The sequence below is a fragment of the Rutidosis leptorrhynchoides genome, chromosome 4 (genome assembly GCF_046630445.1).
Source record: "Rutidosis leptorrhynchoides isolate AG116_Rl617_1_P2 chromosome 4, CSIRO_AGI_Rlap_v1, whole genome shotgun sequence".
NCBI classification, from domain to species: domain Eukaryota; kingdom Viridiplantae; phylum Streptophyta; class Magnoliopsida; order Asterales; family Asteraceae; genus Rutidosis; species Rutidosis leptorrhynchoides.
Window position 1 is genome coordinate 113,896,120 of NC_092336.1, and position 72,089 is coordinate 113,968,208.

A 72,089-nucleotide genomic window follows, 5' to 3' on the forward strand; every position below is an offset into this window, starting at 1 on the left:
TTATATAAGTTATCAAAATAGTAGACTTTTCTGCGTTTGCCCACGTTTCGAATAGCCAATAGATGCAGCAGGGAGCCAGAACCCTTTTAATCGGAAGCTCACAACTCAGCCACTAACAAATCCAACTATTACTACGAAACAGAAAATTTGGATGTCTATCAATTTAACCACTTAAAATAATTTTTCGTTGAAATTTAAAGAAATTTTAGATAAGAAATAGAAAAAAAATTCTAAGTCCTAAAAACTAGAGCGGCGAAAAAATAAGAAAGAAAAAGAGCGCGTCAGAAAAACGTCGAAAAATAAAAGGTCGAAAAATAAAAATAAGAAAGTAGCGCGTCGAAACTAAAAAGGAACTAAAAACTAAGAATTAAAAGTTGCGTCTAAAAATATTAAAGTTTAAAAGAAATACTATATCCAAAACGGTAATAACTTAAAAAGGTACTAAAATTTATAAAACGGCGTCGAAAAATTCTAAAGCACCTAAATCTTAGTCTAAAGAACAAGCACTTACGGGATTTTACGGCAAAGCCTAAAAATCTAGACATAAAAAAAATAACTACGGCAAAAACTATAACTTAAAACTAAATACGAGCGAAAAATACAAATATTACGAAGAAACGATTAAAAAGATACAAAATATAAAAATAAAACTTAAAGTTGTAAAAAGCACAATTTTTATAAAAATATTATTTTTATATTATTTATTTATAAAAGTATTAATTTTATAATTTATTAAAACTAATTAAACTAAATGCTACAAATTAAATAATAAAATTAAACTAATTAATATATAATTAAAACCCTAATTAGGTTTATATTAATAATTATTATTAATTAAAAACCCTAATTTCTGTCGGCAGAGGTATCAGACGGGTCAAATCAAGCCATGCGATCGCATGGTTTGATAGTTAAATTTCCATGCGGTCGCATGAAGTAAGGTTTCGGGCCAGGCTTTGGGCTGCAACAGTGATTGGGCCGAGTGGTTTTTACTACTTTTTTTTTTTCTGTTTTATATATTTATATAAAAATATTTATATAAAACTTATATTTTTACAAACTAAAATAAAAATAAAGAAACTTTATAAAACTTATATATTTAACAATCTCTTAAAAATATATAAATTTTGTTTTTCTTTTTATATTTTTGTATTTTTAATATTTAAAACGTATATTTTTTTATACAAAGAACTTAATAAAAAAATTCTTTTTTTATAGCGTTGCGCTTTCGGCGTTTTAGTGTTCTCCCGGGCAGCGGCGCCAAAAATACTTGATGTGCGTAGAGGTGTATACAAAATAGTTATATTTTTACAAGGAAAATACTATTAAATACGATACAATTTTACACAAGTTATTTATTTATTTATAGAGTGGATATACCTAAACCTTGCTACAACACTTATAGGCAGTGTACCTAATCGTATAGTAGTGTAGTTTTTAGTAAGTCCGGTTCGTCCACAGGGAACTCGCCAAGTTTAACGCTATATTTTTTTAAAACTATATTTGTAAATAAATATATAAGTAGTATTATTATTATAAAAAGGGGGTTTTTACCATTTAATGACCGGTTTGTCGATTTTAAAATTTTAGTCGCAGTTAAAACCTATTGTAAAATATTAAAAATAAATATAACTTAAATTAAAGCGTAAATTAAATAACGATAATGAAATTGCGATAAATAAAAGTGCGATAAAATAAAATTGCGATAATTAAAGAGTACGATAATTAAAAGTGCAATTAAATAAAATGACAATAAATAAAAGTGCGATAATTAAAAGTGCAATTAAATATGAAATAAAATAAATTATGCTTATTTAAACTTCTGTAATCATGATGTTTGACGTGTTGATTTTAGTTTATTCCCATGGGTTAATTGTCCTTTGTCCTGGATTATTTGATATGTCCATACGGACTTGTCCATAATAGTCCATCAGTCATAATCATAAAATGCGGAAGTCTTCGTCAAATTATTCTTATTCCCGAAGTCAAATATTCCAACTAATTATGGATTCGAATTGTAACAAGGTCTTAATACTTTGTTTAATGAATACACCAGGTTATCGACTGCGTGTAGTCCAAGGTTTTACTACTTTGTTAACAATTACACCAATTACCCTTGAATGTAATCCACCCCTGTTTCAACAAGTCTATTAACTATTAATCCAGTTCCGTGTCCAGTAAAATGAACAATTATTGGTATTTATAGATATCCCGCCCACCGTACCCAGTCAAGCGTATGTGATTATATATAAATACATCAAATTATAAGTCTATATATTAAATCAATGAGGTATCATTTAGTTAATATAAAGCCCATTAATAGCCCATAGTCTAATTTCCACAAGTGTCGTTCGTTTATCCAAACCCCAATTATGGTCCAAAGCCCAATTACCCAATTTCAATATTTAGCCCAACATCACGATTACTTCGGCATTAAATAAGCATAATAATAACTTAGCTACGAGACATTAATTTAAAAAGGTTGAACATAACTTACAATGATTAAAAATAGCGTAGCGTTACACGGACAGAATTTTGACTTACACCCTTACAACATTCGCTAACATACCCTTATTATTAGAATTTAAAATTAAAATTAAAATTATAATATAAATATATATATATATATATATATATATATATATATATATATATATATATATATATATATATATATCGTTGAGTGAATGAAGAAGAAAAAGATATATAAATTCGTCCGAAAATGCTGAAATTTATAGATGTGGCCAGGTAACTGGTGCCATGCGATCACATGGATTCTTCTCTTCCAGGCCATGCGATCGCATGGCCTGCTTTTCCAGGTCACATGTCTTTGTTTGCTAGTTTGCCGACGGTTTAATAAATAAATATAATATATAAATAATTTTAAGAATTATTTAAATATTATATTATATTTATGTGCATAGTTGACTTGTAATTTTTAGTCCGTTGCGTCGAGCGTTGAGAGTTGACTCTGGTCCTGGTTCCGGATTTTCGAACGTTCTTACGTACAATTTAATATCTTGTATTTTGCGTTTCGCGGCTCGTACTCTTGTAATTTTGAGACGTTTCTCATCAATAATTTGAACCACTTTGATTGTACTTTGTACTTTTGAGCTTTTTGGTCATTTTTGTCTTCAATTCGTCAAATCTGTCTTTTGTCTTCACCTTTTATTATTTAAACGAATATTACTTGTAAATTGAACACTTGCAACTAAAAGCTTGTCTTTCTTGAGGGATAATGCTATGAAATATATGTTCATTTTTAGCATTATCAAAACCTTTTCTCCTGTTGTTAAACATGTTACTGTCAGATGTGTTGTCACTTTAGCTGTTCAGTTTGATTGGCCTTTATTTCAACTTGACATAAATAATGCTTTTTTGTATGGAGATTTGCATGAAGAAGTATATATGAAGTTGCCAGAAGGCTATTTTTCTAGTAATGACACTAGAGTTTGTAAATTAACTAAGTCATTGTATGGCTTAAAGCAAGCTCCAAGACAGTGGAATTCAAAATTGAATTCTGCCTTGATTGAGCATGGCTTTAAACAAAGTGTTTGTGATTATTCTTTGTATGTTAAAAGTGATGGAGATATTCTTATTATTCTTCTTGTATATGTTGATGATATTGTCATTACTGGAAACAACTTGACTGAAATAGAAAAGTTTAAAACTTTCTCAAAACAAAGTTTATGATTAAAGATCTTGGAAAATTGAAATACTTTCTTGGTGTTGAAATTTTACAAAGTAAAAAAGGAATTTGTATGAATCAAAGAAAGTATTGTTTGGAATTATTAAATGATTATGGTATGCTTGGTTGTAAACCTATAGGTACACCTATTGAACAAAATATGAATGTTGCATGTGAACCAAGTATTAAAGATGGATTACTTAACAATATTACTGAGTATCAGAAATTGGTAGGAAGATTGATTTATTTAACTCTTACTATACCAGATATTTCATTTGTTGTTCAAGTATTAAGTCAATATATGCATGCACCTTTGCTCTCTCATTTTAATCTTGCTTTTAGAGTTTTAAGGTATCTCAAGAAGGCTCCAGGCCAAGGAATTCAATTTGTTAAAAGTGATTCATTTAAAATGCATGCTTATTGTGATTCTGATTATGCAAAGTGTAAACTTGATAGAAAATCTGTTTCTGGTTACTTAGTATATTTCTGTAACTCTTTAATATCTTGGAAAAGTAAAAACAAGCAACTGTTTCAAGGTCCTCAGCAGAAGCCGAGTATAGGGCAATGGCTTCTGTTGCTTGTGAAATTATTTGGGTAAAAGATTTGCTTAAAGATCTTAACATTGATGTTGAATTGCCTGTAAGTTTGTTCTGTGATAATAGTTCTGCATTACAGCTTGCAGCTAACCCTATTTTCCATGAAAGGACAAAACATTTTGAAGTAGATGTTCATTTCATAAGGTAAAAAATAGCTGCAGGTGTTATAGAAACAAAAAAGATTAATTCTGCAGATCAACTTGCAGACATTCTCACCAAGGGGTTAAGTGTTGGTCAACATGAATAACTGATTGGCCAGTTGGGATTGTTAGACTTGTTTCATGTAACGACCCGACCCAATATCCAAACAATTACGCAAAAAAAAAAAAAAATTTATTACAGATGGGGTGTGCGGCGCGCAGCACCCTATGGTGCGCGGCGCGCACAAGCCTATTTCAGTTCTGTCCGGATTCGTAAATTTTCAAATAAAGATCTCCCACTTCCCAACATATTTAGACGAAACGCTTTTCACAACATGATATAATAGTTAAAACTCACACGATTCAATAATAAATAAGTTTTACAAAACCGGGCCCACATATGTCGTAATACGAGTTTCGTACAAAAAGTATAAGTTTCAACCGAATTATTTTAAATTTCAAACGACACTAGAGCATGATGTTTGGGGGTTAAACTACCCAACTCTCGGTCAAACTTCAAAAGCTAACACATCCAAAAGCGTCCCCTATCAAAACAAAGCGGGATCTCTAATCCAATCGAACGCCCTTACCCTTGTCAACGCCCAAGCCTATAAAAAGGTAAACAACGAGAGGGTAAGCAAAGCTTAGTGAATGCAATAATTATACATACACATATATAACCTACTTACTTGCAATCACTTACACAATACCGCATACAAGCTAGCAATTCGACAACTATGCAAACATTATGCATATACCAATATCCGCAATCATAATAAGCTAGCGATTCCAAAAGCATATAGTTCACAATTAAATATGCTAGTACAAAATTCACACAACCATGGTTAACCAATCATACTAGGGAAAGGTACTCGAAAAAGACTGTCGGAGTTCATAACATCCATTAGTGTTACTTAAACACCGCGTAATCACTAATCCCCCAGGTGATGTCTTGAACACTGCGACTAACTCACCCCCATGACAATGTGGCATCTTGAACACCGCGACGATTCCATATGTCATTGAACACCGCTACAATTCCACTCCCATGACAATGTGGTGTCTTAAACATCGCGACAATACCACATGACAATCAAACCAATGAGTGGTGTCTTAAACACCGCGACAATACCACTCGTTACTTAGAATGTGGTGTCTTGAACACCGCGACAATTCCACATTCATACTACACAAATAAATACATTATATATGCACACGCATAATTATTCCACTCACCTTAACGATTCGGTGACGGTTTTATACTTCCGTAAGCTTCAAAGCAAAGTACATAATACAATAAGTACTTGATCAACACACAAACTAGTTGGACTAAATACAAACAACTTACACATGCGCATTTAATGACTTAATGCATTAAATGCCCCATTTTCACCCAAACCGTACACTAAAAGTCAAGACCACCACATATCACTAAAAGCTAGTGATTAAGGTCTAACAACACTAACTAATACATAATTTGGGTATTTCATACCCATCTTTCTCAATTAGGTCAATTATTACACATTTGACCACTTTAAGGTTAACACACCCATTTCGGGTCATCCACAAACCTACATAACACCCATTTACTAAACATCTAGGTGTGCTAGTAATTAACTAATCAATTTAGGCTCATAAACCCCAAATAACGTTTTAAAACCCTAGATTAGTTACTATTGAGTCTTCATGACTCAGTCTTACCCAAGAACACCCAAAATCACCAAATATGGGTTTTGTGTTCATCACTAACCCAAACCCTAACCCTTAAACAAATTAAAATAGGGAAATCAAGGTTAGAACATACCACCACAACCAAAACATAGCTAAAGACTAGGTGAACAACTTTAATACTTGAGCTTTAACCCGGATCAAGCTTCTTCCTCCTTGATTCAAGCTTTCTCTCACTTAAAGTGTTTTCTCTCTCTAGATTGAAGTGGAATTGAAGATAAGGTTGGTGATGAAGTTAAATGTGTTTCAACCACCACCAAACTAGCCATCTAATGCCCTATCTCATTCTCATGTGAAAAGACCACAATACCCCTCATTAAACTTAAATAAAAAGCTGGAATCCGCCAACAGCAGGCTATGAGCAGGCTATGACCCCTGTTTAACTATATACAGCTCCCCACACCATATGCACCCTATATACGCTACTGTACAGTGATTGTTTGGGTCTTACAACTCTCCCCCACTTGAATCGGAGCGCGTCCTCGCGATCCAAGCCGCATGACAAGAGGGAAGATAAACTTAACCAAACTCTTCGGATTCCCATGTAAACTCGAAACCCTTACTACGATGCCATTGGACTTTAAAAGTCCTCACTTCTTTATTACGCAACATGTTAACTTTTTCATCAAGAATTGCCATTGGTTCCTCAACATACTCTAATTTGTTGTTTAAGGAAATCTCATTCAACGGTACCCATGCCGTGTCATCCGCAAGACACTTACGGAGATGAGAAACATGAAATGTATTATGGATCCCCGCAAGCTCTCCGGGTAACTCCAAACGATACGCAACTTCACCGACGCGACCTAAAATTTTAAATGGCCCAATAAACCGAGGAGCTAACTTTCCCCATTTTCGAAATCGAATGACACCTTTCCATGGTGAAACTTTAAGCATCACCATGTCACCTTCTTGAAACTCAATCGGTCACCTTCGTTTGTCGACGTACGCCTTTTGCCTATCTTGAGCCTTTTTCAAATGTGCCCGAATCATATCAATCTTGCTATTCATCTCTAAAACCAAATCGGTACTCCCGATTTCTCTTTGACCAACTTCACCCCAACAAATCGGAGTTCGACACCTCCGTCCATAAAGCATCTCATAAGGTGGCATCCCGATACCAGTATGATAACTATTATTGTATGAGAATTCCACCAAGGCCAAATGCTCATACCAACTACCACCGAAATCAATAATATACGCCCGTAACATATTCTCTAATGTTTGGTTCGTACGTTCGGTTTGACCGTCTGTTTGAGGATTGTACGCCGTGCTCATTTTCAATTGAGTACCCATATCTTCGTGAAACTTTTCCCAAAACCGAGATGTGAAACGGGTATCTCGATCCGAAATAATAGATATAGGAACCCCGTGTCTCGATATCACCTCCTTGATAAACAACTTAGCCAAGGTCTCCGACGATATCGCTTCCCGAATGGGAAGAAACAAGGCACTTTTCGTCAATCGATCAACTATTACCCAAATCGAGTCAAATTGGGTTCTCGCCATTTTTGGTAACTTTGTGATGAAATCCATGGTAATGTGCACCCATTTCCATTTCAAAATTTCTAACGGTTGTAACTTACCATACGGATTTTGGTGTTCGGCTTTCACTTACAAACACGTGACGCATTGTTCAACATACTTAACAACATCACGTTTTATGCCCGGCCACCAATACTCTTTCCTCAAATCAAGATACATTTTCGTCGCACCCGGGTGAATGGAATACTTTGACTTATGTGCTTCATCAAGTAGCATTCGTCGATGATCACCCATTTTAGGCACCCACACTCTTCCTTGAAAAGATAACAAACCATGAGGACCTAGGGTAATAAACTCCATTTGTCCCACAATACGTTCCTCATGCTTGTTGTTAACAAAAGCTTCAATTTGAGTCTCGCCAAGCTTTACAAGAAAATCGTTAGTAATAATCATGCGTAACGATTCTACTCGTATCGCCGGATGTTGACTCTTTCGACTTAATGCATCCGCGACCACATTCGCCTTACCAGAATGATAAAGTATTTCACAATCATAGTCTTTCACCATATCCATCCATCTACGTTGATGATAATTCAAATCTCGTTGATCAAAAAGATGTTTTAAGCTTTTGTGATCCGAATAAATCGTACACTTGACACAGTACAAGTAATGGTGCGAAATTTTCAACGCATGAACCACCGCCGCCAATTCAAGATCGTGAGTCAGGTATCTTGTTTCGTGTTCCTTTAATTGTCGAGAGGCATAAGCGATGACTTTACCTCTTTGCATTAGAACACACCCGATCCCATTTAAAGAAGCATCACAATAAACCGTCATGTCTTCTACACCTTCCGGCAAAACTAACACCGGAGCTTGACACAACTTCTCTTTTAACAATTGAAAAGCAATTTCTTGTTCGTTTTCCCAATTAAATCTCGCGTTCTTTCTCGTTAACTTTGTCAATGGAGAAGTGATTTTAGAAAAGTCTTGGATAAACCGACGATAATAACCGTCCAATCCGAGAAAACTTCTGTAACATCCTCAATCGGGCCTAACTGTAAGATTACTAATTTACCCTTAAGTTCGTGTTGATTAAATATATGTTTTAATTTTAAGTTAATATTTATTATTAAATAATAATGTAGTTAGGACCAGTTTGTCACAGGGGTCACAGAACATGTTTGTTTATTTAATTTGGACTTCGTTTGGGTTGCCAAATGATGTACAAAAGATATCAGATAACTGATAAATACCCGTGTGTTGCACATTGTAGGAATTAACTTAATTAAGTGGCTAGTGGTGTCTTCTTTCTTCCCATTTCTAGATTTTTCTCAAACACTTCGTACTCTCATCCCTTCCAACTACCAAACCCTAATCTTTGATCCTTCTTTTAGAGCTCATATCATTTACATCTTCTTGTTCTCTGTGATTTTGTGATCATTTTAAGGTAAGCTTCTCGTAGATTCATGTAGTGATTCTTGCTCAAAATTGGGTTTTAGTGTTCTTGAGTAAAAGTTAGGTTTTGATGCTTGATTCTTGATCTTAAGTGTTTGTTGTGCTTAATTGATGTTAGAAATATGTTTTATATAGTTTATATGATATTTTGGAAGTGGTTTTGGTGTTAAATCTTGTAAAAATCGAGTTTTTGGGCCAAAATGGCAAAAATCAGCGTGCTTGACCTGTTCTTCTGCTCCCACACTTCTGACAGGTCACTCGTACGAGTGACCACGCGTTTGAGGCTCAACCATGCGGTTGGGGACTCACTCGCACGAGTGAGGTCTTGTCCGCACGAGTGAGCACTGGTCAGATTTTGGTAAACTTGAAAAGGATGTAACTTTCAAACCGTAACTCCGTTTTCGATGAATAAACTATAGTTGGACTCATATTGAAGTTTAATTTACAATGATAAGGTTTTAAGAAGCTAGATAAAATTTTATTTTGGTCAGAATTAGTGATTTTTAAGTGTATGCCTTGTTGTGCACGTTTTTGAGTGTCGTTATGGGTTGAACTTATGATGTAGACTTATCATATAGTGATTACATGATTGTAGGTATTAATTTAGTGTATGAATTGATGTTTTACATTGTGCTTTTGGGTTAAAACTCGTATAAATAGTTGCTGCTACTGTTCTTCATCACTCGCACGAGTGAGCCTTCACTCGTACGGTTGAGGTAGTCAACCGTGTGGTGGACCGTGCGAGTGAGTGGTGATGGAAACTTATGATTTGATTATGATGGTATGTACTATTGAGACGTGACTTGTACGGATCAGATTAGTCACTGTAGGATGTTTGGTCATAGACCAAACGTACGAGTAATCTGTCACCTATACGGTTGAGTGTTCTCAAACGTACGATTGAGAGTGTTACTCGTACGGTTGGCAGACCAGTTGTTAAATGCTTAAGTGTTGGTATTTAGTGTTATTGTTTTGTTGTCAGGTTGTTATCGAGACATTATAACTAACTTGTGTATATGTCTTTCTCGGGAGAAAAGGTAAAAGAGAAGGTTCAGTGATTAGACAGCTGAACACCTTCTCAATTGCTGGTAATCGGTGAGTGGGACTAACTGGAGTATATAGTAAACAGTAGCATGTTATATTATGATTTCCATGCTTGTTAGATATACTATTGATACTGTTAGTTAGTCTGTGGTGATGAATGCATGTTAGTTGATGCTTATCTGCTGGAGCCCAGTGCGTCCCTATTGTGTGGTAGCCTCGGTAGGAGAGATCAACCTGCGGGTTGGGTTCCTCTGTGATAGCCTAGACAATCGTGGTGTATATATATGTGAATGACGCGTCCGTCGTGTGTGGATTATGTATATACAACACGGTGGTGGAGGAACTTCTGGTAAGCCCCAGTCCGATCAGCTGGTGGTTAATGGTTTGGCCGAGCCGCCAGAGTCTCTGTACAAGGTACTTGGGTGATGTTTGTGTATTAGACTATGTGACATGATTAGTATAACACTTCTGTATGCTATGGCCTGTAGTTAGTCGTACTCACTTAGCTTCGTGCTAATTCCCCTCCATCTCCTCCCTGCAGGTTGTAACTTTGTAGATATTGCTTTTGGGAGAAGACCGGCATGCTAATGTTATGTTTGACAGTGTTTAACTCTGATGGAGTCTTTTATCATATGAACTGTATTCTTTTGTAAACTGAATGTAATTACGTCTCTTCCATTCAAAACATGTATTTTATGATGTTGTCATGTGACACTTATAAAGTGTATTTGGTAATAAATAAATAAATGCTTCCGCCACGTATTTAAAAAAAAATAGCGGTGTCACAAGTTGGTATCAGTGCTTGGTTTGGCAGCATGCGCATTGTGATCTGAATGCCATGTTCCCAAACTTAGTAGAGTCATGTCAAACATAACATGCCGAGGATGGGTTAAGTGAGTACTACGACAGGTTATGTGTTGATAGTACTAACAGAGTTTATACTAAGCTTTGGTGTGAGTGTTGTGGTAGTGCAGTAATGGCAGATAATTAAGCAAACTCTACTGGCCCCACTGTCCCTGAAACTGGTATTTTCAGAGCTCCCGAGGAAGATAGACATTTTTCATCGGAAGAGGAAACCTCACAAGAAGTTATAAACCTTCAGAGTCGATTACTAGAAGCTCAGGAGAAAATTAAGGTATTAGAACAAGAACGGGCGCAATGGAACCCCAATACCATTGCGTTAAACACAACTTTTCCTTCAAACCTTTATACCCAAGCCGGTGGCAGTTCTCAGTCACAGTTTCCTCAAACCACCTATCAAAACCTCCAAATGCCATTCCCTTTTAACCAGGCATTTCCAAACCAAATGATGTACTCATTTCAAGTTTCCGAGATGAAAAAGATGTGTACCTATATGAAACAACCCAACCCGTACTCCGTACGATAAATTTTTTATGTAGACCAAATCACAAGTTCCATTAAACCATACAACCATTACCAATGTTTACAAAAGGGCACAAAGGCCATTAGTTAAGTAAATATAAGTTTGACCGAATACAATGATAGTTTATAAACCAAACGACCCAACGAGCATGGTTTGGGACTAAACTACCCAAAAGGTGGTCAACTTCCAAAAGCTCCTACAAGCACATCATCAAGGACATCTAGTGTCCGACAATCCCCTTCCCTTTATCCTCGCCTGCAACTAAAAAGATAAACAACGAGAGGGGTAAGCTAGCGCTTAGTGAATGCAATAATTATACATGATCATATATAACCTACTTACTTGCATACACTTACACAATACCACATACAAGCTAGCAACTCAACCAACATGAAATCCATCATGCATAAACTACTATCCACGTTCCACATCAAGCTAGAAATAGTATTAGCATATAGTTCACAATATAATATGCTAAGTACAATTCGCACAACCATGGTTAACCAAGTATACAAGAGAACGGTACATGAAGGTCCGTTGGAGTTCATAACATCCACTAGTGTTACTTATACACCGCGTAATCACTAGTCCCCCGGGTGATGTCTTAAACACCGCGACTAACTCACCCTTACACAATGTGGCGTCTTAAACACCGCGACGAATCCACACTTCATTCAATACAATGAGTGGTGTCTTGATCACCGCGACACTTCCACTCTCATGATATTGTGGTGTCTTAAACACCGCGACAATTCCACAAGTCAATTACACAATGAGTAGTGTCTTAAGCACCGCGACAATACTACTCGTTACCTAAAATGTGGTGTCTTGAACACCGCGACACTTCCACATTCATACCACACAAATAAATACATTATATACGTTCACGCATAATTATTCCACTCACCTTGACACAAGGATGATGAATATTCGCTTCCAAACTCAAAGCCAAGTACCTAATACATTAAATACCCATTCAATACATAAACTAGTGGAATTAACCACATTACAATTACTTGGGCATTTAATGACTCAATTCGCTTTAAATGACCCAACTACATCACAACCGCCCTCTTAATGGCCAAGACTCGACTTTAGTTACCAACATTAGTGCATTAAAGTCTACTAGCCTCAATTGACATCCACCTAGGGTAATTTACACCCATTTTACCCAAACTAGGTCAACTAGTACATTCTTGACCCATTTTGACACTTTCACATCCAAACTAGTCAAACATAACCCAAATGACATCTCTTTTAATTTTAACAAATGTTTAATGCTTTTAATATCATTAACACTTTCAACTCACAATTACAAGGCCAAAACCCTAGATTATGGCCATTAGGGTTTCATTACAACAACCTAACCCAAATTCACCCATTTTACTCCCAAATGGGTCATACAAGCTTCTATTAACCAAAACCCTAGCCATAATCAATTAAAACTCGAAACTTAGAGTTAGAACTTACCGAGAATATCACCACGTAGCTAGAGTCACAAGGAACAACTTTAATACTTGCTCCAAAGATCAACCCTAAATCCTTCCTCTCTCAATCTCACTTTGAATCCAAATGGGTGTTAGAGTTTTGGGAGAGAAATTGAAAGAAAATGAAAAAGGAAAATGAAATAAATGAACTAGTGGACCAGATTTAATGCACCCATCTGATCTATACGTCCATTTACCATTTTGCCCCTCAAAATCTCTTAATTTAACCTAAAACCGGGACCTGGCCAGCAGGCCTGCCGCGGCGCGGCACTAAACGTCGCGGCGCGACGAATCAAAGTAAAATTCACCATGCTTAAGTCCTGTTCTGATCTGGAAAAGCTTGATGGGTCACGGCGCGTACCCGTTTGTCGCGGCGCGACATACGCCTGGGTCTGGCCACTTCGACTAGTTAGTCAAATTTCCAAGGTTTCCACAACTAATTCCTTCATTCTCGTTCCCAATACACGTCTAAGCCTCACATCTAAGTCTCACGAGACCTAACACTACACAAGCTCATTTGTACACTTATATACGCACATGTTAACTAGCACACAATAAATTATATATATACGTTTATCTATACAATTACGCATAAGCTTCCGAATCATAACGTACAAATGGTTAAATGTGTACCTTTAGTCACGTACGGGAAAAACGGGATGTTACAACTCTCCCCCACTTAGATCGGAGCGCGTCCTCGCGATCCAAGCCGCATGACAAGCCGGAAGATAAACCAAAGCAAACTCTTCGGATTCCCATGTAAACTCGGAACCCTTTCGATGTCGCCATTGCACTTTGAAGGTTCTAACTTCCTTGTTCCGCAACATCTTAACCTTTTCATCAAGGATTGCAACCGGTTCTTCCGCATACTCTAACTTGTTATTCAAAGTAATCTCATCCAATGGCACCCAAGTCGAGTCATCCACAAGACACTTGCGAAGATGGGAAACATGGAACGTATTATGAATTCCCGCAAGTTCTTCGGGTAACTCTAATCGATAAGCAACCTCACCAACACGTGCCAATACCTTGAAAGGACCAATAAACCGAGGAGCTAACTTTCCTCACTTTCTAAACCGAATCACACCCTTCCATGGAGAAACCTTAAGCATCACCATATCACCTTCTTGAAACTCAATCGTTCTTCTACCTTTATCGGCATAAGACTTTTGTCTATCTTGCGCCGCTTTAACTCGAGCCCGAATCATTTCAATTTTACTATTCGTCTCCAAAACCAAATCGGAACTTCCGATTTCTCGTTGACCCACTTCTCCCCAACAAATGGCAGTTCGACATCTACGCCCATAGAGCATCTCGTATGGTGGCATCCCAATACTAGCGTGGTAACTATTATTGTATGAGAATTCCACCAAGGGTAAGTGCTCGTCCCAACTTCCACCAAAATCAATAATACACGCCCTCAACATATCCTCTAGCGTTTGGTTAGTACGCTCGGTTTGACCGTCCGTTTGAGGATGATACGCCGTGCTCATTTTTAATTGAGTACCCATATCTTCATGAAACTTGTTCCAAAACCGAGATGTAAAGCGAGTATCTCGATCCGAAACAATAGATACCGGAACCCCATGTCTTGATATCACCTCCTTTATAAACAACTTAGCTAAAGTCTCCGATGATATCGTTTCCCGAATGGGAAGAAACAAGGCACTCTTCGTCAATCTATCAACAATCACCCAAATCGTATCGTATTGGGTTCGCGCCGTCTTCGGTAACTTGGTAATAAAGTCCATGGTAATGTGCTCCCATTTCCATTTCGGGACTTCCAATGGTTGTAACTTACCGTAAGGCTTTTGGTGTTCGGCTTTGACTTGTAAACATGTGACGCATTGTTCAACATACTTAACCACGTCACGCTTCATGTCGGGCCACCAATAATCTTTCTTCAAATCATAGTACATTTTCGTTGCACCCGGATGAATGGAATATTTGGACTTATGTGCTTCATCAAGTAGCACTCGCCGGTAATCCCCCATCTTAGGTACCCATACCCTTCCTTGAAAGGACAACAAGCCATGCGAGCCCATTGTAATGAACTCCGATTGGCCAACGATTCGTTCCGTGTGCTTATTGTGAACATAAGCCTCTATTTGATCTTCACCCATCTTTTCAAGAAAGTCATTAGTGATAATCAAACGTAACGATCCCACCTTTATCGCCGGATGTGTACTCTTTCGACTCAAGGCGTCCGCAACAACGTTCGCCTTACCCGGATGATAAAGTATCACGCAATCATAATCTTTCACCACGTCCATCCATCTACGTTGACGATAATTCAAATCTCGTTGAGTGAAAAGATGTTTCAAATTTTTGTGATCCGAATATATCGTACACTTGACACCATACAAGTAATGGCGCCAAATTTTCAACGCGTGCACTACCGCCGCCATCTCAAGATCATGAGTCGGGTATCTCGTTTCGTGTTCTTTTAATTGTCGAGAGGCATAAGCGATGACTTTACCTCTTTGCATCAGAACACACCCGAGCCCATTCAACGAAGCATCACAATAAACCACCATGTCTTCAATCCCTTCCGGTAACACCAATACCGCAGCTTGACATAACCTTTCTTTCAACAATTGAAAGGCGACTTCTTGTTCTTTTTCCCAATTAAATTTTACATTTTTCCTCGTCAACTTCATCAAAGGAGAAGCAATCTTAGAAAAGTCTTGAATAAACCGACGATAATAACCGGCCAATCCGAGAAAACTTCGGATTTCCGTAGGCGTAGTCGGTCGACTCCAACTTTTCACCGTTTCGATCTTCCCCGGGTCTACCTTAATACCTTCTTGATTCACAATATGACCAAGGAATTGAACTTCTCTTAGCCAAAATTCACATTTGGAGAACTTAGCATACAATTTCTCCCTTCACAACGTCTTCAACACTTCACGTAGATGGTGTTCATGTTCCTTCATACTCTTGGAATAAACGAGTATGTCGTCAATGAACACGATTACCGACTTGTCCAACATAGGTTGGCACACTCGGTTCATTAGATCCATGAATGCCGCCGGTGCATTCGTGAGACCAAAAGGCATAACCACAAACTCATAATGCCCGTAACGCGTCCGAAAGGCCGTTTTCTCGATGTCTTCCTCACGGACCCGCACTTGATGATAGCCGGACCGTAAATCGATCTTAGAAAAATACGTGGCACCTTGGAGTTGATCAAATAAATCGTCGATCCGAGGTAATGGATAACGATTCTTGATCGTCACTTTATTCAACTCCCTAGAGTCGATGCACATTCGCATGCTTCCATCTTTCTTTTTCACAAACAAAACCGGAGCACCCCACGGCGAGGAGCTTGGTCGAATGAAACCCTTCTCAAGCAACTCTTGGGTTTGATTAAGCAATTCTTGCATCTCCGTCAGCGCTAAACGATAAGGGGTTTTAGCAATGGGAGTAGCTCCCGGAACCAACTCGATGCGAAATTTGACTTGTCTTTCCTCCAGAACACCTGGTAATTCATCCGGAAAGACATCTTCAAATTCGTTAACCACCGGAATCTTACGAATAGGTGGTGGCTCATCATGAGTATCAACTACGTGAGCAAGATAAAACAAGGCACCGCTCTTGCGAAAACGTCGTGCCCTTGCATAAGTGCACAATGGTACGAATCTTCTCCGTCTATCGCCATGAATAATCAACTCTCCCCCACTTGGGGTCCTAACACGAATGAACTTATCATGGCATGCAATATCGGCTCTATAACGATCGAGCCAATCCATACCAACAACAATATCGAACTCACCCAAAGTCATCGGAATGAGGTCAATTTTAAACGTTTCGGTACCAAACACAACATCACAATTCTTACAAACATCAACCACTAGCGCCGTCTTGCCATCCGCTATTTCGACTTCAACCGGACGGCTCAACTTAACTAGCGGTTTATTCAACTTAGATACAAATCGAGGCGACACAAAAGACAAATTAGCACCGCTATCAAATAATATCTTGGCCGGTAGAGTTAACCAAGAAAGTACCTGAGACAACTTCGTTCGATTGTTTAGCTTCATCATTAGTCATCAAATAATTTCGACCCCGGCCCGTACCCGCCGCCTTCTCTAACCGCTTGACATGATCATTAACCAACTCGGGACACTCGGTCTTCTTGTGTCCTTCCTTCCCATAATTGTAACAAGTGAATTTTGTAGTAGAAGATGGTTTGGTGCAATCACGGGCCATATGTCCCATTCGCCCACAATTATGACAAGAATAGGGGAAATCCCCCGAAGCACCTTTCTTCACACTCCCCACACTCTCGGAGCCTTTCTTAAACTTCTTGCTAGAAAAATTAGATTGACTAGTAGCTTCAAATTTTTTCTTGCCCAAGGTAAGGCTATTCTTCCTCATCACAAGCGCCTCGAAACCCTTGGCCATGTTAAACAATTCGTCAAAGCTTTTCACCACATTCACACTTATCTTCTCTTGATAACTATCATTCAAGATCCGATAAAAATCTTCCTTTAACATCTTGTCGTTCCCGACATACTCAGGGCAAAATTGAGTTTTAGACAAAAACACGGATTTGAGAGTGTTCAAGTCCATCGACCCTTGCCTCAAGGAACGTAACTCGTCCTTTAGCCTAGTGAGATCAGCCGAAGTTCAGTATTCTTCGAAAAATTCCACCTTAAACTCATCCCAAGAAAAGTCCATGCATTGTTCTTCGCCATAGACTTGAATCTTTGCATCCCACCATAGCTTGGCATCACCTCTTAGCATGCTACAACCATACCTTGCCTTTTTATCGTTAGGGCACTCACATGTACGAAAAGCCCCCTCCATATCGGAGATAAACCGGGCACTCTTAAGTGGGTCCCGTTCACCATCAAAGGTAGGAGGTTGAGCATCCTTGAAGTTCTTAAAGAAAAAGTCTCGCCTCCCCACATTCTCTTCTTGAAGAACAATTTTAATTTGTTCCTTAACCATATCGACGACTTGTTCTTCAATAGTGTCTAGAAACATCTTCTTAATATCAACAAGAAAATCCGCCCTTTGGCGTTGAAAGATGGCCTCAACCTTGGCCGTGAACTCGGGGTCCTCGCTCGTGCCCCCATTATCGGTGTCGTGTCCGTTTCTCATCTTCATTCTATAAAACGGGAAAGATTAAACAACGAAACCAAAGACATGACACATATATACCATACCACCCCATCTCGCTCAACAATCGTCATACATCGCTCGTTTGACACGATTTGCACCCGTAGCAAGGGTAGCTAGTCATTGCTACACGAGCACGTCGCATTAACTTGCTAGTACAACGTCTATCTCGCTTGATGATTCCAACTACAACACAAAACAATGAGTGCATGGTTAGTTCATATAAACCTACGCACTACCATTCCCGATTCGACCCGAAGTCGTACAAGTCCCGCCTAAAAGCGTATACACATAAAAGTCTAAGTCTAGGCACCTATCTCAAGTCACCTAAATCCCTTAGACCATGCTCTGATACCACTTGAAACAACCCAACCAGTACTCCGTACGATAAATTTTTTTTTTTTATAATACACATTTACGCGCCAATTAAATATGTAGACCAAATCACAAGTTTCATTAAACCATACAACCATTACCAATGTTTACAAAAGGGCACAAAGGCCATTAGTTAAGTAAATATAAGTTTGACCGAATACAATGATAGTTTATAAACCAAACGACCCAACGAGCATGGTTTGGGACTAAACTACCCAAAAGGTGGTCAACTTCCAAAAGCTCCTACAAGCACATCATCAAGGACATCTAGTGTCCGACAATCCCCTTCCCTTTATCCTCGCCTGCAACTAAAAAGATAAACAACGAGAGGGGTAAGCTAGCGCTTAGTGAATGCAATAATTATACATGATCATATATAACCTACTTACTTGTATACACTTACACAATACCACATACAAGCTAGCAACTCAACCAACATGAAATCCATCATGCATAAACTACTATCCACGTTCCACATCAAGCTAGCAATAGTATTAGCATATAGTTCACAATATAATATGCTAAGTACAATTCGCACAACCATGGTTAACCAAGTATACAAGAGAACGGTACATGAAGGTCCGTTGGAGTTCATAACATCCACTAGTGTTACTTATACACCGCGTAATCACTAGTCCCCCGGGTGATGTCTTAAACACCGCGACTAACTCACCCTTACACAATGTGGCGTCTTAAACACCGCGACGAATCCACACTTCATTCAATACAATGAGTGGTGTCTTGATCACTGTGACACTTCTACTCTCATGACATTGTGGTGTCTTAAACACCGCGACAATTCCACAAGTCAATTACACAATGAGTAGTGTCTTAAGCACCGCGACAATACTACTCGTTACCTAAAATGTGGTGTCTTGAACACCGTGACACTTCCACATTCATACCACACAAATAAATACATTATATACGTTCACGCATAATTATTCCACTCACCTTGACACAAGGATGATGAATATTCGCTTCCAAACTCAAAGCCAAGTACCTAATACATTAAGTACCAATTCAATACATAAACTAGTGGAATTAACCACATTACAATTACTTGGGCATTTAATGACTCAATTCGCATTAAATGACCCAACTACATCACAACCGCCCTCTTAATGGCCAAGACTCGACTTTAGTTACCAACATTAGTGCATTAAAGTCTACTAGCCTCAATTGACATCCACCTAGGGTAATTTACACCCATTTTACCCAAACTAGGTCAACTAGTACATTCTTGACCCATTTTGACACTTTCACATCCAAACTAGTCAAACATAACCCAAATGACATCTCTTTTAATTTTAACAAATGTTTAATGCTTTTAATATCATTAACACTTTCAACTCACAATTACAAGGCCAAAACCCTAGATTATGGCCATTAGGGTTTCATTACAACAACCTAACCCAAATTCACCCATTTTACTCCCAAATGGGTCATACAAGCTTCTATTAACCAAAACCCTAGCCATAATCAATTAAAACTCGAAACTTAGAGTTAGAACTTACCGAGACTATCACCACGTAGCTAGAGTCACAAGGAACAACTTTAATACTTGCTCCAAAGATCAACCCTAAATCCTTCCTCTCTCAATCTCACTTTGAATCCAAATGGGTGTTAGAGTTTTGGGAGAGAAATTGAAAGAAAATGAAAAAGGAAAATGAAATAAATGAACTAGTGGACCAGATTTAATGCACCCATCTGATCTATACGTCCATTTACCATTTTGCCCCTCAAAATCTCTTAATTTAACCTAAAACCGGGACCTGGCCAGCAGGCCTGCCGCGGCGCGGCACTAAACGTCGCGACGCGACGAATCAAAGTAAAATTCACCATGCTTAAGTCCTGTTCTGATCTGGAAACGCTTGATGGGTCGCGGCGCGTACCCGTTTGTCGCGGCGCGACATACGCCTGGGTCTGGCCACTTCGACTAGTTAGTCAAATTTCCAAGGTTTCCACAACTAATTCCTTCATTCTCGTTCCCGATACACGTCTAAGCCTCACATCTAAGTCTCACGAGACCTAACACTACACAAGCTCATTTGTACACTTATATACGCACATGTTAACTAGCACACAATAAATTATATATATACGTTTATCTATACAATTACGCATAAGCTTCCGAATCATAACGTACAAATGGTTAAATATGTACCTTTAGTCACGTACGGGAAAAATGGGAGGTTACACTATAAACAGTTTCTTGATTGCAAACCTCCAGAATATCATGGTCACACAAACCCTACAATGACCCTTAATTGGCTGAGAGAAGTGGAGAGAGCATTAGAAGCATGTTTCTGTGAGCCTGAGTCTAGAGTGCTGTTTGCTAGTAGACTTTTGAAAGGTGAGGCAATGGAATGGTGGGACTCAATTACAGCATATTTGCCCAAGGAACAGATTAGCCAAATAACCTGGGAACAATTTGCTACTAAAGTTTGTGAGCAGTACTGTTCTGAATATGAAATGGAAAGGTTGAAAACCGAGTTTCTGAATATGAGGATGACGGAAAGTATGACCATTGATGAGGTTTTCAGAGACTTTACATCTAAGTTGAGGTTCATCCAATAGTAGGTACCGACTAAGAAGGATAAAATTCAGCATTTCATGTGGGTGATTAAGCCATAGTATAGAACAGTTGCGAGATTTGCAACAACCTTGGCGCAGGCTCATGAGATGGCTAAGGTTACTGAGGGTGATGTAATGGCAGCAAAAAGAGAAAGTTTGTGAGGTGGATCTTTTGGGGAAAAATTAGAAAATCAATCGGGTGGGCAGTCGACTCAGCAGTCGAGTAAGCAATACAATTTCCGTGATAAAAAGTTAGGCGGGTTTAAACAGAAAAGTAAGTTTGGTATTAGTGGATCGGGTTCAACTCAGTCTGGGTGGTGTAATATTTGTAAGTCGACCCATGTCGGTCCGTGTTGTCCAATGACTAGAAGGTGTTTGAAATGTGGAGTGTTAGGTCATGAATCAACAGCTTGTTCTTTTAAGTCTAATGTTTGTTGGAGTTTCCATCAAGAGGGGCATAGATCTGCAAATTGTCCATTTGCATCAAGAGCCGGTTCTGGGGCAGGGTTAGGGGCGAGGTCAGCAACTTCTGGAGGATCTTCTGCTTCTACTGCCAGGCAGAAGAGAAAGAATCCTCCAACAGCAGAGGCAAGGGCATTTCAGATGACGGTAGATGCTGCAACCGCTACCGATGACGTCATTACCGGTATGTTCTTGGTTAATTCCTTGCCAGCTCGTGTGTTGTTTGATTCAGGAGCGAATTGTTCTTTTATGTCCTTAGGCTTCTGTGATAAGTTGAAGTTGCCTGTTAGGATGTTAGATGTGCCTTTGGGAATAGAAGTAGCTGATGGTAAAATGGTTCCATGCACATCATCTGTGTTTAGAATTACCCTCGAAATCGACGGCCATTCCTTCCCTTTAACCTGTTTGTTGATACCTATACCTATCTTTGATGTAGTCATAGGCATGAATTGGTTAAGAGCTAATAGGGCTAATATTAAGTGTGATAAGAAGATGATTTCTTTCTGTTTGGCTGACGGATCCTGAGTGATAGCTAGGGGAGAGCGTAGTGGATTTAACTTTCCTATGGTTTCCCTAATGAAAGCTCAGAAGTTAATATCGAAAGGGTGTGATTCATTCTTAGCCTACGTGATCGATGTTAAGATAGAAAAGAAACAGGTGGCCGATATCCATGTTGTGTCAGAATTTCCAGAAGTGTTTCCAGATGATCTACCAGGGTTACCTCCAGTACGTGAAATAGAGTATAAAATCGATTTAGTTTCAGGTGCTACACCAGTTGCAAAAGCTCCTTACAGATTAGCTCCGTCAAAAATCCGAGAAATGATGTCTCAGATTCAGGAACTGTTAGATAAAGGGTTTATTCGATCAAGTTCTTCACCGTGGGGTGCTCTTGTTTTGTTTGTGAAAAAGAAAGATGGGTCACTTAGAATGTGTATAGATTACTGCGATTTGAATAAGAGAACAATCAAGAATAAGTATCCGTTACCAAAAATAGATGATTTATTTGATCAGTTACAGGGTGCTTCCTATTTTTCAAAGATTGATTTAAGTTCAGGGTATCATCAGGTACGTGTTGCAGAGAACGATATACCGAAAACAGCGTTCAGAACTAGATATGGTCATTATGAATTTTTAGTTATGCCATTCGGGTTAACCAATGCGCCTGCAGTGTTTATGGATTTAATGAACAGAGTGTGTCGTCAGTATCTTGACAAGTTTATGATTGTCTTCATAGATGATATCTTGATATATTCAAAAACCGAGAAGGATCATGCTACACATCTGAGGTTAGTGTTAGAACTTCTGAAACAGGAACAGTTGTACGCTAAGTTCTCCAAATGTGAATTTTGGCTGCGGGAAGTACAGTTTCTGGGTCATGTGATTTGTGAACAGGGTATCAAAGTGGGTCAGTCTAAGATAGAAGCTGTAATGAATTGGAACTCGCCGAAAACGCCGACAGAAATTAAGAGTTTTCTGGGTTTAGCAGGTTATTACCGCAGATTTATCAAAGACTTTTCCAAAATAGCAGGCCCATTAAATAAGTTAACCAGAAAAGATGTAGCCTTTCGATGGACTGATGAACAAGAAAAGGCTTTTCAGACTCTCAAACAGTTGATATGTCAAGCGTTGGTTTTAGCTTTACCAGAGGGAACAGAAGATTTTGTGGTCTACTGTGATACGTGATGTGCAGGTCTGGGTTGTGTTTTGATGCAAAGAAATAAAGCTATAGCGTATGCTTCACGACAGTTGAAGAATCATGAACGAAATTACCCTACTCATGATTTAGAGTTAACTGCAGTTGTGTTTGCCTTGAAGCTTTGGAGACACTATTTGTATGGTACACATTGTGAAATCTATACAGATCATAAGAGTCTTCAATATATATTTTCACAGAAAGAATTAAATATGCGTCAACGTCGATGTTTAGAATTAATTAAAGACTACGATTCTGAGATTAAGTACCATCCGGGTAAAACAAATGTGGTCGCGGATGCTCTGAGTCGAAAGAAAACCGTCGAAAATGTCAGATTTATGAGAATTGAGATAGTTTCAGACTTGATCGATCGTTTGAAAACCATTCAGTTAGCAGCTTTGAATGATGAAAACCTAAAGACTGAGCAAATGACTAAAAGAAAATTTGACCTATGCAATGATTCTAGAGGATTAAAGACCAATAATGACCGTATTTGGGTGCCTTTGCTTGGAGATTTGAGGGATTTAATCCTTACAGAAGCAGATAAATCTAGACTGGCAGTGCATCTAGGCAGTACAAAGATGTACAGAGATTTGAAAACACTGTATTGGTGGCCGACAATGAAGACAGATGTTGCAAGTTTCGTCGAAAAGTGTCATATATGTGCGCAAGTTAAAGCAGAACATCAGAAGCCGTATGGGTCTCTACGACAGTTAGAAATTCCTCAGTGGAAATGGGATCATATAACGATGGATTTTGTAACTAAGTTACCCCGAACTCAGAAAGGTCACGACATGATCTGGGTGATAGTGGATTGTCTAACTAAGAGTGCTCACTTCTTAGCTACTCGTGAAACAGCTTCGTTGAGTGATTTGGCAGAGTTGTACTTGAAAGAAATTGTTAGTCGACATGGTGTACCGTTGTCAATAGTTTCTGACAGAGATACTAGGTTTGTATCGAGCTTCTGGAACAATTTGTAACAGAATTTGGGTACACGTGTAAATCTGAGTACATCATATCATCCACAGACAGACGGTCAGAGTGAACGAACGATTCAGACATTAGAAGACATGTTGAGAGCATGTGTCTTAGAATATGGTGGTTCTTGGGATTTGCATCTTCCATTAATAGAGTTTGCTTACAACAATTAGTATCATTCGAGTATCGGTATGCCACCGTATGAAATGTTGTATGGTCGCAAGTGCAGAATGCCGATGTGTTGGTTAGAAGCAGGTGAGAAGCAATTTGCAGGTCCCGAAATTGTTCAGATAACCGCAGAAAAGGTTGAAATTGCACGTGAGAAGTTAAAAGCAGCTAGAGATGGACAAAAGATGTATGCTGATCCGCGCAGACGTCCAGTGATATTTAATGTAGGTGATCGTGTGTATTTGAAAGTTTCACTGTGGAAAGGGGTAATCAGATTTGGTAAACGTGGTAAGCTAGCGCCGAGATTTATTGGACCATTTCCGATCAAAGAAATTTTGAATGATCAAACTGTTGTTTTAGATCTTCCTTCAGAGTTAGCAGGAATTCACAATATGTTCAATGTGTGTTATCTGAGAAAGTGTAAAGTAGATGAAGAAATTCAGATTCTTCCGTTGAAAGATTTGAAAGTTGATTTGACTAAGAAATTAGTAGAAGAGCCAATTCGAATAGTGGACAAAAAGGTCACCAAGTTAAGAAAGAAGCAGATTCCAATGGTATTAGTGGAGTAGCGGCACAGCTTAGGTTCTAACCTAACATGGGAAACCGATGAGTTAATGAGGGCGCGCTATCCCCAGTTGTTTGACCTTGACCAGATTTCGAGGACGGAATCTTCTTAAGGGGGTAGATTTGTAACATCCTCAATCGGGCCTAGCTGTAAGATTACTAATTTACCCTTAAGTTCGTGTTGATTAAATATATGTTTTAATTTTAAGTTAATATTTATTATTAAATAATAATGTAGTTAGGACCAGTTCGTGACAAGGGTCACAGAACAGGTTTGTTTATTTAATTTGGACTTCATTTGGGTTGCCAAATGATGTACGAAAGATATAAGATAACTGATAAATACCCGTGTGTTGCACACTGTAGGAATTAACTTAATTAAGTGGCTAGTGGTGTGTTCTTTCTTCCCATTTCTAGATTTTTCTCAAACACTCCGTACTCTCATCCCTTCCAACTACCAAACCTTAATCTTTGATCCTTGTTTTAGAGCTCATATCATTTACATCTTCTTGTTCTCTGTGATTTTGTGATCAATTTAAGGTAAGCTTCTCATAGATTCATGTAGTGATTCTTGCTCAAAATTGAGTTTTTGTTTTCTTGAGTAAAAGTTAGGTTTTGATGCTTGATTCTTGATCTTAAGTGTTTGTTGTGCTTAATTGATGTTAGAAATATGTTTTATATAGTTTATATGATGTTTTGGAAGTGGTTTTGGTGTTAAATCTTGCAAAAATCGAGTTTTTGGGCCAAAATGGCAAAAATCAGCGTGCTGGACCTGTTCTTTAGCTCCCACACTTCTGAAAGGTCACTCGTACGAGTGACCACGCATTTGAGGCTCAACCACGTGGTTGAGGACTCACTCGCACGAGTGAGGTCTTGTCCGCGCGAGTGAGCACTGGTCAGATTTTGGTAAACTTGAAAAGGCTGTAACTTTCAAACTGTAACTCCATTTTTTGATGAATAAACTATCGTTGGACTCGTCTTGAAGTTTACTTTACAATGATAAGGTTTTAAGAAGCTATATCAAATTTTATTTTGGTCAGAATTAGGGATTTTTAAGTGTATGCCTTGTTATGCACGCTTTTGAGTTTCGTTATGGGTTGAACTTATGATGTAGACTTATCATATAGTGATTACATGATTGTAGGTATTAATTTAGTGTATGAATTGATGTTTGACGTTGTGATTTTGGGTTGAAACTCGTATAAATAGTTGCTGCTACTGTTCTTCATCACTCGCACGAGTGAGCCTTCACTCGTACGGTTGAGGTAGTCAACCGTGTGGTGGACCGTGCGAGTGAGTGGTGATGGAAACTTATGATTTGATTATGATGGTACGTACGGTTGAGACGTGACTCGTACAGATCATATTAGTCAATGTAGGATGTTTAGTCATAGACCAAACGTACGAGTAAGCTGTCACCCGTACGGTTGAGTGTTCTCAAACGTACGATTGAGAGTGTTATTCGTACGGTTGACAGACCAGTTGTTAAATGCTTAAGTATTGGTATTTAGTGTTATTGTTTTGTTGTCAGGTTGTTATCAAGACATTATAACTAACTTGTGTATATGTCTTTCTCAGGAGAAAAGGAAAAAGAGAAGGTTCAGTGATTAGACATCTGAACACCTTCTCAGTTGCTGGTAATCGGTGAGTGGGACTAACTGGAGTATATAGTATATAGTAGCATGTTGTATTATGATTGCCATGCTTGTTAGATATACTTACTGATAGTGTTAGTTAGTCTGTGGTGATGACTGCATGTTAGTTGATGCTTGTCTGCTGGAACCCAGTGTGTCCCTATTGTGTGGTAGCCTCGGTAGGAGAGATCAACCTGTGGGTTGGGTTCCTCTGTGGTAGCCTAGATAATCGTGGTGTATATATATGTGAATGACGCGTCCGTCGCGTGTGAATTATGTATATACAACACGGTGGTGGAGGAACTTCTGGTAAGCCCCAGTCCGATCAGCTGGTGGTTAATGGTTTGGCCGAGCTGCCAGAGTCTCTGTAGATGGCACTCGGGTGATGTTTGTGTGTTAGACTACGTGACATGATTAGTATAACACTTCTGTATGCTATAGCCTGTAGTTAGTCGTACTCACTTAGCTTCGTGATAATTCCCCTCCATCTCCTCCCTGCAGGTTGTAGCTTTGTAGATATTGCTTTTGGGAGAAGACGGGCATGCTAATGTTATGTTTGACAGTGTTTAACTCTGATGGAGTCTTTTATCATATGAACTGTGTTCTTTTGTAAACCGAATGTAATTACGTCTCTTCCATTCAAAACATGTATTTTGTGATGTTGTCATGTGACACTGATAAAGTGTATTTGGTAATAAATAAATAAATGCTTCCGCCATGTATTTAAAAAAAAAATAGCGGTGTCACAACTTCGAATTTCCGTAGGCGTAGTAGGTCGTCCCCAACTCTTCACCATCTATATCTTCCCTGGATCTACTTGAATACCCTCCTCGTTCACAATGTGGCCAAGGAATTGAACTTCCCTTAGCCAAAATTCACATTTGGAGAATTTAGCATACAACTTCTCCTTCCGCAACGTCTTTAACACACCACGCAAATGATGTTCGTGTTCCTTCATACTCTTCGAATAAACAAATATGTCGTTAATGAACACAATTACCGACTTGTCCAACATAGGTTGGCACACTCGGTTCATAAGATCCATGAATGTCGCCGGTGCAATTGTAAGACCAAAAGGCATAACTATGAATTCAAAATGCCCATAACGTGTTCGAAAGGCCGTTTTCTCAATATCTTCCTCACAGACCCGCATTTGGTGATAGCCGGACCGTAAGTCGATTTTAGAAAAGTAAGTTGCGCCTTGGAGTTGATCAAACAAATCGTCAATCTGAGGCAAAGGATAACGATTCTTGATTGTCACCTTGTTCAACTCACGATAATCAATGCACATCCGCATACAACCATCCTTCTTCTTCACGAATAAAACCGGAGCGCCCCATGGTGAAGCACTCGGTCGAATAAAACCCTTTTCAAGCAACTCTTGGGTTTGATTTAACAACTCTTGCTTCTCCGTTGGTGGTAAACGATAAGGAGTTTTAGCAATGGGAGTAGCCCCGGAACCAACTCGATGCGAAATTCAACTTGTCTTTCTGCCGGAACACCCGGTAATTCATCCGGAAAAACATCTTTGAATTCACTAACCACAGGAATTTCACGAATGGGTGGTGGCTCTTCACGAGTATCAACTACATGAGCAAGAAAATCCATGCCATCACTAACAAGAAAATGACGTGCTCGTGCATAAGTGCATAATGGCACAAGTCTTCTCAGTCTCTCGCCGTGAATAATTAACTCTCCCCCACTTGGGGTCTTCACACGAATAGATTTTTCATGGCATGCAATATCGACTCTATAACGATCGAACTAATCCATACCAACGACAATATCAAATTCAACCAAGGTCATCGGGATAAGATCAATTTTAAATGTTTCTGAACCAAACACAATATCACAATCATTACACACATTAACCCCTAGCACCGTCTTACCATCCACTATTTTGACTTCTACCGGATGACTTAACTTAGCTAGTGGTTTATCAAGTTTAGACACAAATATTGGAGAAACAAACGATAAATTAGCACCACTATCAAATAGGATCCTTGCCAGATTAGAGTTAACCATGAAAGTACCTGAGACAACTTCGTTTGATTGCTTGGCCTCATCACGGGTCATCAAATAATTACGTCCCCGAGCCGTACCCGCCGCCTTCTCCAACTTTTTAACATGATCGGTGTTCAAATCGGGGCACTCCGGCCATCGGTGCCCTTCCTTACCACAATTGTAACAAGTGAGTTTGGTTGTAGAAGATGGGTTAGCGCAATCACGGGCCATATGCCCCTTTCATCCACAATTGTGACAAGAAGAATGGAATTCTCCGGGAACACTCTTCTTCACACTACCGACACTCTCGGTTGCACCCTTACCCCTCTTGTTCGAGTGACTAGCAGCTTCAAACTTCCTCTTGCCAAATGTAAAGCCACTCTTTCTCAACACGAGCGCCTCAAAACCCTTGGCCATATTGAACAACTCATCAAAACTCTTCACCACATTTACACTAATCTTCTCTTGATAACTATCGTTCAAGATTCGATAGAAGTCTTCCTTCAACATTTTATCATTCCCGACATACTCCGGGAAAAATTGGGTCTTGGACAAGAAAACGGATTTGAGAGTGTTCAAATCCATCGACTCTTGCCTCAAGGAGCGCAACTCGTCCTTAAGCCTAGTAAGATCGGCCGAAGTTCAGTATTCGTCGAAAAATTCTGCCTTGAATTCATCCCAAGTGAATTCCATGCATTGTTCTTCACCATAAACTTGGATCTTTGCGTCCCACCACAACTTTGCATCACCCCTCAACATACTACACCCGTACCTTGTCTTCTTATTGAGAGGACATTCGCAAGTACGGAAGGCCCCCTCCATATCGGAGAACCAACGGGCACTCTTAAGAGGGTCTCGTTCACCTTCAAAGGTGGGAGGTTGAGAATCCTTAAAGTGCTTATAGAAAAAGTCCCGTCTTCCCACATTATCTTCGTGAAGAACGGCCTTAACTTGCTCCTTTACTACATTGACTAGTTGCTCATCAATCGTATCTAGAAACATCTTCTTAACATCCTCGAGGAACTCCGCCTTTTGACGCTTAAAGATTGCCTCAACCTTGGCCATAAACTCGGAGTTCTCACTCGTACCTCCGTTATCATTATCGGGTCTATTTCTCGTCTTTATTCTATAAAACGAAATAGGTTAAACGACGAAACGAAAGGACTTAACACGTATGTATATATATATATATATATATATATATATATATATATATATATATATATATATATATATATACACACCACACTACCCCATCTTGCTCAACAATCATTGTACATTGCTTGTTTGACACGATTTGAACCCGCGAGCACGTCGCATTAACTCGCTAGTACAACATCTATCTCGCTTGATGATTGCAAAAACACAACACAAAACAATTAGCGCATAGTTAGCTCCCCTAAACCTAGGCACTAACCAATCCTCGGTCCGACCCGTCTCCTACAAGTCCCGCATAAAGCGCATACACAATACTAGTCTAAGTCTAGGCACCACTTGTAACGACCCAACCCAATATCCAAACAATTACGAATTTTTTTTTTTTATTACAGATGGGGTGCTCGGCGCGCACAAGCCCCTTTCAGTTCTGTCCGGATTCATAAAATTTTCAAATAAAGATCTCCCACTTCCCGACATATTTAGACGAAACGCTTTTCACAACATGATATAATAGTTAAAACTCATGCGATTCAATAATAAAATAAGTTTTACGAAACCGGGCCCACATATGCCGTAATACGAGTTTCGTACAAAAAGTATAAGTTTCAACCGAATTAGTTTAAATTCCAAACGACACTAGAGCATGATTTTTGGGGGTTAAACTACCCAACTCTCGGTTAAACTTCAAAAGCTAACACATCCAAAAGCTTCCCCTATCAAAGCAAAGCGGGATCTCTAATCCAATCGAATGCCCTTACCCTTATCAACGCCCGAGCCTATAAAAAGGTAAACAACGAGAGGGTAAGCAAAGCTTAGTGAATGCAATAATTATACATACACATATATAACCTACTTACTTGTAATCATTTACACAATACTGCATACCAGCTAGCAATTCGACAACTATGCAAACATTATGCATATACCAATATCCGCAATCATAATAAGCTAGCGATTCCAAAAGCATATAGTTCACAATTAAATATGCTAGTACAAAATTCACACAACCATGGTTAACCAATCATACTAGGGAACGGTACTCGGAAAAGACCGTAGGAGTTCATAACATCCATTAGTGTTACTTAAACACCGCGTAATCACTAATCCCCCAGGTGATGTCTTGAACACCGCGACTAACTCACCCCCATGACAATGTGGCGTCTTAAACACCGCGACGATTCCACATGTAAATCAAAACAATGAGTGGTGTCTTGAACACCGCGACAATTCCACTCCCATGACAATGTGGTGTCTTAAACACCGCGACAATACCACATGTCAATTAAACCAATGAGTGGTGTCTTAAACACCGCGACAATACCACTCATTACTTAGAATGTGGTGTCTTGAACACCGCGACAATTCCACATTCATACTACACAAATAAATACATTATATATGCACGCGCATAATTATTCCACTCACCTTAACGATTCGGTGACGGTTTTATACTTCCGTGAGCTTCAAAGCAAATTACCTAATACAATAAGTACTCGATCAACACACAAACTAGTTGGACTAAATACCAACAACTTACACATGTGCATTTAATGACTTAATGCATTAAATGCCCCATTTTCACTAAAACCGTACACTAAAAGTCAAGACCACCACATATCACTAAAAGCTAGTGATTAAGGTCTAACAACACTAACTAATACATAATTTGGGTATTTCATACCCATCTTTCTCAATTAGGTCAATTATTACACATTTGACCACTTTAAAGTTAACACACCCATTTCGGGTCATCCACAAACCTACATAACACCCATTTACTAAACATCTAGGTGTGCTAGTAATTAACTAACCAATTTAGGCTCATAAACCCCAATTAATGTTTTAAAACCCTAGGTTAGTTACTATTGAGTCTTCATGACTCAATCTTACCCAAGAACACCTAAAATCACCAAATATGGGTTTTGTGTTCATCACTAACCCAAACCCTAACCCTTAAACAAATTAAAATAGGGAAATCAAGGTTAGAACATACCACCATAACCAAAACGTAGCTAAAGACTAGGTGAACAACTTTAATACTTGAGCTTTAACCCGGATCAAGCTTCTTCCTCCTTGATTCAAGCTTTCTCTCACTTAAAGTGTTTTCTCTCTCTAGATTGATGTGGAATTGAAGATAAAGTTGGTGATGAAGTTAAATGTGTTTCAACCACCACCAAACTGGCCATCTAATGCCCTATCTAGTTCTCATGTGAAAAGATAACAATACCCCTCATTAAACTTAAATAAAAAGCTGGAATCCACCAACAGTGCAGGTGCGCGGCGCGCACACCTACACCTGTACGGCGCGCACAAAGGCCTGAGCAGGCTCTGACCCTTATTTAACTATATACAGCTCCCCACACCATATGCACCCTATATACGCTACTGTACAGTGATTGTTCGGGTCTTACATTTCAAAATAAGTTTGAGGGGGAATACTGAAGTTATTAAAAACAAACTTATTTTGAAACAAAAATTTATTTAAAAGTACTCTTACTTGTGGTGTTTTCTAGAATCTATTTGCAGGTGTTATATTGCTCTTAATGGAAGTTAGCATTGAAGCATCATGACTTGTTTTGGATTGCTCATTATGGAATTTCAGTGTAGATTGCTGATTACTCAAGAATGGAGTTTTTTAATTTATTTATGATCTGCATGAGTATATAATTTATTCTTCTAAAGTCCAAGTTGCTGCATAGTCCAAGTCCATTTCTTATTGGGCTCATTTGCAAGGAAAAGAAGGCTGGTCAATTAAAAGCCCGTTTAGTGAAGCCCAACATAAAATGCTCTCAAGATATTTCAAGCTATAAATACCCTATTACTGTTAGGGTTAAGTGTATCGATCAGTTTTCTCATTCAATTTCACTTTCATCAAATTAGGGTTTTCTCTCCAGATTCATAATTAGGTTTTTTCCTCTCTAGGTGATTTTAGATAATCAATTCACATCTTGTGATTGATATCTATGTTATTGTTCCTGCATAAACATTAGATGTGTTTGTGTGGTTGATTGTGTTAGTTTCACGAATCTGGAATTGTAAATTGTTGTAATCTGTTGATGTGATAAAGTTCTTGATATGATTTGGTGATTGTTTCTGCAAATTTAACATTCCGTTCCTACAAAACAAACACATTTTAAGGGTCTATTTACTTTTTACTTAATGGTCTGTTTTTGTACAACTCTTAATGTAGTAAATAAAATTGTTGTATTTTGTCACTTAATCTGAAAATTGGTATGAATAGAATCAGACACTCCTTCCCAAACAAAGTCAAATAAAAACATTTACTCATTAAAGACGTGGGTTAATGATGTGTGATAATCATTTTTTTTTTGGCGAAAAACATATTATTATAAATAAATAAAAAGGAGATCCGATGATCAAGGGCGTTACATGAAGTGATACATATACAGATATATGTATGAAAGTAAATCTAATGTTCAACATGAACTTGAATGAAATAAAACTATAACATTGATGAAACACCAAGGACGAATAACCCCGAAACAACCTCTAGCTGATACCAAGAAGCTAATGCTTCCGTGAGAAGTAACCGCCAGCTAGACCACCGAAACCTAAAAAAGGCCTCACCTGAACCGAAGTCCGCATCAACGTACCTCAATCCACAAGCCCCCACAACCAACTGTATCATCCCAAACCAGTTAATCTGTAACTCATCCACTCGTCGGACAACCCAAGAACACCCGCCTCGAGACCGCATCAATCAGAGAACCAGAACAAAACCCCCGTTAGCCAGCAGATCCAAGCAAACCTCCAAACAACAGTCAACTCAGAAACCCTAACCTGTCGAGCCCTACCTATCGGAAGGTCGAGAGACAACCAAGAACAATACTCCAAAAAACCAATCTTTCGGCACTTAACAACCCTAGAGTCGCTAAGGCGGCAACAACACCAGACCGTTCCGAACCGAATCCGGTGACGAGGAAGATGGAACGAGCGGGGCAGGAACAAACAAACATCGCAACGGAACCACGGACCTAGAACCTACACACCAATGAGCCCAAGCAAGCCCACCAAGTGACCCGACCAAAACAACGAAGTCGGACCACCCAAATAACAGCAACAAGCCCTAAGAGGCTACGGGGGGGGGGGGGGGGGGGGGGGGGGGGTCGATGAGAAAAAAAATCGCCATTTTGAAAAATTTTAAGAAAAAAGCTCCGGCGAAGCCGTCGAAGAAAAGAACCCGCACCTCCAACATATCGGGAAAAAAAACACAGTGAGCAAGTATAAAAACAAAAACAACCACTTTCCAACAAGAACCCAACGCAGAGCCCCGAAAGACTCGCCGACTGCGCCTAGATCTCGCCGGAAAAGTGGCGCCTACCGCCAGAATAACGCTACAAGTACTGATCACAGTCACCAAAAGCCGATCTGGACAATCCCACCAAACCCAAGCCATGTCGGAACACAGAAGACCGAAGTCTTCGTCCTATTTCCATCACCGCCGGAAGCAAAATCGTCGGAAATAATTCGAGAGAACCAAGGATGGTAACCGGATCTGAAGAAAGAAGAAGGGGAAAAGGAAAAAAAAGTACTAAACGAAAGAAGGGGAGAAGATGTGTGATAATCATGTCAGTTTTATACTAAGTCAAATAAATAAAATGAAATCGCTTTATATCTCTCATGTATTCATTATTATCGATGTATCAATGTATATGCGAGGTGATTCCTTTAAAACGATGAAATGTTATATTAACAAATGACAAATAAGTATCAAACAACAATGTAGTGATTTGTTACATTTTATTTTTTTTCGTCAACTTAGAATCAAGTAGCAACATGTTTACATTCTTCGGTTGAGGATCACGTGCGTCCACTTACAATCAACTTCATTGTGTTTATCTAAAAAACTATTTATGCCATCAAAAAAAATATACAAACGTGGTGTTTATATGCTAGTTATAAACAATATTAATAGTATGTTGACATTGAGAATAAAACGAGTGATGCGATTGTCGCGCGTTACAAAAGTGAGGTTATTGTGATATTATTTAGAGTGATTGGTAGAGGTGATTTGTTCAATTATATACGTTATATTTTGTGACGGATTTTGAACATAATTATTGGAGGGACCAATAATATATGTAGTGAAACGTAATTTTAGATTGTTCGATTATGCGTAAAGTTTCACACTTCACATATAATGAATGCTATAGCCTTATCTTTGCTTCCACAACCGATGTGAATACTATAGCCTTATCTTTGCTTCCACAACCGATGTGGGACAAAAATCATAACTTCTAGATTTTGCACCAAACTTGCAATTTTGAGATTCGCTATCACATTCACCTTTAATCCGTTTTGAAAACACCTTAGTTCATTGTAAAGCCCTCGTCAAGGATTACAAAACCCACTAAATATTTATTAATATATGTCAATCTATCATATATTAATTAGTGTCCAAAGTTGGTGAAAACACACTTATTTTTTAACCAAATTTTCCAACAGTAAATGTGTCGAGCAAGTTATGAACTACTCGAACTCAACTTTTAAAAGCTCGATTCGAGTTGAGCAGAGCCTAAACGAGCTCGAGCTTGAATATTGAACTTATTTTGTGGCTTGTGTTGTAAACGAGTCTGAGCTCGAGTTTCATATCTCGAGCTCGAACAAGCTCCCGAGCCCAAACATATTTTTCAACAATGTGATCGAATAATAATACTAGTATTAATATAAATATATTAAATATTATTATAAGTAACAAAATATAGATTAACAATAATTATGAAATACGTTTTAATTAAATAATATAAATAAAAAAATAATATCATGATATTAACGAGTCGAGTATGAATTTATAAAATAACAACCGATTCGAGCTCGAGGTTAGAATATTAGGCTCGAATCGGATTGAGCTCTAGCTTAATTCGACTCATTTACACCCTATTCACAAGTCACAACTACCATCCACGTGAAAGAACACAGTGTAAACAAAATATTAAAAAGAATCGAATCCTGATCAGGTCTATTTTAAATAACATACTCAACCATGTGGGTTAAAAACATACTACTTCGTATATAAAGGTCGGTGGATAAATTCTTTGAGATTATTTTCTCTACAGTTATACTGAAGATTATATCGTTGAAGTGCAAAGACTCGTAGCAAATGCGGAACATGAAGGCTTTGTGGCATATGTAGGATTAATGTGCAAGGTACAACGTATAACTATATGGCTAAGTTCATTTGAGCCTTCGGGGTCACACACATATACACTGAGACGTCAAATAAAATATATATATGATGTATATATATTACTCAAGTAACAAATTAAATATTTTAATTATTTGGAATCGAAATTAATTTATTTACTATTCATATGAATAGTAAATGAAACGAAATTAATTAATTTACTATTTACATGAAAGTGACATGATAGAAATTATTAATTATAAGTTACATAACATACCCCTAAAGTATTTGAGAAATACGACTTTTTAAAACCAAATCAAATTACAGACAATCAACATATTGAACTTGTGAATTGATTTGATGGTTTATTTTAATGATATAAAAGACCCGTGAATCTTGTTTGTTTTAAAATGCGTATCACAAATAATATTTTAAGTTGGTTCACATGTTTTACTCTCCATTATAAATATGCTCATATTTTTGTTTGGAGGAAGTTACGAAAAAAAAGAAGTATCTTATATTTTTTTTTTCCCTTTTGTATAACAAAAACACATAAGGAGTTTATCGATTAGCTATTTGTTTAATTAATCAAAGGTTGATTAATAAGTTACTTGAGTTTGAACTAGCATCCATTGACGGTCGTTTGAAGTGTAGTGTGGACTATCCTAAGAGACGGTCATATTTTTGATCGTAGGTTTCTCTCCTTCAAACAGTTTCTTCAAGAAAGGTATATCGTTTACTCACTTTGTGAATTATATATTTTGACAATTATTAGTGGTATAACTGGATCCTTGGAAAGATTAATCGTGTACATGTTTCATTAAATAAGTGAATATTTAATCTTGTAAAATTTTGTTCATAAAATAATAAAAGATTATTATTTTAACTATCCGCTGCGTTAATCTGAATTGATAAAACACACGATTTTCCATCAGTGGTATCAGAGCCAGGTTTTACACCATTTTAATTGTCGTGTAACTATTCTTTAGATTTAGCTTTGTGGTATATTGGTGAAAGTCGAAACCTTTTTGGTTTTTAAAGTCAACTCGGTGGATCTAGACTTAAACTCATGACGCACAAATATGATTGAAAGAATATCACTATTTTAAATTGTAGATTTAATTGTTATGACTTGAATATTTATTATAATTGTTGATTGTTTTATTCCATGGTTATACACATGCATTGTAACCATGGACAAGCCATATTTAAGTTTTAATAATGTAGTTATTAAAATTATGATTGCATACATAACCCATAATGCCCCGACCTATGTATGATTGTTGTGATTGTTGATTACGGCAATATTAAGTCATATTGATTATTTATTTTTTTATAAGAAAGGCCATTTTGAAGCCAAAGTTGTATTATATTTATTTTTCATTTTCATAATATTGTATTTAAGTTTATTCTAAATTGTAAAAGTATTAGATTAGTTTTATTTTTTAATTTTAAATAAATGTAATAAGATGAAGATTAAAGATAAAGATGCAACATGGAGTTTGACTTAGAAGACGGCGAACAAGTCAAGTTGACAACGATGGCGTTTGTCAAATTTTCACTTGATTCTTGAATTAAGTGGGATCTACGATATTACCCTTAGTTTGACCTCTTGATCCCATGTCGGCTCATGGGATCAAGCATATGATTTTTGGGCTAGGCTATGTGTGTGTGATGCATGATTGTATTTTATTTTATGCATTTATATTTAATTGTTGATTATAATATATGCTAAATGTTTTTGAAGAAAACATTAAATAAAACCGGTAACGAGTTTCAAATATTAAAATTGATGATTTTAAAAAGTTAAACTCTAACGAGTTTAAAGTTATATAATTTTGAGACTTAAATTACATATGTTTTTTGATGGAAACATTAAATAAAACTTTAAACGAGTTTCAAAGATTAAAATTGATGATTTTAAAATAAGTTAAACTCTAACGAGTTTAATGTTAAAATGATTTTGAAAGTCAAATAATATATATGGACGACATCTTTTAAAACTGTTTTAAAACGATACACGTTTGTGTATTTGTTATTTTTATGCTAGAAATTAAATAACAAATTAGATCACAAACATAATCGACATATACAATTGGTTAAAGTGTTTTTTAACTATTAGTGTAGCGAATCTTGTGTGCATGCATTATTCGTTGACACAACTTTTTCCAAAAAATCCGTCAAATTTAAGTCATGCCATCCAATGAGCTTGCAAACACTCCTCGTTATTTTTCTAATTTAGTGAGACTAGGCTGAATTATAGCCACGAGGTGGATTTTTGGATCTAGTGAGACTAGCGTGAATTTTCACTGTTTCCAAATTGGACGACTTAATCGTATTCACGGTGAGACCTGAGTTCGAGGCAATGATGGGACAAACATTCCATTAGATAATAGTGGTTTGTTGGACTACGTATATATCTCTAGGTCCCTTAAACATCTAAGAGTTGTACTTGTAATGTAATTGGTACCCGCTACCTAACAATAGACTCCATAACTGCTAGCTGATCAACAGATGTGGCTATGGAACCTCTATGCGGATCTTAGGCTTTCGTAAATTAATTGTTTTTCAATAATATTATAAAAACTTGGGTAGTTAATTTATTAAAGCTCAATATCAAAAATACAAAATTGAACCTTATATCTGTTGTAGATGTCAAATAATCAAAACGTAAACCAAAACACACTTCCTTCTTTGTTGGAGAAGGATAAACTCAATGTTCAAACTTTCTAGACTGGCACTTCAACCTGAGAATTGTTCTCATGCATAATTGGAAGTTGAATAAAGTTTAGAACCCATATCCTTTCTTCCTGTTGTGGCAGTTGCTGCTGCTCAGCAAAATGATTATCGAATGTTGTTCGATGATTAGGAAGAAATAGGATTGAAGGGTGAAAAAAAATAAGTCGAATACTTTGTGGAAAGGATATGGTAAATCATTTGCCAGGAAAATATTCCACCTTCCAAGAAGGAAATCCCAACAAAAGACGCCGAATGTTCCCATTGTGGAAAGGTTGGCAATTGGAGAAGGAAGTTGTCCTATCTTCCAATCTGAGCTGAGAAAAGGAAACGCTGGTGAGACTAGCAAATTAGGTATATTCCATATATAGTTATATACTTCTTTTAGTGATTCCTAGATCTTTGTTAACTGGTTGTGGCCTTCACACCTGTAACAATATGAAGGGAATGAGAAGAAGTAATAGACTGAAGAAAGACACACTGGATTTGCAAGTAGGCAAGGGGGATCAATCTTTTGTTAAAGCTATTGGTACCTCTGAACTTACTTCTCTAAGTGGTCTTATTATTTTGTTGGAACAATATCATTATGCTCTCAATACTGCGAGCGACATAGTTTGAAAGATGTTAGTATTGAACTTGCATTTACACACTTAGGTATTTCAGTTTCTAAGGATAATATATTTATCTTAATACCTATCCACGTGATGGTATTTTTGAAATTGATATGCATAGTGTAATTTCAAATGAGAATTCTGTGTATACCTACATCGCCAAAGTCTTCAAGCAAGACTTGAATAAGACCTATCTATGACATTGTCATATTGGTCATATAAACAAACAATGCATTTCAAAACTCCAATCTAATGGACTTTTGGAATCAATTGACTCTGAGTTATTTGATGTATGCGAGTCATGTTTATGTGAAAAGATGACAAATGCTTCTTTCTTCGATTTAGGTAAAAGAGCTAAAGATCTTTTAGGACTAATACATACTGTTGTATGTAGCTCTTTAAGAACAATGTATAGATTTAGTTAATTTTACTTCATTACATTTACTGATGAGTACAGTAGCTATGATTATACTCACTTGCTGAAACATAAACATAAAGCTATTTTAACATTCAAAATTATTCCAAAATGAAGTAGATAATCAGCTTGGAAAGACCATTAAAGCACTTCGCTCAGATGGAGTAAATAAGTTTATGAATCAATTATTTGGACCACCTAAAGAATTGTGGGATTGTCTCATAGTTCACTCCACCTTACACACCACAGCACAATGGTGTGTCTGAACGGAGGAATCGAACTTTACTTGATATGGTTCGATCTATGATGAGTCTAACTACTCTACCGATGTCTTTTTGGGGTTATGCATTAGAGTCTGCTGCACGCATACTCAATATGGTTCCAACCAAGAAGGTAGACAAGACACCATATGAGTTATGGCATGGAAAGAGTCCTAAGTTATCTTATTTGAAAGTCTGAGGTTGTGAAGCGTATGTGAAACGTGAAACTTCAAACAAGTTAGAACCCCGAGGTATCAAATGTCACTTTGTGAGATACCCAAAGGAAACAATGGGTTACTACTTTTACTACCAAGCTGAAAACAAAGTGTTTACTGCTCGGTTTGCTGAATTCTTTGAAAGAGATCTTTTCTTACAAGAAGTCAGTGGGAGAAAAGTAGATCTTGAAGAAATTCAAGAATCACAAAGTGACATACCTTCTGAAGGCACTAGCCAACCGCACATTGAAGATGAACACACTGTTGGTGAGCCAGAACGTGTTACACCTGCACTTTATAGATCTAGTAGAACTCATCGGCTTATGAGGTTTAGTTATCTGATTAATTCAGATAAACCTCAACTAAGGGATTATGATGAACCCTCTAGCTGCGTGAGGCCATATCAGATCCTGAATTTAAAAATGACTAGATTCTATGAATACAGATATGCCGTCCATGAAGGATAATCAAGTATGAGACTTGATTGATCTTCTACCCATTTGTAAGACAATGAGGTAAAAATGGGTCTTCAAAGGAAGACTGATATGGACGGTAATGTAAACACTTTTAAAGCTCGATAGGTGAGAAAAAGGTTATGATAAAAAATTTTCACCAGTCGCGAGCCTTAAAACAATTATGATACTTATTGCCATGTTTACTTTTCATGATAATAAAATATGGCTAATGGATGTCAAAACTACTTTCCTAAATGGCGACCTAAGCGAGGACATATATATGGTTCAGCCGGAAGGGTTTGTGAATCCTAAGCATCCTACTAAAGTATGCAAGCTTCTAAAATCCATTTATGGATTAAAGCAAGCATCCAGGAGCTGGAATCTTAAGTTTGATCAGAAAATCAAAGAGTTTGTTTTTTTCTCAAAACCAAGATGAGCCATGTGTTTACATTAGAGCTAGTGGGAGCAAAGTTGTCTTCTTGATCTTGTATGTTGATGACATACTACTTATTGAAAATGACATTTCAACTTTGAAAGATGTCAAATCTTGGCTTGGAAAATGTTTTGCCATGAAAGATCTTGGAGAAGTTAAGTATATTCTAGGAATCAGGATCTATAGAAATAAATCCAAAAGGATAATTGGTTTCAGTCAAAGTACATACATTGACAAAATCTTGCGAAGATTTAACATGCAAAACTCCAAGCGCAGAGCATTGCCCATGCAAAAGGGTACAACCTTGAGCAAGTCTCAAAGTCCTATCACAGGAGATGAGATGAGACAAATGAAATGTATCACATATGCTTTGGCTATATGATCCATTATGTATGCCATGATATGTACTATACTCAATGTTTCATTAGTTTTGAGTTTGACGAGTCATTGTCAACATAATCCAGATGAAGTACATTGGATTGTTGTTAAGAATATTCTTTAGTATTTGCAAAGTACTAATGATATGTTCTTGGTTTACGGTGGTTTGGAAGAAGAGTTAAGTATTAAGTTTTATACTGATTCTAGTTTCCAAACTGATCAAGATGATTCTCGATCCAGTCACGTTGTTTCTTTGTCATGATGAGCAAGACATTTGATTGGAAGAGCTCTAGGCAGAGCACTATTGAACAATCTACAACAAAAGCATAATACAGTGTTGACTGAGAAGCTGCTCAGAAAGCTGTCTGGATAAGGAAGTTTGTTGTTATACTCAGAGTAGTACACAACATTTAATTTTCTATAATATGTACTGTGATAGTTCGAGTGTTAATATACTTTTGAAAGAATCACATGTACATAAAAGTATCTGGCACATTCTTCAAAAGTTTGACTACATTCATTAAGTCATTAAGAGGAATGATATTAGTATTCTTAAAGGTTCATACAAATGATAATGTGGCTGACCCGTTCATGAAGCCCATGATGCACAACAAGCATGATGATCATTCTAGTAATACTGGACTTCGTTATGCTGCTGATCTTTTTCATTTGTAATTTAGTATTTGGATATTTTTGGAACATTAAGCAGTTTTTATCAATGAAATGATATATAGTTGGTATGATCGTTTTCATTTATATCACTGTGTTCTATATTGTCATGTTTAATCCATGAATAATTGTTGATTATTCAAAATCTCCATAATCGGTCATGTTATGGGAATAACATGAATTAAGATTAATGTGAAATTTTAGTTATATACATTGATGATGAATAGTTAACTTGTTGAGACCAAAATTCATATGTATTCATTGATGATGAATATTGGAATGACCCAACCATGAGATGTCACTACATGGATTGTAGTCAGTAGTAAATCTTTTAGTGATTATGTCTTTGTGTCCTTAGACTTGAGATGCACGTCCGTCTTGATGAGTGTAGCATTGTATTTTGATATGGTTAAACGCTGTCCTGAATAAGGCTGTTATAAAGGCCATTATTGGGTATAATGTAAAACTCGTGATAGACACGTGTATGCAATATAGGATTTGTTCCTCTAAAATGTTTGGAGTTAGATACTTTTTGAGCTCCTCGATAAATGAATAAGATATTTGTGTGGCTGCACCCAGATGTAATTAAGATGACACTTAATTAATTTGGTGATCTAATTCAGTTCTAAGATCGAGAAACAAAATTGTTAAACAAATGAGAATGACCGATGATCCATATCTCAAGTTTAACTAAAGTATCTGAAACAAAAGGACGAATGACATTTAAAACTTACTATAAACAGTTTCGAGAAACTACCCTCACAAGTGGGAGTCTGTAGGATTAATGTGCAAGGTATAACGTATAACTATATGGCTAAGTTAATTTGAGCTTTCGGGGTCACACACATATACACCGAGACGTCAAATAAAATATATATATATATATATATATATATATATATATATATATATATATATATATATATATATATATATTACTCAAGTAACAAATTAAATATTTTAATTATTTGGAATCGATATTAATTCATTTACTATTCAAATGAATAGTAAATGAAACGAAATTAATTAATTTACTATTCACATGAAAGTGACATGATAGAAATTATTAATTAGAAGTTACATAACATACCCAGAAGTATTTGAGAAATACGACTTTTTAAAACCAAATTAAATTACAGACAATCAACATATTGAACTTATGAATTGATTTGATGGTTTATTTTAATGATATACAAGACCTGTGAATCTTGTTTGTTTTAAAATGCGTATCACAAATAATATTTTAAGTTGGTTCACATGTTTTACTCTCCATTATAAATATGCTCATATTTTTGTTTGGAGGAAGTTACGAAAGAAAAGAATTATCTTATATTTTCTTTGATCCCTTTTGTATAACAAAAACACATAAGGAGTTTATCGATTAGCTATTTGTTTAATTAATCAAAGGTTGATTAATAAGTTATTTGGATTTGGACTAGCATCAATTGACGGTCATTTGAAGTGTAGTGTGGACTATCCTAAGAGACGGTCATATTTTTGATCATAGGTTTTTCTCCTTCAAACAGTTTCTTCAAGAAAGGTATATCATTTACTCACTTTGTGAATTACATATTTTGACAATTATTAGTGGTGTAACTGGATCCTTGGAAAGATTAATCGTGTGCATGTTTAATTAAATAAGTGAATATTTAATCTTGTAAAATTTTGTTCATAAAATAATAAAAGATTATTATTTTAACTATCCGCTGCGTTAATCTGAATTGATAAAAGTACACACAATTTTCCATCAGCATATACCATAATGTTTTGTTCTCATTTGTACTAGATGTGTGGTTAGTTCTTAAAGTGCTAGCCTCTACTGTTTGTATAGCATTTATCGGGGTTTAAATACCCCTTCACCCATAAAAATCATACTATGAGTGTATGTTTATAACAGTCTTGTTAAATATTGTGGACCTTAATTTATTCATCGCGGTAGATATTTTTTTTTTTCTTTTTTTTTTTTCTTTTTTTTTGAAAAGCAAAGCAATAAGATAATTAACACAAGAAAGAAGTTACAAGAGTTGTCAAGGAACATGGCCATTTACAATGAACCAAATAGAACAGAACTATACACGAAGCTGTTTGCAAAGGAAGCAAACATAACATGACAATCTAACTAATGCTAAGATACACGTATGGATTATTTAACCATGATGTCCACTCGATTTTTACTCCTTTCGTCCTTTGTGAGTGTATGCGGTAGATATCAATTAAGCAGTTTAGTGAATAAATTAGTTATTGTGTAGTAAAGGGTAAGATAAGATTATCCAAAAAAAAAATCTTATTGAAAAAAAGGGTAAAAAGACCTAAAAAAACTGTTACGATTGACACTTTTAAGTCACAAAACAAATAAAAAATAATAATTTGATATATAGTAGTAGTTTTCATAAATTTATAAGAAAAAACATTTGATACAATATTCACATTTACTAGGATCAAAATTTATATAATTTTCACCGTTATATAAAACTAGCGAGTAGCCCTTGGGCCAAGGCCCAATGTTTACACAAGGATGGAACCTACAATTTTTGACAAAACGACTACTGAAGACCTAAACAACAATGCCACCTTCTGTCATTATAAGTAATAATAATAATAATAATAGTAATAGTAATAGTAATAGTAATAGTAATAGAATAGAATTTGTTGATACAATTTTCACATTTTGAATTCTTTAAAAGCTAGATACATTTTTCAACTATCATTGAATAAAGTTTACACGCTTTTATAAGATTAACAAAAGAAAATCAATATAAATATTTTTTCCCCTTTAAGAATAAGAGTACTAATCACGCAGGCTTCCTTGATTTGACACCGAGTTGTCCAATGAAACACACCACCCGGGTTCAATTTCTGGCAATGTCAAAATGTTCAAAAAGGGAGTGTGACTAGAGGGTGCACATAATGCGCAATTCACCCGGAACCAGATTTCGCGCTCGGGATGCTTGATTACCCGAGATTTTACCTTTTATGGGGAGCCAATGTGCTAGTTCATGGGAGGATTTTCTCGCTTACCTAAAAAAGAATAAGAGTATTTTTACTTGAACATAGAAAGATATGGGTTATTTGCTAAATTATAAATATCATAGGTAACTTTTTGGTGGGCTTTATCATGATGTAACTAGACTCATATCAAATATTAGCATTCAAGTTTTTTTTACGTCAGGCCCATTTTTATAAAGTCCAAGAACCCATTATAAAAACCCATTATAAGATGTTCCTTTAATAATAATAATAATAATAATAATAATAATAATAATAATAATAATAATAATAATAATAATAATTATTATTATTATTATTATTATGATTATTATTATTATCATTATGATTATTATTATTATTATTATTATTATTATTATTGTTATTATTATTATTATTATTATTAATATTATTATACCCGCAAATTTGTGAAATTTAAATATGATATATTATTTAACATAATCTTTATTGTATTCTACAAAATCGATATGGCTATAGATACATATCTATGAAAGTAATACATGTTTAATAATCTCCATTTAAAAGTCAATATTAAGAATGGCAGACAAATGGGGTTTTGAAGTCTTTTGTTGAGCTACTATTATGAACCACAAATGTAAGCATTCTAATTCTAGTTATTCCCAACTAGCGGGCATAATCCAACAATTCCCTCCATTTACTTTGTGTCATGAGATAGAGAGAGGTAATGAGTTCTCGAATGGATGTGTTCCCGGGTACCGTCGATCGGGTTCGGGTTTCCGCCCGAAAGTGTGTGTTAAGTGCAAATGATGATGCTCGTTAAAATAAATGATCTAATGAAGCTAAAAAATCGCCGTTAAAAAATAAAAAATTCTAGCGATTCCCGCATTTATCAGAATAAACTCATATATAATCCCAATTGTTGTAATTTAGTAGTAGTTTATTACTACCTTTTGCCTAAGCTTATACAATACTTAAATATTAAAGAGTAATAATGGAGAGAGAGAGGAGTATATATATTTCATATATATGTAAGAATGGTACACCTCATATGGTTACATTTTCTCGATATATATACTACTAAAATATCTGTACATTTGAGATTCTTCAATTATGAAGCATGTGAAATAGTGATATGTAAAAGTTGTCATCCACTTTTAACTTTTGGGATAACATCTTTTCACAACACTCCCCCTTGGATGACAATTTTATTGAAAAAACAACTAGTACTGCCTCGTTAAAAACCTTGCTAAAGAAAAACTCAGTGGGATAAAAACTTTAGCCAAGGAAAAAAGAGTGCAGTATAAAGTTGACTCCCCCTCAAGTAGATATCTTTGAGTCATCACATCTTTTGAACTTGCCTCATGCCAATATTGTGAACGTGTGTTCTGAAGACAGCAGTTGACAGTGCTTTGGTATAAAGATCAGCAGAGTTGTTGATTGAACGTATCTCATTTTAATCTGGTTGTCTTTTATGAGATCTTGAGTATATAAAAGAATCTGAGGTTTTCATCTGAAACTATATCATCTAAATCTTTTATGTACAAGTTTAGCCCCTGTGATTTGTCTACAGTCTCCTTCACGGTTTGCTCAAACCGTTGTTTCAATTCCTATTCCCTTTCAGTCCTTTTTTGAGCCTTACCAACATACCATTCTTTTCCATCAAACTTATGACCTTTAAGACCGTCTATGATTTTAGTGCCTCGTCAGCATTTATGTTTTGTTCTGTCACTTTTGATACTCTTCTTTCATTTGTACTATGCAAACTGAGTTATCTTCATAGATAGTTGTTGGGCTTTTATAGCGTTCTAGTCCACAAGAATCAATAATGATTTGTGTCATTGATCTCAACCAAAACACATTATTGGGTAGCTTCATGTAATATAATGACTTTGGCATGATTTGAGGATGTAGCAATAAATGTTTGTTTTTGGAACCGCCATGAAATTATTGTACCTCTATTTAGTAATACATATCCAGTTTAAGATTTTGATTTATGTGGATCAAATAAATAACCTGCATCTATATAACCAAACAAATCTTGTTTTGAATTGTTAGAATAAAATAATTTTAAATCAGCAGTTCCTCAAGGGTATCAAAATATGTGTTTGATCCTATTCCAGTGTCTTTTTATATGAGCTGAGCTAAACCCTGCCAACAAAGTAACTGCAAAATAAATGTCAGTTCTTGTACAATTTGTAAGGTACATAAGAGCTTCAATTGTACTAAGATATGGAACTTCTGAACCAAGAACATCTTCATGTTCTTCTCGGGGACTTCATAGATAGTTGTTGGGCTTTTATAGCGTTCTAGTCCACAAGAATCAATAATGATTTGTGTCATTGATCTCAACCAAAACACATTATTGGGTAGCTTCATGTAATACAATGACTTTGGCATGATTTGAGGATGTAGCAATAAGTGTTTGTTTCTGGAACCGCCATGAAATTATTGCACCTCTATTTAGGAATACATATCCAGTTTAAGATTTTGATTTATGTGGATCAGATAAATAACCTGCATCTATATAACCAAACAAATCTTGTTTTGAATTGTTAGAATAAAATAATTTTAAATCAGCAGTTCCTCAAGGGTATCGAAATATGTGTTTGATCATATTCCAGTGTCTTTTTGTATGAGCTGAGCTAAACCTTGCCAACAAAATAACTGTAAAATAAATGTCAGTTCTTGTACAATTTGTAAGGTACATAAGAGCTTCAATTGTACTAAGATATGGAACTTCTGAACTAAGAACATCTTCATGTTCTTCTCCGGGACGAAATGGATCAGTGTCAACATTGAGTGATCTAACCACCATAGGAGTACTTAATGATTTTGCCTTATCCATATTGAAGTGTTTTAAAAAAACCTTTTTGGTATAATTTGTTTGATGTACAAGTAAACCATTAGGCATATGCTCAATCTGTAAACCAAAGCAATACTTGGTTTTTCCGAGATCTTTCATTTCGAATTCTTTCTTTAGAAGTTGAATGACTTCATGAATCTCTTTATTTGTACCTATGATGTTAAGATCATCAACATAAACAGCTATAATCACATATCCGAATGTTATTTTCTTAATGAAAACACATGTGCAAATAAGATTATTTGTATACCCTTTACTTATCAAGTAATCACTTAATCAGGTATACCACATGCGATCCAATTGTTTCAACCCATATAAAGACCTTTGTGATTTAATGGAATACATTTCATTGGATTTTGCATTTGATGCTTCCGATACCTTAAATTCTTCATGTATATTCATGTATATATCACAATCAAGTGATTCATTTAAATAAGTAGTAATAACATCCATTAGATGCATTTCTAAATCTTTAGAAATTGCCTGGCTGATTAAGTAATTTCATCCATAACAGGAGAATAAGTTTTCTCATAATCAATTTCTGGTCTTTGAGAGAAGTTTTGAGTTACAAATCTAGCTTTACCTTGTAACTTCATTTTTCTCATTTCTTTTTCGGATAAAAATTCATTTGTATTCCATATATTTTACAATGATAACTATTGATATGAAAACTTTTTTTTATTGAGCGATTCAAATTTAGCTCGTATTGTTTCTTTCTATTGAGCTCAGTCGTGTCTATTTTGACATTTAATGATAGATTTTGGTTCTGGATCATCATCATCATTCATGATGTCATATGTAACATTATATGAAAATATCTCATCAAGATTTTTTATTTCATTTTGGTTCCATAATATTTTTTTGAATGTGCATAATTGATTGCAATTTCCGTATTGACATCATCAATCTCCTCTGCAGAAGGAGTGTTGATTTGTGGTTCTTCTTGAACACTTTCTTTTACCTCATTATCAGCTGATTTTCTTTTTCGATGATTTTTATCTTTGGAACCAATTGGTCTCCCACGTTTCTGGCGTGACAAAGACTCATGAGTGACATTATTGGCAGCTTTTAGAATTTCAATTCTAGCTGAAGCATTTACTGATAGTATATATGATTTAGTCACTCCTTTTTGTATCTGTAAATACATCAGGTAATTTATTTGCAAGTGATCAAGATACATTAATTTATGTTCACATCATGAAACATCTTTTTCTTTATTTTTTTTCTCCCCCTAATATAGGGAACAATTTTTCATTATAATGACAATCAGCAAAATGTGCTGTAAAAACATCACCCGTCATGGGTTCAATATATCTTATAATTGAATATGTTTCATATCAAACATATATTCCCATCCTCCTTTGAGGACCCATTTTAGTGCGTTGTGGTGGTGCGATAGGAACATAAATCGCACAACCAAATATTCTAAGATGGAAAATATTTGGCTCTCGACTAAAATTAAGTTGGTAATGGAGAATATTTATAACTTGCACTTGGTTTAATGCGAATTAATATCACATCATGTAAATTTACATGTCCCTATATAAATATTGAGAGTTTTGTACTCATTACCAATTATCTAGTTATTAGCTGGAAGCGTTTATCTATTGATTCAGCTAAACCAATTTTGTATATGCACATGAGCAACTGGATGTTCAACAACAATCCTTGTAGACATATAATAATCATTAAATGCTTGAGATGTTAACTCACCAGCATTATCAAGTCTCATTCTTTTAATGGTGTAATCAGGATAATGTGTTCTCAATTTAATAATTTGTGCAAGAAACTTTGCAAATGCCATATTATGGATTGATAACACACAAACATGAGACCATCCGCTAGATGCGTCTATTAGAACCATGAAATATCAAAATGGTCCACATGATGGATGAATTGGTCCATATATATAACCTTGAATTCTTTCAAGAAACATTGGTGATTCTTTCTCAATATTCATTTCATTAATCACCATATGTGCTTTTCATTAATCACCATATGTGCTTTTTCATTAATCATCATATGTGCTTTTCATTAATCACTATATGTGCTTTTCATTAATCACCATATGTACTTTTTCATTAATCACCATATGCGCTTTTCATCATATATCCTTTTCACCATATGCGTTTTTAATTATATGCGCTGCGCTTTTCATCATATGCACTTTTCATCATATGCGCTTTTAATCATATTCGTTGCGCTTTTCATCATATGCGCTTTTTATCATATGCACTTTCAATCATATGCGCTGCGCTTTTCATTATATGCGCTTTACATCATATGCGCTTTTAAGCATATTCGTTGCGCTTTTCATCATATGCGTTTTTCATCATATGCGCTTTTTATCATATGCACTTTTAATCATATTCGTTGCGCTTTTCATCATATGCGCTTTTTATCATATGAACTTTTAATCATATGCGCTGCGGTTTTCATTATATGCGTTTTTCATCATATGTTCTTTTAATCATATTCGTTGCGCTTACATATGCGCTTTTCATCATATGCGCTTTTCGGTGCAACATAGATATTTCTCATTTTCTGTTATCATTGACCGATAATCATATCCATTATGATATATATCAGAGAAACTTAACAAATTTCTTTTTGATTTGAAAGAAAACATGACTTTATTTATCAAAAAATTCTTACCATTTGGTAACATGAATTTTATTAGTAATAATAAGATTACTATAAATACATTTAGTATAAATATGTTTAGTATAAATACGAAAATTAAGAGAATAAACATATTATGCATAAATAATAAATTTAAGAATAAACATTAGTATGCATAAAATAAATAATGATTAATTGCATAAGTAATCATAAATGTTAGATAACATAAATATAAATGTTAGTGAAGTTAATAAGAGTTAGATTACAGAAATATAATTCAGGCGGTATAACCGACCATATATAACTTAAATAACATAAATATAAATGTTGGTGAAGTTAATAAAAGTTAGATTACAGAAATATAATTCAGGCGGTATAACCGACCATATATAACTTAAATAACATAAATATAAATGTTAGTGAAGTTAATAAAACTTAGATTACATAAATATAATTCAGGCGGTATAACCGATCATATATAACTTAAATAACATAAATATAAATGTTAGTGAAGTTAATAAAAGTTAGATTATAGAAATATAATTTTACTTGTGATGATAATAATATTTATCTTACTAATATATAATAGAAGATATCGTTAAAGAATTTCTTACCTTGATTATACGGAGCACTTCGTGCTGATAACGTGTTGTAATTTAGTAGTAGTTTATTACTACATTTTGCCTAAGCTTATACAATACTTAAATATTAAAGAGTAGTAATGGAGAGAGAGAGGAGTATATATTTCATATATATGTAAGAATGGTGCACCTCATATGGTTACATTTCCTCAATATATATACTACTAAAATATCTGTACATTTGAGATTCTTCAATTATGAAGCATGTGAAATAGTGATATGTAAAAGTTGTCATCCACTTTTAACTTTTAGGATAACATCTTTTCACAACACCAATAACATAATCATGACGCAATATTATCCATAGGTAACTCATGACGACTTTACAAAATATCAACACAAATTTATCCCTTTTCTACTCATATATGTAAACAAATAAGTTCCATAACAAATCAGTTATATCAAATACTTATTTTAATTTTATTATTTAAATAACACCTAATAAAGTTATCACAATCAATTATAAAAGCTTCAAATATTATTCGTAACATCATAAATTAACAACGGAAACTAAAGATAAAAGCTTCAAATAACATCAACAATCTGATCATTCAGAATTACAAATATTATTCGTAACATGAACAACAACAAATAGCTAAAAAGATTGTCTTCGAACGTGTGGACATAGTCCAACGATTCCCTCAATGTACTTTGTATCATGAGATAGGAAGATGTCATGAGTTTGATCCTTAGGGATAACATGATTTTCTTTAAAATAACTGAACACCAATAATGGTGGTATTTATTGACTTTATATGGAGGTTTTACCGGATTCGTTCACGGACCTCTACTTAGGAACACTGCCCGAATGGATGTGTTCCCGGGTACCATCGATCGAGTTCGAGTTTCCGCCCGAACGTGTGTGATACGTGCAAATGATGAGGAATCTACGGATGCACAAAATTGCCGTTAAAAAAATCGTCTTATTGTTCTTGAGCTCATATAGACCATTAAACATGTTATGGTCTTCCTGTATCACATATTACCGGTAATGGTCTTCCAGTCATATCTATGGTTACAATGTTGCCTTCGATTGTGACTTACTCCATTGATGTTAACCGAATAGGACATATAAAAAACATTTGAACATTACTTTGATAAAGGATGTATTAGTTCACAGTAATAGGACTATGAACACCAGACTCTCACTTTATACAATAAATAAGAATTATAGTGCAGAAGATGAGAGAACACGATGAATAGAATAAGAAATAGATAATTGATCGTGTAAAGTACAAGTTCATAAGAAAACATACGCCCCTATTTATACAGGTAAAAACCAAATCTGGAGATTTGGTTTCCATAACTACTTACCAATAAAAGTGGAAAAGATAAACTAAAATACATCAAATTAACTATTAATTAGGAAGTCAACTCTGGAGATAAAATCAAATCTTCAAAACAAATCTTCATAAATAACAAGCATATCTCTAGAATATTCTATGACTTTGTCTTCAAGAAATCATCATACGTTTACTTCAGTAATTCCAGAGTCTGCAACTTCAGACTCTAAATCTTCAGACTCTAAAATCCGTAAAACACTTTTGACTCATCAGATTATTATTTCTATTTTTCCTAACAATCTCCCCCTATCTGATGATGTCAAAACAACCTGTACTCCTAAACAAACATCTTTGCATACTCCCTTTCAATTAGCTTGCACTTGCTCTTCATATGAGAAATTTTCTTCAACATGCTCAGCTTGCTATGCAAGTGTTTTAACAACTGCATCCTGAAAGGAGTTGTTTGCTGTGTTTCACATCTGGACAGTAAACTAATCAACATTTCAATGCCAGCCCCTTCAAACTGATCACACCTAATTAACATCCTTTGATTTCCAGTGGTCTTAATCACTAAGTCATCCAAATATTTGACATACATATTATCCACAAACACCATATGCTCAGAAACAGTATACCTTTTAACATTACCCTTAACTCTTCTTTCTTTCATGTCCAGATTAAAAGCTCCACAAAACACTTCATAATCTTTAGTGCTTATGAACCCCTCTTTAAACACTAAGTGAACCAACATAAACACCCTTTTTAAAACTTCATCCAAAATAACCTGATCCCCTGCACACTCCTTAATACAAAAAGCTATGCCTCTCCATTCACAAAAACCCAAATGAATTATTTGATTTATTTTCACCCTCAATCTTCTGTCTGTCATATGAGTCATTGTTAGCAAGAGAATCACACCTTCAAACTCAGACCTTTCAACCTCAACTTTCACAATGTCACCATCATATCTTCTGAATCTGAACCTTTTGTTTATTTGAGCCCTAAGATCACTATCTGTTCTTTCTGTAGCAGCAACCAAAACACCACTAGATCTACTCTGTTTATCACCAGCACCCTAATCAGTAATATCCTCCTCCTCAATTTGAGTCTTCTTGGATTGCTCCCCCTCAATACCTGCATCATCTGATCTTTTTCTTTTCTCCCCCTTTTTGACATCATCTAAAGGAAGAGAAGATAACAACTTCCAAATTTCAGTCTGTTCAGCTTTGAGGGAAGAAATGTCAGATGCAAACTCAGTAAAACATTCTTTTAGTTCATCAACACCAGCCATTATTTTCTCCAGTTCTGTCAACCTTTGATTAATCTCTGTTACAGACCCTGAACCACTTGGACCAGTCAACCCCTGCATATCCCCAACCAACCTCCTCACCTCCATCAACTCAATTTTAGAAACAAAATTATTATTAAAGTTAAGATTATTAAATTTAGACTGCACAACAGAAAGTTTGTCATCAAACTCCTTAGTCAACCTAGTCAAAGCCTGATGCAGGTCAACCATGGTGACTTGTGCCTCAGTCTGGGAAGTAGTGCCAATGGATGTGGGTAGGGTTGGTATGTCCTCACAGCCTTCCTGTTGTAAAGAAAGGTGATCTTTGGACATAGATTATTTTAGGCCTGTATCACACCATGTGACATGAGTGTGACATTGGCAGCCTGTGCAAGAATGTGTAAGGATGGAACATTTTGGGTGGGTAATGACAGACTTAAGTCTGGGGTAAAAGTAGGTTTGGTCATTTCAGCTGGTTTTTGGATTTGGTTATTGGAGTCCAGGATTGGGACTTCTTCATGTAAGTCAACTGAGTGGGTTTCTTCAGTGACTGTAATGTGGGTATCCAAGTTTACTATCCTACCAAGTTTAGGTTGGGTCAAAGCACTTCTCTCACTAACCTCTAGCAGAGGTGATGGAGTAGTACTAGAAGCACCTTGGCTAGTGAATTTTAGAGGAGAATCTACAGGTGCTGTATCATCTAAGGTTTCAAATATGGTGGTATTCTCTGTATGAACTGGTGAGTTCATAAGGTGGTTTGAGTAGGAAATTTGCTCAGTAGCAGTGGGTGAGGATGAGTTAGACTGAGGTGGGATTTCCTCATTCATGTCCTCAGCCTGCTCTGTATGTGTAACATCATGGGGTGGAGAATGTGTGAGGGTAGAATCTGATTGCTCAGATTCTAAAGAGTGATGTTGACCATCCTCATTCCCTAATTGCTCAGAGTCAAAGGAGTTGTTGTGATCCTCTTCAAACTCTGATTGCTCAGAATCTGAGGAAGATGCCCCTTCAGACTCTGATTGCTCAGAATCTGCAGGTTGGTCTGCATGGCCAAGATTGACCCAATGCATCATAGCAGGAGTAAGAGCAACTTCTTGATCATCCACAATGTGCATGTGAAACATTCTGACACTACACTCTGGCATATATGTATACTCATACACACCAAATACTTTAAGCCCATCATACAAAACAGGAGTCATAGCTTGTTCAAACATAAGACTTAAAACTCTGATAAATGGTACATTATGATCCCTTTGAGGTTTTTCAGTGAGCACCAAGAGTTCATTGAAATATAAACGTGGAAAATCTATATTCCTCCCTGTGACCATAGCATGAAACAGATATGCCTCAAAATCATTGACTTCAGTCAAACTTCCACACTTGAAACTCAGACTCCTAGTGATATTTGACAACAAAAACATCCATCTTGGAGAAAACATACTAATTTTAACAGATGAATCAGTTAAGGGTTGACCAACCAAAGGAAAACTAGTTCTTGCAGCAGTTCTTGACACAGTTCTAACAAAATTATCTTGAACAGGAAGATTTAAAGCAACCCTTAAATGATTTTCAGTAAATGTTAAGGAATTGTTACCATCTCTGTAAGTGCCAGTAATAGTCCTAGCTTCTCTATTCCTAATGCAAGTATACCAAAATTCTGCCAACATCTCTGGAAACATGATTGTAGTCTTGAAGAAAGCATCCTTCAAAGGATGATTCTTCATAAACAGTATCAGATCCTCATACCCTTCATTAGCGAAACCCTCAGGTACAGTACCACAAGCAATCCTATTATTAACCGAAACCTGTACATCCTTTCCTCCTCTGAAATCTTTAGCCCTAATCATGTTGTCGGTTGGTTTAAGAACAAAAGGGATGAACTTCGTGTTTGCCATTAGATTAAAAATAAATATTCAAGAACACGAGAGAATTTTTCAAGAAGATAAAGATTGAAGGAGAGGGATTAGTGAGATACAAAATTTTGAAGAGTAAAAATAGGAGAGATAAGAACAAATTAATATTCCTGACTCAAAAAATTTCAAAAAGTTACCATTTACCCCCTCCGTTAATAACAAATTTGACCCTTTTATTTTAGGAAATAAAATAAAGAAAAATAAAATTAACCTAAAAACAAAATTTAAAAAAAAAAACTTTATTTGACTAAAGAAGGAAACGATTTTATACACAAAAATACACCGGAGTAAACTTTCTCAGACTCTGAATAATATTACGTCATCCAGACTCTAAGAAAATAATTCAGACTCAGGGAATATCATCACTGGACAACATTTCAATAGATGGATTTAACATTCCAAGTTGTCCAAGAAGATAGAAGTGCCTTTCCTCAGTAAGTGCCTTAGTGAAAATATCTGCCAATTGATCCTTAGTACCAATATGCTTTAAGAAGACTTTGCCCTTTTCAACACAATCCCTTATAAAGTGATGCAAGATTTCAATATGCTTGGTTCTTGAGTGAAACACTGGATTCTCAATAATAGCAATTGCACTCTCATTGTCACACATGATTGGAGTGTTGATCAATGTTAACCCAAAATCGAGAAGTTGATGCTGCATTCAAAGTAACTGAGCACAACAACTTCCAGCAGCAACATACTTAGCTTCTGCTGTAGAAGTAGCCACAGAATTATACTTTTTACTAGACCAGCTAACCAACTTTCCACCTAGCAATTGACATCCACCAAAAGTGCTTTTCCTGTCTAACTTGCACCCTGCATAGTCTGCATCTGTGTAACCAATTAGATCAAACCCTGAGTCTTTAGAATACCAAAGACCCAGGTTAGGGGTACCTTTTAAGTACCTAAAAATTCTTTTCACAGCTTTATAATGAGACTCCCTAGGATCAGATTGGTAACGTGCACAAAAACATATAGCAAACATTATATCTGGTCTACTTACAGTTAAGTAAAGCAAAGAACCAATCATACCTCTATAGGTTGATTGACAAGTAGGTTTCCCAGACTCATCTTTATTAAGCTTTTCGAAAACACTCTTTGGAGTTTTTAAAGAGGAACAATTTTTAAAACCATATTTAGTTAACATATCAGAAATATAGTTACTCTGGTTAATGAAAATACCCTCAAAACTCTGTTTTATTTGCAACCCAAGAAAATAGTTTAAAGTACATAAATTACTCATTTTATACTCTTCAGACATAATGTCAGAAAACCATTTTCTCAAGTGTGGATTTGTAGACCCAAAGATAATGTCATCAACATAAATTTGAATAAGTAACACATCACATCTGTCCTTTTTGATAAACAAAGTCTTGTCAATAGCTCCTCTGGAAAAATTCTTTTCTAGAAGAAATGTTGACAAGGTATCATACCAGGCTCTGGGAGCTTGCTTCAGAACATACAATGCTTTCTTCAGTTTGTAGACATGCTTAGGAAATTTCTTACTCTTAAAACCAGGAGGTTGTTTCACGTAAACCTCTTCTTGCAATTTACCATTCAGGAAAGCACTCTTCACATCCATTTGAGACACCTTGAAATCTTTGTATGCAGTATATGCCAGAAATAATCTGATAGCTTCAATTCTAGCTACACGAGCAAAAGTCTCATCATAGTCTATTCCTTCTTCTTGCATGTACCCTTGAGCAACCAACCTTGCTTTATTTCTGATCACAATACCATCTTTTTCAACCTTGTTTCTGAAAATCCATTTTGTGCCAATGGCAGTTTTACCAGCAGGCTTTGGAGCCAATTCCCATACATCATTCCTTTCAAATTCTGTCAATTCCTCAGTCATAGCCTCAACCCAGTCATTATCAACCAATGCCTCATCTACTTCTTTGGGCTCAATCAGTGAGAGAAAACTAGAAAAGAAGCAGAAGTTTGCTGTAGCAAAGTTAGACACAGGTGTCTGAGAAGAAGAACTAGACTTAGGCAAACCTGTAGGATCCACAACATAATTCTCAAGATGCTTTGGAGGAACTATATTTCTAGATGATTTTCTAGTAGGAACAATGAGATCCAAAGTGGTATTTAATGACTGATCACTTTCTTGATTGACAATAGATTCATCTTATTGTGGAGGTTCTTCTGTGTGAGTATTATCTGCAATTTCTTTTCTCAATCCAGACAAGTTTGGTTCATCTGACTCAGACTCTGAATCCTGAGTCTGAACACTATTTACTGAAATCAAATTTGACAACTCACCAAGTGTAGATAGTTTAGTACTGAATGACTGATCTATTTCTAAAAAACTTTCATCAAAGGAAACATTAATGGATTCTTCAATCTTCATTCTCCTCTAATTATATGCTCTGTAAGCTTTAGATACAGAATAATATCCCATAAAAATACCTTCATCCGACTTTGGCCTCATCTTATCAAGCTGATCTCTTTGATTTAAAATATAGCACTTACACCCAAATACATAGAAGTAATGAATAGTAGGCACCTTTTTAAGATATAACTCATAAGGAGTTTTGCCATGTTTCTTCATAATCAAGGACCTATTTTGAGTGTAACATGCTGTATTGACAGCTTCAGCCCAGAACCTTAGGACAACATTTGATTGGCATAGCATGGTTCTGGCTGCCTCAATAAGTGTCCTATTTCTTCTTTAAGCAACTTCATTTTGTTGTGGAGTTCTAACAGCAGAGAAATTTTGACCAATTCCAGACTCTTCACAAAAATCAATTAATGTGACATTTTTGAACTCAGTACCATGATCACTTCTCAAATGTTTGACAAGAACACCCTTTTGCACCTGCTCTCTCTTGATCAAATTGATGATTTCTTCAGGAGCATCACTTTTTACAGCCAAAAAAATAACCAAAGTAAATCTAGAATACTCATCAACAATCACCAAAGTATATCTTTTTTCACCCAGACTACTAGTGTTCATTGGACCAAACAGATCCATGTGAAGCATGTGAAGTGGATCACTGATGGTAGCCAGAGTTTTTGAGGAAAACTTTGTTTTGGTCTGTTTACCCATAATACAAGTAGAACAAGGTTTATCTTTCTTAAAAGGTTGTTGTGGAAGACCTCTTACAAGCTTCTTTTTAGAAAGCTCATTAATGTTTTTAAAATTAAGATGAGAAAGCCTTTTGTGCCAAAGCCAATTGAGCTCTGGGACAGTCTGAGAGTACAGACATGTCTCAATTCCAGCATCAACAGATTCTAGATCCAACATATACACATTTTGAAATCTCCAAGCAACAAGTGTTGGCCTTCCTTTAGGGTCATAAATAATACCAGCTTTCTTCCTAATTCTGATTTCACAGTCTTCATCAGCAATTTGGCTCACACTCAGCAGATTATGCATCAGCCCTTCAACTAAAGCAACTTTCTTTAATGTGACACTTCCAGCTTTAACAGTACCATAACCAATAGTCTTTGCAACATAATTATCCCCACATCTTACAGAAGGACCCTTTTCTTCAACAAATCCTACTAGATGCTCTTTGCATCCAATCACGTGTCTTGAGCAGCCACTATCCAGATACCGCATACTACCCTGCTACACAATACACAAACAAAAGAAGATGATTAGTTTTTAAGGGGAATCCACTTTTCAGTGGGTTCAACTGGAGTATGCTTTACTCTCCAGATAAAAGCTTTGTTTACAATCCAGATCAACTTGTCCTTAACAGGTTTCAAGACACTTTTATTTTCACAAACTTTGGGTTTCCATTCCTTTTCAATTTTCTTAGGAAAACAAAATGTTCTCTTAACAGAAGGTTTTTCTTGACTCTTGATTTTTTCATTGAGTTTTGAAATTTCCTTTTTGAGTTTACGAATAGTCTTAGCTTGTTTTGACTTTGACTTTCTTTTAGTCGACCTTTTTGGATCTGAACAAAAGTTAGCATCAAAGGATGATTCAGAGTTGTCCTTACAACTTGACTCATGAGTGTCAGACTTCAGGTCAGAACATACACTTTCATTTTGTGAGACTAAACTGTTAGAGTCTGAAGGTTTCAAGAGTTCAGACTCTAATGGATTTTTACTTTCAAGTATTATAGTCTCAGAAGGCTCGACAGGATCTAATGATCTTACAAAAGCATTGGTTAAAATCTTTTTGTCACCATCAAATTTTACAAAAGTGTTTGGTAAAATGTCAGGTTTGAATACAGTTGGTTCAACTTCCACATTATTATTTAATATGTAGTTTTCACCTAGTATAGCTTTGACATCATTTGGAAGATACACACCAAGATTTACAAATTGATTCATAGTGTTTTTTTTATAACCCGTCCTAATCCATCCGGACGAAGTCCATATTGATATAGACAATTCGTAATAGTTGATTACATCGCGAGGTACTTGACCTCTATATGATACATTTTACCAACATTGCATTCGTTTTTAAAAGACAAACTTGCTTTACATCGAAAGTTTACTGCATGCATATCATTTCATAATATATCCAACTATAATTGACTTAATAATAATCTTGATGAACTCAATGACTTGAATGCAATGTCTTTTGAAATATGTCTTGAATGACTCCAAGTAATATCTCTAAAATGAGCAAATGCACAGCGGAAGATTTCTTTCATACCTGAGAATAAACATGCTTTAAAGTGTCAACCAAAAGGTTGGTGAGTTCTTTAGTTTATCATAAATAATCATTTCATCATTTTAATAGACCACAAGATTTCATATTTCCATTTCTCATAAATATACGTCCCATGCATAGAGACAAAAATATCATTCCTATGGATTGAACACCTGGTAACCGACATTAACAAGATGCATATAACAATGTCCCCTATCATTTCGGGAAAACCTTCGGACATAATATTAAACAAAATCGAAGTACTAAAGCATCCGGTACGTTGGATGGGGTTCGTCGGGCCCATAGATCTATCTTTAGGATTTGCGTCAATTAGGGTGTCTGTTCCCTAATTCTTAGATTACCAGACTTAATAAAAAGGGGCATATTCGATTTCGATAATTCAACAATAGAATGTAGTTTTAAGTACTTGTGTCTATTTCGTCAAACATTTATAAAAATTGCGTATGTATTCTCAGCCCAAAAATATAAAGGGTGAAAAGGTAAATGAAACTCACCTAATGTATTTTGTAGTAAAAATACATATGACTATATTGAACAATGCAGGGTTGGCCTTGGATTCACGAACCTATATTATTCATATATGTATTAAATCATATTCTTGTAATCGAATAAATCTATATATTTTTACTAGTTATGTAATTGTTATATTTAATAATTTATAAGTTTTATTAGTTATTTAAATATTTTATTTTGTACATAATGATATTAATATAGTTAAGTTAAGTATATTAAATATATCTTTATATATAAACTGTAATTTTTATAATTATTATCTCAACCAAGTCTTTTAAACTTCTATCTTTTATAGTTATTATTATTTTAATAATAATAATATAGATATTACGGATAATAAAAATGATTGTTTGTAAGGATTTCAAAAAGATAACTTTTGTAAAAATGACATTAATGATAATAACTATAAAAAAATTAATTTTTCTATTAATGATTGTTGTAAATATAATTTTAGTAATTACATAATAATAATAATACTTAGGTTAGTATAAATAATAATTATTATAATCATATAAGTGATAATGATAATAATCTTAATATAAATGTTAATGATAATAATAACAAATTTAGTTATGATAATGATTATAATACTTGTCAAAATAACAATAATTAATAATAATCATAATGATAATCATAAATAAAATCTTAATGTTCATCATACATAATATAATACTACAATAATGTTAATACTTACATAGATAATAATAATAATTATAATTGTAACTATATTTATCATAATAAGAATTTTTGATAGTTAATGCTTTTATTAGTAGTTACATATTAATAATAATATACTTACTATAATTATAATAGTGATAATAAATAATAAATAACAATACTAATAATTTTTAACATTAATAATAATAACAATACTAATAATAAATAAAAATTCTATTTAAAGAACTACCTTATAAGGCTTTTATAAAAAGAATTGCACCGAACCGGGATCGAACCCGAGACCTCTCGCTCACCCGCACCAACACCCAACCATCACGCTACTGCGTGTTTTTCTGTTTTAACCCATAATCAAATAATTATAACTCGTTACTTTCTGTTTATTTCCTTCATCCTCTTCATCCTTCTACAGCAATCCAAATACTTCGTTGAATGGTTTAATTAAGTGATGTTATGATTAGTAAACGAAACCAAAACAACTTGTAATTGAAATATATATATTTTTTTTATTAATAGACGAGACTAAAAAAACGATTACAGAACCCGTTATAGAGCTCGATGAACTCAAAATCAAAATCGTATTTTTAGAGTGTTTTAGACTATACTTATAACATGAAAAAGGTTTCAATTCGTTCCTATAAACTTTCTCAATCATCAATTTAAATGGGAATATCAAAATGATTTCGAATTTCTTCATGAACAAATTTGTTGACTTTTTGAAAATTTACTTTGACTCTCAAATTTGTATTCGATATTAGAGATTAGGACTTGAAACTTCGTAGATAGTTTGAATGCAGTATTCCTAACACTTCTGCACTTTTAGATTTTTTTTTAAAAGATTCAAAATCGAGTTTTGATGTTTTTGGTTGATAACAGAGGATACGGTTTCAATATCCTCATCTTTTTTTTGCTGAATTCGACTAACAGACCGATTATGTAGGAGATAATTGACGATAGAAAGGTTGAATAATTCCTGTACACTTGATTGGATCAATTTAAATAAGAATGGTGTGGGGAACGTACTAATTCGATCAGAGATAGGAGACAGGAAGAAAAAAGTTAAGAAAAATAAAAAGGGGATTGTGACACACAATTGATTTTGTTTTTGTACTGTGGTTAGATGCGTGTTGTAATCCCAATTAGTGACAGGAACAAGAATCAAATACAATATTGATCGAGATAGGCAACAGAAAACGTATCCAGTTATTACTTTAGGTATAACCGTATATATATATTCATTTTTTTTATATCTGAGTATAAATAATTCAGTATTTTATATATGTATATGTCTTTATATAAATAAATAATATATATCTGTGATGATATATAAATTACATCTAGTTAATATTACTAATTATTAATATATTAATGATAATAATATTATTTATCATTTATATTATTAAAAATCCTTATATTAATAATAATAAATGATTAAATGATAATAATAAAATAATAATATTAATATCGTTACTAAATATAATAGGTTATATATATTTCAAATAAAATACCATTAATAATTTTAATTATACTGATATGATAATAATAATACTAATTATAATAATACTAATGATAATAATCATGTTTGTAATAACAGTATTATATAGATTATATATTCATATTTAAATTGGTACTAATATCAATAATACTATAATAGTTTGTACATAACTACTTTAGTATTTGTATCATAATTGTATTAATATTGATATTTATTTTAATAATAACCATTTTAATATAGTTCTATATTTTATCTTATAATATTATATATATATATATATATATATATATATATATATATATATATATATATATATATATGTATATATACATTTACATTTTTAATCGTTCGTGAATCGTCGGGGATGGTCAAAGGTCAATTGAATATATGAACATAGTTCCAAAGTTTTCGAGACTCAACATTACAGACTTTGCTTATCGTGTCGAAACCATATAAGATTCAAGTTTAAATTTGATCGGAAATTCTCGGGTCATCACAGTACCTACCCGTTAAAGAAATTTCGTCCCGAAATTTAAGTGAAGTGGTCATGGTTAACAGTAAAAATGTTTTCATGACGAATATGAGTTGATAAATAGAGTTTTATCATCATTGAGTAATATGGATAAAATGATTCGATTAATCGAAGCGTATGAATGAAGTTATCACAAAAGATCGAGATGAAGAAATGGAGATTTTCCATAACTTTTGACGTAGTCGCAATTGAATTTAGGAAAATAAGGTTCGTCTTAACTTTTGACGTCATCTCGGTTGAATTCCGGAATTCAAGGGATTTAAAGAAAATCTTCGAAATCTAAATAAGATATGATTCTTCGGTAAATGAGGAAATTAGGATCTCTTTAATTAAATGCGATGATCTGCCTCGATTGCTCTATCAAGTAATTTCATTATAAATTTACCTCTTCTATTTGATTATTCTCACCATTCCTATACTTTCTTCCCTAATCCATACATCTAAAAATTGTAACAATGCTTAATCCAGTTCTGATCCTTGTTCTTATTCTGACTATCGTATCTATCTTTATTCTTTTCCAACTCCCACCGGAGGATTCTATTCACTTCTACTATTACCTTGGGGTTATAGTATTTCTAATTCTCCCGTGTCTTTATCTTGCTATACGTATGGATATACATGGTTTATAATTTCTGTGTTTGTGATCGGCTTTATATTCCTTGTTATGTTTTCGGAGCTCCATGCTCTTGTTTTCTCTTCCCGACTTCAATTCAAGCGAATAACGGTCCATAACTCGTAGATGTAGAGCTTCGAATGATTATACCGTTCTAAGCACGAAGGAACGTATGCTCACGATTTGATTCGTTTTAATTATCAGAATCACTGAGAATGGTACTATCAAGAATATAATTTCTTGATGCGTTCAGAGATTAAGTAGAATGAAAGAGTTGTGTAACATGGTACATGATAATGGTATGATCTACTGTGAACCATCATCACGTTTCATTAGAAACTCAGCATGACCTACTGTAATATAATCACGTTGATCAAGTGTCATTATATTATACTAACTCATGCTTCAATTCCCAACAATTCTCCACAATTCATTCATAATTTATACTTAGATTTTACAGGGGTTTTCAATATAATGGAATACAGAAAACACAAAGAGGTAGATAATTTCGGACAAGAATATTTATGAAAATATCCTCAGAAATATCGAAGATATTTATGATGATATTTTGGAATTTCTAAGTTCGAAGGTTGATGAAGAAAAATTTTCTTCAAGATTTTAACATGACTTCGGAGCAAGATATTTTCTAATGATTTCATCGGATCCAGAATTACCTAGATTCTTTGAATATAGGGTTTGGTCCTTGTATTTGTCCTTGGTCTCCTTCGTGGTTAGCTCAATCCGTTTTCCAGTTCCAATTTTTCTGAGCTTTTCCAACATACTATTCTTTATTATCAAACTTCTGGCTGTTAAGATCGTTTACGGTTGTCTACGGTTTCTGCTGCTTCATTCAGCTTTTTCAATATTCAGAGTATTGATTTGTAGACTGGGTGCTTTTCAAAATTTCAAAATGGAAGGTCATTATTCTAGGAGATAAATGTTATACATATAACTATTGATGTAGATATGCTGTGAGTTTTCAAAGTACTGATTGCCGATTCCTCTACATTTACTGCTACCATATCTGAATCATTGGTTATCGATCCGAGGTGATTTCAAGAGAATTGTGTTTTTTAGATGATTAAACACTGACGGTAATATGGTGGAATATAAAAGGTTTCCCGATGTCAATAAAAGAGCACACATATATATCAAAATTATAATGAAGTTGTTTCGAACGAATAGTCAAAGTTGACTTGCTGGAGCTGTGACGAAATGGGCTAATTTAGAAAGAGATTGCAAAGTTATTTTCGGTAATAACAACGCCAAAGGAGCTAGCACAGATACGTGTTAAACGTTTACCCAGGTTTCGAGTGTTTTCAGGTGCATAACTAAATGCATCAATCTTTTCTCCCATAGATGAAGTGCGGCTGGTTCATCCTCTCGTTTGAGGTGTTTTTAAGAATCATGAAAGGTTTGAAAGCAGATTGGAATCGTCAAGATACAAATGAGGTTTAAGATGAAATCAAGTGGCAACTTGAAGAATTGTTTAGTTTCATATGTTATAATCAATATTTTAATTCATTTTAATTGTCCAATGTTATTAGTCCACAGTCGATAGTCCACAATTAACATTCCAATAATTCATATATAGTTTAATATATAATATTCGAATTAATTAATATATCATGACCCGTGTACATGTCTCAGACTCGATCACAACTCAAAGTATATATATTATTGTAGAATCAACCTCAACCCTGTATAGAGAACTCGATCATTACTGCATATAGAGTGTCTATGGTTATTCCAAATAATATATATATATATATATATATATATATATATATATATATATATATATATATATATATATATATATATATATATATGCGTCCATATGATATGTCAAAACCTTGTATACGTGTCCCGATATTTAAAGTGTGTAAAATAAATACCGAAATTAAATGACGATAAATTAAATGCGTAAAGTAAATAACAGAAATTAAATGACGATAAATAAAATTGCGATAAATAAATTGCGATAAATAAATTGCGATAAATAAAAGGTAATACAGAATTAACAGTTAGCTAGGATTTTGTTAGCGTGGATTCTTAACAAAATTTCTCATAGTTAATTTGTCTATTTCTAACAAATTTTATTTTGTCAAATGTTTTCTTCATTATGCCACTTGTTGGATTCTGATAGGTCAAAATCCAAATATGAAATTGAATGAAAATAGTTATTCTGCGGTGAACGGATACGTATATCTGTAGATGTAAGTAGGATAGTAAATGACTGTTGAATCAGATTCGAAGAACGTACAATGTAACTTATTAATGTGAAATTTAAATATTCCTCGGGTATTACCTACCCGTTAAAATATTTTTACCATTAACGGTTTGTACAAAAGAATTTTTAATTACAATCTTTATGAAAACATATATACATATGTATTTTCTTCAGATGTAATCATGGATTTAATGAGTCAATATAATATTAAACTCATTTGATTTTCGGTTTGAGCTAGAATAAATAATCTCTAAAACTTTTAGAAACCACATATTTTTGGCAGAATATTTCTTCAGTGAAGTTATGAATTAATACCTCATCGTTCATTGTTGTTGGTAATCCTTGGTATCTATGATGCGTATGACGTTGATGTTCGTGTGACAGATTGTGAAGTTGAGGTTTGCGATGCGGTTATTGTTGGTGGTGGTAATGGTACTGTTGGCGTTGATGATGGTGGTACTGGTTATGCTGCTGGTGCTGCTGCTGGTGTTTGTAACATTTGCACCATATTCTCCAAAGCCACTACCTGAGCACGAAGCTCGTTTACTTCTTCTATTACACCAGGGTGATTGTCGGTTCGGACGAGCGGATAAATAAAATCTAAAATTTGATGTAATATATAATCGTGACGAGATACTCTGGAAATGAGAGAGAAAATGGTGTTTCGGAAAGGTTCGCCGGTAAGTGCTTCAGGTTCTTCGTCAAGAGGGCAATGTGGTGGATGGAAAGGATCACCTTCTTCTTGTCTCCAATGATTGAGGAGGCTACGAACTCATCAGATGAATTGGGGATGGCTGATTGGTTGATTCATTCTGGTGACACTGCTTCCGGAGCTTAGGTGAAACTCCATATCAGAATAGATGTCGGAATCCAAAGAATTCAAACTGGTTGAAGGATTCATCTCGTACGATCAGTTGAAGGATTTTCAATAAGAAATAGATTATAGGATGTAGATTATTATCCTGCAATACATAATTTACATATGCATATATAATACTAAAATCCCATAAGTTACGGAGGAATCTACGGAAACTATCAGGCAAAGGTAACAATAACAGATACGCTAAGATATGAATTTTTTCTATACACTACTCATGCAATTAATGTAGCAAGACGTATCTAGACTAATAATGATAAGCGGGTAATTTTCTAAGGATGATAAGCAGATAATTTCCGACTAGAAATGATAAGCAAAACTTTTGACATGCAGACACGGTCGAAGTCCAGACTCATTAATGCATCCTATCGACTTATCAGTTAGACACACTAATGCAGACCTGGTTCGCTAAGACCACCGCACTGATACCAACTTTCATAACCCGTCCTAATCCATCCGAACGAAGTCCATATTGATTATAGACGATTCGTAATAGTTGATTACATCGCGAGGTACTTGACCTCTATATGATACATTTTACCAACATTGCATTCGTTTTTAAAAGACAAACTTACTTTACATCGAAAGTTGACGGCATGCATATCATTTCATAATATATCCAACTATAATTGACTTAATAATAATCTTGATAAACTCAATAACTCGAATGCAACGTCTTTTGAAATATGTCTTGAATGACTCCAAGTAATATCTCTAAAATGAGCAAATGCACAGCGGAAGATTTCTTTCATACCTGAGAATAAACATGCTTTAAAGTGTCAACCAAAAGGTTGGTGAGTTCTTTAGTTTATCATAAATAATCATTTCATCATTTTAATAGACCACAAGATTTCATATTTCCATTTCTCATAAATATACGTCCCATGCATAGAGATAAAAATATCATTCCTATGGATTGAGCACCTGGTAACCGACATTAACAAGATGCATATAAGAATATCCCCTATCATTCTGGGAAAACCTTCGGACATGATATTAAACAACATCGAAGTACTAAAGCATCTGGTACGTTGGATGGGGTTCGTCGGACCCATAGATCTATCTTTAGGATTCGCGTCAATTAGGGTGTCTGTTCCCTAATTCTCAGATTACCTGACTTAATAAAAAGGGGCATATTCGATTTCGATAATTCAACCATAGAATGTAGTTTTAAGTACTTGTGTCTATTTCGTCAAACATTTATAAAAATTGCGCATGTATTCTCAGCCCAAAAATATAAAGGGTGAAAAGGTAAATGAAACTCACCTAATGTATTTTGTAGTAAAAATATATATGACTATATTGAACAATGCAGGGTTGGCCTTGGATTCACGAACCTATATTATTCATATATGTATTAAAGCATATTCTTGTAATCGAATAAATCTATATATTTTTACTAGTTATGTAATTGTTATATTTAATAATTTATAAGTTTTATTAGTTATTTAAATATTTTATTTTGTACATAATGATATTAATATAGTTAAGTTAAGTATATTAAATATATCTTTATATATAAACTGTAATTTTTAAAATTATTATCTCAACCAAGTCTTTTAAACTTCTATCTTTTATAGTTATTATTATTTTAATAATAATAATATAGATATTACGGATAATAAAAATGATTGTTTGTAAGGATTTCAAAAAGATAACTTTTGTAAAAATGACATAATGATAATAACTATAAAAAAATTAATTTTTCTATTAATGATTGTTGTGAATATTATTTTAGTAATTACATAATAATAATACTTAGGTTAGTATAAATAATAATTCTTATAATCATATAAGTGATAATGATAATAATCTTAATATAAATGTTAATGATAATAATAACAAATTTAGTTATGATAATGATTATAATACTTGTCAAAATAACAATAATTAATAATAATAATAATAATAATAATAATAATGATAATCATAAATAAAATCTTAATGTTCATCATACATAATATAATACTACAATAATGTTAATACTTACATACGATAATAATAATAATAATTATAATTGTAACTATATTTATCATAATAAGAATTTTTGATAGTTAATGCTTTTATTAGTAGTTACATATTAATAATAATATACTTACTATAATTATAATAGTGATAATAAATAATAAATAACAATACTAATAATTTTTAACATTAATAATAATAACAATACTAATAATAAATAAAAATTCTATTTAAAGAACTACCTTCTAAGGCTTTTATAAAAAGAATTGCACCGAACCGGGATCGAACCCGAGACCTCTCGCTCACCTGCACCAACACCCAACCATCACGCTACTGCGTGTTTTTCTGTTTTAACCCATAATCAAATAATTATAACTCGTTACTTTCTGTTTATTTCCTTCATCCTCTTCATCCTTATACATCAATCCAAATACTTCGTTGAATGGTTTAATTAAGTGATGTTATGATTAGTAAACGAAACCAAAACAACTTGTAATTGAAATATATATATTTTTTTATTAATAGACGAGACTAAAAAAACGATTACAGAACCCGTTATTGAGCTCGATGAACTCAAAATCAAAATCGTATTTTTAGAGTGTTTTAGACTAAACTTATAACATGAAAATGGTTTCAATTCGTTCCTATAAACTTTCTCAATCATCAATTTAAATGGGAATATCAAAACGATTTCGAATTTCTTCATGAACGAATTTGTTGACTTTTTGAAAATTTACTTTGACTCCCAAATTTGTATTCGATATTAGAGATTAGGACTTGAAACTTCGTAGATAGTTTGAATGCAGTATTCCTAACATTTCTGCACTTTTAGATTTTTTTAAAAGATTTAAAATCGAGTTTTGATGTTTTTGGTTGATAACAGAGGATATGGTTTCAATATCCTCATCTTTTTTTTGCTGAATTCGACTAACAGACCGATTATGTAGGAGATAATTGATGATAGAAAGGTTGAATAATTCCTGTACACTTGATTGGATCTATTTAAATAAGAATGGTGTGGGGAATGTACTAATTCGATCAGAGATAGGAGACAGGAGTAAAAAGTTAAGAAAAATAAAAAGGGGATTGTGACACACAACTGATTTTGTTTTTGTACTGTGGTTAGACGCTTGTTGTAATCCAATTAGTGACAGGAACAAGAATCAAATACAATATTGATTGAGATAGGCAACAGAAAACGTATCCAGTTATTACTTTAGGTATAACCGTATATATATATATTCATTTTTATTTATATATGAGTATAAATAATTCAGTATTTTATATATGTATATGTCTTTATATAAATAAATAATATATATCTGTGATGATATATAATTTACATCTAGTTAATATTACTAATTATTAATATATTAATGATAATAATATTATTTATCATTTATATTAATAAAAATCCTAATATTAATAATAATAAATGATAATAATAAAATAATAATATTAATATCATTACTAAATATAATAGGTTATATATATTTCAAATAAAATACCATTAATAATTTTAATTATACTGATATGATAATAATAATACTAATTATAATAATACTAATGATAATAATCATGTTTGTAATAACAGTATTATAACAATACAATTTATATTATAGATTATATATTCATATTTAAATTGGTACTAATATCAATAATACTATAATAGTTTGTACATAACTACTTTAGTATTTGTATCATAATTGTATTATTATTGATATTTATTTTAATAATAACCATTTTAATATAGTTCTATATTTTATCTTATAATTATTTATATATATATATATATATATATATATATATATATATATATATATATATATATATATATATACACATTTTTAATCGTTCGTGAATCGTCGGGGATGGTCAAAGGTCAATTGAATATATGAACATAGTTCCAAAGTTTTCGAGACTCAACATTACAGACTTTGCTTATCGTGTCGAAACCATATAAGATTCAAGTTTAAATTTGGTCGGAAATTCCCGGGTCATCACAGTTTTGACCTTTTCATTGATCTTCCTAATTCAGTATTTAATCTTTTATTTTCTTCTGTGTATGCCATTTTATAGGTGTCAAGTTCAACCTCACATTTTTTTAAGTCTTTAATTTCAGCATCTTTGTCTTTGATGATATTTTTAAGATCAAAAATTTGTATTCTTAACCTATCAATGTCTTTTAAACACCATTCAAAGTAAAGCAGCAAGTACTGAAACATTCTCATTTTTTCATTATCAAGATAGTTCACAAAGTTTTGTACTTTATAGGCAGAAACTTTATTGCAAGTAGTGTCCTTATCCATCTTCTCAACAGCTTTCAGATCTTCCTGAAACTTGCTAGAACCACCAGCCTTTTCAATTATAGCCATATATGGGGTAGTAATAATACTGATAGACCTTTTGATTAAAAAATATGGATCGTTTTAAAGATCAACGAGATAGGATTTACACCTTTCCCGCTCTGATACCAGTTATTAGTTCACAGTAATAGGACTATGAACACCCGACTCTCAATTTATACAATAAATAAGAATTATAGTGCAGAAGATGAGGGAACACGATGAATAGAATAAGAAATAGATAATTGATCGTGCAAAGTACAAGTTCATAAGAAAACATACGCCCCTATTTATACAGGTAAAAACCAAATCTGGAGATTTGGTTTCCATAACTACTTACCAATAAAAGTGGAAAAGATAAACTAAAATACATCAAATTAACTATTAATTAGAAAGTCAACTCTGGAGATAAAATCAAATCTTCAAAACAAATCTTCTTAAATAACAAGCATATCTCCAAAATATTCTATGACTTTGTCTTCAAGAAATCATCGTACGTTTACTTCAGTAATTTCAGAGTCCGCAACTTCAGACTCTAAATCTTCAGACTCTAAAATCTGCAAA